Source organism: Phocoena phocoena, chromosome X (genome assembly GCF_963924675.1).
Source record: "Phocoena phocoena chromosome X, mPhoPho1.1, whole genome shotgun sequence".
NCBI classification, from domain to species: Eukaryota; Metazoa; Chordata; class Mammalia; order Artiodactyla; family Phocoenidae; genus Phocoena; species Phocoena phocoena.
The window spans coordinates 82070709-82142797 of NC_089240.1; the positions used below are offsets into that span (position 1 = coordinate 82070709).

Here is a 72089-nt window from a genome sequence, read left to right on the forward strand (position 1 = left end):
AAAGTACAATAGCTAAGTTGAATAATTCACTAAAAGAACTCAACAGTAAATTTGAGCAGGCAGAAAAAAATTAGTAATGTGAAGATAGGTCAATTGAAAATAGTCTGAGGAACAGAATAAAAAAAAAATGAAGAAAGGTGAACAGAGACTTAAATACCCATTGGACACCATCAACAATATCTACATTTGAAAAGTGGAGTCCCAGAAGGAGAGGACAGAGGCAAAGGGATAGAAAAAATATTGAAGAAATAATTACTGAACACTTCCCAAATATGAGGAAAGACATTAATACATACATCCAATAAACTCAATAAACTCCAAGTAAAATAAAATAAAAGAGATCCATACCTAGATACATCATAATTCAACTGTTGAAAACCAAAGAAAAGAGAAAATTGAAAGCAGCAAGAAAGGAGTGACTCATCATGTGTAAAGAGTCCTCTAAGATTAACCTTATTTTTCATCAGAAAGCATGAGACTACAGGGTAGAAAGATTACACTAAAGACTGAAAGAACATTCTGGCAACAAAGATTTCTGTATCTGACAAAATTATCCTTCAAAAGTTATGTAAAAATTAAGACATTTTTAGATAACCAAAAACAATGAGAGAATTTATGGCTAGCAGACCTGACCTATAAGGAATACTAAAAGGAGTGTCTGAATAATGACAGGACAAGACACTAGACAATATCTCCAATCCTCATTAAGAAATGAAGACAACCATTAAGGCAACACACAGGTATAAATATAACTGTATAAATATATTTTTGTATGTAACTCTTTTTTCTTCTATATTAGTAAAATACAAATGAACTAAGTTGATGGATATGCAATCTATAAAGCTATAATGTTTATGACAATAATAACACAAAGAAGATAAGTTGGAGACTCACACTTTCCAATTTTAAAAGTTATTACAGTGCTACAGCAGTCAAAACCTTGTGTTTTGGCATAAAGATAAACACAAAGATCAATAGAACAAAATAGAAAGTGCAGAAATAAACCTGTACATTTATAGTCAATCTATTATTAACAAGGTTGTCAAAACAATTAAATGGTGGAAAGAATAGTTTTTTCAACAATAGGTACTGGGACACATGGATATCTACATTTAAAAGAATGAAATTGGATCCCTACCTCATGTCATACGCAAAACTTTACTCAAAGCGGATCAAAGATCTAAATGTAAGAGGTAAAACTATAAAACTCTTAGAAGAAAACAGAGCAGTAAATTTTTGTGACCTTGGATTAGGCAATGGATACTCAGATATGACACCTATAGCACAAGAAACCAAAGGAAAAAAAATGATAAATTGAACTATGTCAAGTTAAAAATATTTGTGCTTAAAAGATATTATCATGAAAGTGAAAGGACAACCCATAGAATGAGAGAAAATATTTGCAAATTCTTTATCTGATAAGGTCTAGTATCTGGAATGCATAAAGAACTCAACAAAACTATAAATACACAAATAACTTTATTAAAAATACTTGAATAAACATTTCTCAAAAAAGCAGAAATAACCAATAAACACATGAAAAGATGCTGAGCCCCAACAGTTACTAGAGAAATGGAAATCAAAACTGCAATTAGGTACCACTTCACACCCACTTAGATGGCTATAATAAAAAAGACAGACAATTACAAGTGTTGTCAAGGATATGGAGAAGTTGGAACCATGCATTGTTGATGGAACTGTAAAATGGTGCAACCGTTTTGGAAAGTGTTTGGAAGTGCTTCAAAATGTTAAAAATGCTATCATACAATTCATCAATTCCATCCCTAGGTATATACTCAAGAGAAAAGAAATATTATGTCCACACAAAAACATATACCTGATAGTCATAGCAGCATTATTTATGAGCCCCAAGCTGGAAATGTCCATCAATGGATGAAGACACAAACAAAAGTGATATATCTATACAATAGAATATTACTCGGTAATAAAAGGAATGAAATACCTGCTACAACATGGATGAACATTGAAAATGTTATGCTAAGTGAAAGAAGCTGTGCACAAAGACCATATATTGTATGATTCCATTTATATGAAATACCCAGAATAGACATGCATGCATATAGAAAGTAGACTAGCAGTTTCCAGAGCTAGGGTTGGGAATTCATGAGTGATTACTAATAAGTAAGGAGTTTCTTTATTTTTTTTCTTTTTAAGGAGTTTCTTTTTGATGAGATGAAAATATCCTGTAATTAGTGGCCAAGGTTGCACAACCTTGTGATTTTAACAAAGTCACTGAATTGTACACTTTAAAAGGGTGAATATCATGGTATATGAGTTATATCATAATAAAAACATAGTGAGAAAAATCCAAAACAAAATATTAGTAAGCCAGAATCCAGCAGTACCTTTTAAGAAACATGCATCCAGGCCAATAAGACTTATTGTAGGAATCAAGAATGGTTCACTATTTGGAAATCTACTAAAATAATTGATCTTATTAATTGATTCATGTAGAAAATTATATGCTCATCTCCATAGATGATGAAAAGGCATTTGACAAAATTCAATGGCAAGTCTCAATTTTAAAAACTCAATAAGAATAAATCAATACTTCTTTAACATGATTAACTGTACTTATCTCAGCCCAAAATTCAATATCATGGGGAAACACAGCCATTGTAACCACTAAAATCAGCAAGAAGTCTGGAATGTCTACTATTATTCCATTATTATTTAACACTTTACTACATATAATAGCTGAAGCCATTAGATAAGATAAGGGACACTCAAGTATAAAAATTGGAAAGAAGAAAAAGAGTACTATCATTCTTTGCAAATTGTATAATTGAGTAACTGGAAAATACAAGAGAATCAACTGAGAAAACTACTGCAGGCAAATAAGAGTTTAGTAAGATAGTGGAGTAAATATTAATGTATGGGTATCATATATATATACACATATATGCATAAAATTAACTAGTTAAAAGTTATATTAAAAGCCCATTAACAATAACAGCAATATTATAAAATAACCAAGAATAAACTTATAAATATATAATACCTACATAAAGAAAACTGTTTTTTAATAGATAATGTAGTTTATTTCCCAGACAAAGCAGAATTGTTTACTTCCTTAATTATATTTTATTATCAATAACCTTTCTTCATTTTTTTAAACTTTAATTGTGATAAAATACACATAAAATTTACCATTAAATTTTTACACTATATCTTCATGACTTATTTAGTTATTTATCTTATAATTGGGAGTTTATACCTTTTGACCAATTTCATCAATTTCACTCCCTGACCCCCACCTCTGGCAACCACCATTCTGTTCTCTGTATCTAAGAATTCAGTTTTGTTTGTTTTTTTTAAGATTCCACACATAGGCAAGATCATATAGTATTTGTCGTTCTCTGTATGACTTATTTCACTTTCTTAACCATTTTAAAGTATACTGTTCAGTAGTGCTAGAGAAAACTTTTAAACACTAAAAAGAATACAAGAACACATGGATAAACCCACCATGTTCCTATGTGGAAAGAAGATTCAATGTTACATATATGTAAATTCTCCACAAGAAAAGCTATAAATATATAATGTGGTCCCAATAAAAATATTAATGGGTTATTATTCTCAGTTGGAACTAGAAAAGCTGATTCTAAAATTCATATGGAAAATAATACAAGTAACAACACCAAAGACAATTCTAAAATAGAAGAGCAAGGAGATTATATTTTGAATCTGGCCCACTATGCGAGACATCTTCCTCAGTTGTGATGAATTGCTTATTAAGTTCTTGTTGTTCCCCTTTGATATCTGCCTTCCATAATATCACCCCTCATTCTGTCAGTCAAATCTGAACCCCAATTGTATACAGGATGCTTTTTTTTTCTATGAGAGTCTTGAAATATTCATATTAGGGACCATGTTTGGATGTCTGTTTAAGTGTCCCAGAACATTCCATGACAAGAAGGCTTTGTCTGCCCAGAGCAAAGGGACAATTTAATTCAATGTTGCTTACTGACACAGGCTTGCTTACTCAAGTCTTAGCTCTGGCTCCAAGCTATTAATAAACCTTAAGAATCAAGAGGCAATTAAGGGAAATGAAAGACAACTGTACTACCATCATGAACCAGGATCCTATAAGCATCATCTAGTCTTGTGCAAGTGGTAAAATATTCCAGCATTATTTGTCATTCATTATCTTTTTCCTGCTGGATAAAAAAAGCTCCCTCAAATCAGATGCAGAAATTTTGAGTATTTAAAAGGATGTGTGCCTGTGTTTGTGATCTTTTCTATTTATAGGATAGGCTTCAGACCTTATTCACGATTACTCCAGTAAAAACTGTAGCCAATCTTCGATCCTAATGGACATCAATTCATAGCATCATGTCTATCATTCCTACTGAAATTGTTATGTGTTAACTTCAAAAAAGGGTAGATTCTCATTTCAATGAGCAAAGGGATTTGTATGTGTTTATAAGTTGATAGTCTAAAGGAAGGCTCATATAAATTTACCTATATGTATATTTTTCTTTGTAGATGTAATTAAGCTGTTAAAAAAAAATATTTTCCCTGAATATATCTATTAGCAAAATGTTAATGTACCTCCTAAGATATTTTGCTTGTTACTTCATACACGATTTAGGTTAAAGGAAGACAGAGGAACAGATTAATATTGAAAAATGCAAGAATCAGTTGAGGTAGAGGTATCTAAGACTGACTATACAAATATGATATAAATATACTTATGGCTATTAGGATTTATTTTTCTAACTTCTACAGCCTACAAATCATTCTACCCAGTTTTTTTTTCTCTTATGTATTCTACTTCTCCTCACGTTGAATTTTTTTTAAATGGACAATAAGTCTTTCTTTTTAAAATTAATTAATTAATTTATTGGTTGCATTGGGTCTTCATTGCTGTGCATGGGCTTTCTCTAGTTGAGATGAGTGGGGCTTATTGTGGTTGCTTCTCTTGTTGTGGAGCATGGGCTCTAGGCACACAGGCTTCAGTAGTTGTGACATGTGGGCTCAGTAGTTGTGGTGTACGGGCTTAGTTGCTCCACGGCATGTGGGATCTTCCCAGACCAGGGATTGAACCCATGTTCCCTGCATTGGCAGGTGGATTCTTAACCACTGCACCACCAGGGAAGTCCCTCTCACCTTGAATTGATATTTGGAAAACTTAACACATGAAGAGATTCATAGATAAAGTTAAGAGTGAAGCAGTTATCACTTGAAGAATTCCTCAGCAGAATGTTTTACTAGATTTTGACCATAAGGTGATAATTGCATGACTTTACATTTTTCACCTATCTGTGACCACAAACTGACAATTTACAGAGTTGTTTATCATTGAATGATCAGTGTAATAATTCAATTTAGTCCTTAAGCTGATTGAAAAAAACTGGACTATACTCAATTTCTTTTTCCTGATTGCCCTATCACATAATCAAGCAAGTAGTTATGTATAATCAAGTAATAAAAAGGTTGTCAGTAATGTTCCGTGACAGCACATTTCTACTGTAAACAAACTCTACTATCACTTGCTATGCAAGTGCCAAAAAAAAAAAAAAACCCACAATATGTGCTTCCATTTAACTAATATGATAATATACTTAAGATGGTGGTTTCCAATATTTTTAATTTTGTGCAAATATGCTTCATATAACTGCTACCTCTTTCATGCCTGGTAGCTGAATCTCCTGCTGAGCCCTTTTGTATTTGCTGATCAAATATCACCTCCCATTTTGTTGTGTAACTCCTGTTGTCTTTCTTTTGTACCATAGGATGAAACACCTAAACACTCTTCAGCTACTTGAATTTTCTCATAGTCATTATAAATCTTTGGGCTCTATTCTAAAACTTGAAAGAATTTCCTTTTAAAATCCAATAGAAAATCTGTCAGAATATCTTATTAGACTGTCCCCCACCAAAAAAAGTTATACATCAAGAAAAATAAGACTACATCAAGACAAAATAAACATAAGTTGATTGCCCCATTTTACTCAAATTCCAAGAAGGTTGCATCCTGGAGTGTGCAAACAAAAGAGTTGTGATTACACATGAGCCTCAACTACATTTTTATTTTCCCTCTTTTTAAAAGGTAGCAAAAATACGTTAATAAAAGTTTCCAGTCATATGTATAGAAAATAATAAAAAACTAGTGACTACACGTATAATAAGTGTGTAACTAGTACGTTAAACAAGCATGCCTTGTTGGGTGTAATAAGAAACAATATAATCCCACTGCTTCATTAACATTTATTCAAAGGGAGAAAGTTATTTCTTTATTATGAATAAAAATTTGGAAAATACCAAGACATTTCTCATTCAAAGTCCTCCAGTCACTTTTAGTGACAAAATCAATCATATATTGTCCTTTAGAGAGATAAAAATATGAAATGGGAGAAAATGAGGAAGAATTCTTGCTTGAATTAGAATATCAGTATGAACTTATGGTTTCTTAAAAACCTATTTCTTTGTAGTGTATTTTAGAAGATCCTAGAAGCAACCCTAGCACCCAGATCTGGGTTTCTAAATACCATTCTTCATAAAAGGAAATGAAGCTCCTTTGAAAAATAACCAATCCCAGCCCTGGAACAGGCAAAGCAAAAGATAAACCTATATAAGAACATATTGTTGTGTTATAAAGCAAGGAAGCATTCAAGGAATGATGGGGGCATGTCAAAAAGGGGCTGGCATTGGCCACATCTGGAACTGCATCTGGATAAATTTGAGCAAGATAAGATATTGTAACATGTTAAATAAAAGAGAATCTGTGATTCCATAATAATATTCAAAAAGAGGGAGTGAAGGAAAGCTTTTATTTACAGATTAATGACTGCTACTAAGTATAGAAGGAATTAGAAAGTCACCACTTTATATCTACAAATATAATAATTGATTCAGGTGGGGATCATCAGTGAATGTAAGGTTACTGGGAAATAAGACATATACATAGTTTCAAAGTATAACTCTGAGGATTAACTATTAATTTACAAAGGTGAAAATGTACCTTTAAAATGGACACATCTAGGCCTGCCCACTTTAGATGCATATTAAACATTTTGAGGAATTGTCCTAGTTAGGAGTTTACTGAGTCCACAGATAAAGGAATTTTCCAGTTTAATAAATAATAACTTTCCAAAAGAAAGCAATATCGCCTACAGTTCCCATTTATGGTTTTAAATTATAGACAAAAGCAGGGGGAATACTAAGCACAAAATTTAGGGTACTGGCTCTTCTAGGGGAAAGATGGATGTTGTGATGTGGAGGGCATACTGGTAGCTTTAAAGGCACTGGAAGTATTTAACCCTTAAACTGAGTAGTGTATAAATGGGTTTTCATTTACTATTTTTGTAACTGTACACATACATTATATATATTGTATTGGATGTAAAGGGTGGGCAAATACATAGCAGACAAACTCACAAAAATATAACAGGTAATAATTTTACAGAGAAATTTCATCCTCTTTTTAAGCATACATGACAATTTACAAAAATTTGACATTTTATTATCTATATTTATTGTATATATTTATCTTCATAACATTTGATTTTTAAAAACTCAATGAGAACATGTATAAATATGTATTTTGTATGTAATTTGAAAATTATAGTACCAAAACATTCAGAATATATTTTGATAATTTAATTCAAATCAAAATGTAGGAATGTATTAAATGTCTCTGAAAAATATAGCATGTAAATTTCTTTCTAGGGTAGGGTATAGAAAAGCAAATAAACAATCAAAATAAGCCTTAATAGGGACTTCCCTGGTGGTCCATTTGTTAAGCTGTCATCTTAGAATGCAGGGTGTCCGGGTTTGAATTTCAGTAGGGGAGCTAAGATCTCACAAGCCTCATGACCAAAAAACCAAAAACATAAAACAGAAGCAATATTGTAACAAATTCAATAAAGACTTTAAAAATGGTCCATATAAAAAAAATCCTTTAAAAAATAAAGCCTTAATAAATCCCCCAAATCAAATTAAACTTATATAATTTACTGTCTCAGGTGATACAATAAGAGTAGATATTAATAATAATTTAAGCAATAAAATATATAACTATTTAGAACAAATCATCATCACACAACTATTAAAAATAAGGATTGAGTAAAAGAGAATATCAAAGCATAATGAACACAGCACTTATAAAATAACAACCAATGAGAGTTAAACCTATTAAAATGTAGGTAACATTGCCAAAACTTCATTTAAAAAAAACTCACAGTCTTAAAAACTTTCATAATTAAATAAAAGTTAATGGAGTAAAAAAAAACATGAATTAGGGAGAGACCTTCAAGATGGCAGAGGATAAGACGTGGAGATCACGTTCCTCCACACAAATACATCAAAAATATATCTACATGTGGAACAACTCCTAAAGAACACCTAATGAATGCTGGCAGAAGAACTCAGACTTCCCAAAAGGCAAGAAAATCCCCCCATACCTGGGTAGGGCAAAAGAAAAAACAGAGACAAAAGAATAGGGAAGGGACCTGCACTTCTGGGAGGGAGCTGTGAAGGAGGAAAAGTTTGCACACACTAGGAAGCCCCCTCACTGGAGGGGATGGGGGCGGAAGCTTTGGAGCCACAGAGGAGAGCACAGCAACAGGGGTGCAGAGAGCAAAGCAGAGAGATTCCCACACAGAGAATGGGTTCCAACCAGCACTCACCAGCCTGAGATGTTGTCTGCTCAGCTGTTGCAGTGGGTGGGGGCTGGGAACTGAGTCTCCAGTTTTGGAGGTCAGACCCCAGGGAGAAGACTGTGGTTGGCTGCGTGAAGACAGCGTGAAAGGGGCTAGTACGTCACTGCTAGCCAGGAGGGAGTCCAGGAAAATGTCTGGACCTTCCAGAGAGGCAAGATACCATTGTTTCGGTGTGAGTGAGGAGAGGGGCTTCCTGCTCCGTTTGCCCACAGATGACAACCAATAAATGACATGATATTATACATAGAGAATCCTAAAGACTCTACCAGAAAACTACTAGAGCTAATCAATGAATTTGGTAAAGTTGCAGGATACAAAATTAATGCACAGAAATTTCTGGCATTCCTATACATTAATGATGAAATATCTGAAAGAGAAATTAAGGAAACACTTCCATTTACGATTGCAACAAAAAGAATAAAGTACCTAGGAATAAAGCTACCTAAGGAGACAAAAGACCTGTATGCAGAAAATTATAAGACACTGATGAAAGAAATTAAAGATGATACAAACAGATGGAGAGATATACTATGTTCTTGATTTGGAAGAATCAACATTGTGAAAATGACTCTACGACCCAAAGCAATCTACAGATTCAACGCAATTCCTGTCAAACTACCAATGGCATTTTTCACAGAACTAGAACAAAAAATTTCACAATTTGTATGGAAACACAAAAGACCCCAAATAGCCAAAGCAATTTGAGAAAGAAAAACAGAGCTGGAGGAATCAGACTCCTTGACTTCAGATTATACTACAAAGCTATAGTAATCACAACAGTATGATACTGGCACAGAAACAGAAATACAGATCAATGGAACAGTATAGAAAGCCCAGAGATAAATCTACACACATATGGTCACCTTATCTTTGATAAAGGAGGCAAGAATATACAATGGAGAAAAGACAGCCTCTTCAATAAGTGGTGCTGGGAAAACTGGACAGCAACATGTAAAAGAATGAAATTAGAACACTTAACACCATACACAAAACTAAACTCAAAATGTATTAAAGATCTAAAGGTAAGGCCAGGCACTATAAAACTCTTAGAGGAAAATATGGGCAGAACACTTTATGACATAAATCACAGCAAGATCCATTTTGACCCACCTCCTAGAGAAATGGAAATAAAAACAAAAATAGGCAAGTGGGACCTAATGCAACTTAAAAGCTTTTGCACAGCAAACGAAACCATAAACAAGACCAAAAGCCAACCCTCAGAATGGGAGAAAATATTTGCAAACGAAGCAGCTGACAAAGGATTAATCTCCAAAATATACAAACAGCACATACAGCTCAATATCCAAAAAGCAAACAACCCAATCCAAAAATGGACAGAAGACGTAAATAGACATTTCTCCAAAGAAGATATACAGATTGCCGACAAACACATGAAAGGATGCTCAACATCACCAATCATTGGAGAAATGCAAATCAAAACCACAAAGTATCACCTCACATCAGTCTGAATGGCCATCATCAAAAAATCTGCAAATAGTAAATGCTGGAGGGGGTGTGGAGAAACGGGAACCCTCTTGCACTGTTGGTGGGAATATAAATTGATATAGCCACTAAGGAGAACAGTATGGAGGTTCCTTTAAAAACTAAAAGTAGAACTACCAAATGACCCAGCAATCCCGCTACTGGGCATATACCCTGAGAAAATCATAATTCAAAAAGTGACATGTACCACAATGTTCATTGCAGCTCTATTTACAATAGCCAGGACATGGAAGCAACCTAAGTGTCCATTGACAGATGAATGGATAAAGAAGATGTGGCAAATATTTGCAATGGAATATTACTCAACCATAAAAATAAACAAAACTGACTTATTTGTAGTGAGGTGGATGGACCTAGAGTCTGTCATACAGAGTGAAATGGGTCAGAAAGGGAAAAATGAATACTGTATGCTAACACATATATATGGAATCTAAAAAAAGATGGTTCTGATGAACCTAGGGGCAGGACAGGAGTAAAGACATAATCAAAGAGAATGAACTTGAGGACATAGGGTTGGGGAGGGTAAGCTCGGATGAAGGGAGAGAATAGCATTGACATATATAGACTACCAAATATAAAATAGATAGCTAGTGGGAAGCAGCTGCATTGCACAGGGAGATCAGTTCGGTGCTTTGTGACCACCTAGAGGGGTGGGATAGGGAGGGTGGGAGGGAGATACAAGAGGGAAGAGATATGGGTACATATGTATATGTATAACTGATTCACTTTGTTATACAGCAGAAACTAACACAACATTGTAAAGCCATTATACTCCAATAAAGATGCAAAAAAATAAAAATAAATAAGAAAAGGTGAAAAAAGAGGTGTAGAAATGGAAGTTCAGCAAAGTATGCTCTTCATATAATTGAAGTCCCTGGTAAAGAAAAGTAAAAACAATGGAAAAAACTAGTAAGATCTAATATTTAAAAGTATATTTCTAGAAATTTATGAAGTAATCAACCTAAGTTTGAGTTTACTGGTTCTGTTTCTCCTGAAGTCACTCTCCTTGGCTTAAAGGTCGCTACCCCTTAGCTGTGTCTTCACATGGCCTTTCTCTGTGCAGACACATCACTAGTGTCACTTATAAGAACACCAGACATATTAGATTAACTACCACCACCAAATTTAACATTAATTACCTCCTTAAATGCCTTATCTCCAAACACATTCAAATTGGTAGTTAGGACCTCAGCATATACATTTTTTTCTGGTGGACACAATTCATTAAGTTACAGACATTTTAGTTATTTCAAGTGGCTTAATTTAATTTCAGTTTAACAGTAAGAAATTCAGTAATTTCAACTTATCCCATCTCTCATAGCTGTGTAACTAGGATTTCACAGGGAGCTATTGCCCATGAGGGTAAGTGTTTGATGACCTCTCTGACCAATACCCTTAATTTAGTGTACATTTGGTAATGACCTGTACCGGCTCTACTTTTATTATTACTTCTTTGTGGTAAAAGAGATATACAAACATAATAAAATTTTTAAAATGCAACATGACACTAAATGAAAAGACTCATCCTTCCTTCCTGCTCCACGCTCTATCACAATCCTTTTAACTTTTTCTATTTCTAGTTATTTTTATATACTAAAGGGACTGTTTTCTATATATAGTAGTGTGTATACATTAATCCCAATCTCCTAATTTATCATTACCCCCCATGTTTCCCCTTTGGCAACCATAAGTTTTATTTTGAGATCTGTGAATCTGTTTCTGTTTTGTAAATAGGTTCATTTGTATCATTTTTGTTGGATTCCACATATAAGTGATATAATCTGTTATTTGTGTTTCTCTGTCTGACTTACTTCACTTAGTAATAGGTAACTAATAAGGACCTACTATATAGCACAGGGAACTCTACTCAATATTCTGTAACAACCTATGTGGGAAAAGAATTTGAGAAAAAATGGACATATATATATGTGTATGATGGATTCTCTTTGCTCTACACCTGAAACTACACAACATTGTAAGTCAGCTATACTCCAATAAAAATTAAAAAAACAAAACAAAACATGAATTATCATCTAACCAAGAAAATACAAAAGAGAACAATGAAATATTCCAAAGAAAATCAAGGGGAATGATATAGTAAAGCTAAAGGCAGAAATAAATTTCTCAGACAAAGTAAAATCCATAGAATTGAAATTTTAATTTAATCCAAGAACTAGTTCTTGGGGACAAAAAGAAAAAAATAATTCTGCTTAATCTGAAATATGCAATTTGAAAAATTATGAAAGCAAATTAGAAAATTTACAAGTAGTAAAGAAAACATAATAAGAGATGTAGATTATTTAATTAGTAATAATAAGATAAGGCTATGTACAATTTAATAATTTTAAACCTCAGAGTAGTGGATAATTTTCAAAATTAATTAATAAAATAGAAAGACCTGAATGAACAAATGACCATAGGAGAAACTACTAAGTTTCCTTCCAAGCTCTTCTATCAGTTTACTAGCTATTAAACAAGAAATTAAACTATCAATTTCTACATATATCTTGCAACACTAGATATAATAAATATGTTTCATATATTTTGTCAAACTAAGGGAACAATTGCCTCTAATTTTTATTTGGGATTCCCTTTTGCCAGTGTGATTAATTATCTTTGTGTATTTATATTACCATTTTGACTTTTTTTTCTTGTGAACTGCATGCCCATGCTCATTAAAATAACTGCATTTTTCTTATTAATTTGTAATAGCTTTTTGTGTACTAAAGACATAAAACTTTTGGTTTCTTCCTCCCCAAAATTTGTCATGTTTTTTTCACTTTAATTGATATTTCACCACACATTTTCCTTTTTATTTAGTCGAACTTATAAATATTTTTCTTTATGGTTTCTGGAGTGTGTTATGCTTAAAAATGTTTTTTTCACTTCAAGACTATAAACATATTGACTCACCTTTTAATCTAGTATTTCTAATGTAAATATTTTATCTATCTAGAATTATACTTTATGTAAAATATGATGTTAGATATTTTTTCCCAGATGATTAATTTTCCTAGTAGCATTTAACTACTGAGCTCTTTTCATGGTACTGATTTGAAATTGCTACTTTTATCATGTACTAAATTCCCATATATGTTTGTATTAACTTCTGGACTCTGTCTTCTTTTCTATTACATAGCTATTCTTTTGCCACTATCAAACTTTCAATTTCTTCAGCTTTATAAAATAGTGCCAGTCTACAATATATTTGTAATTCTCCTTGGTATTTTCACATATTTATTATTACAAATGGACAATATCATTTTGTAAAAATTAAAAAAAAATTTTTTTTAAGTTAGTGGTGTTTTCACTGGGATTCTGTTGGAGTTACAGAGTAATTTTCATAAAACTGACATTTTCTCAATCTTACTATCTAAGAACAAGTCATATCTTTCCATTAAGAATATAAACTTTAAAAAGACCACCAAAATGGTAAATAATGGTGAGATAATATAAAGACCAAGAGAATATATCCTAGTATCACTATTACTATTTAAAACTTTTCTTTCAAACCAACATATTAAACATAGAATAGAAAAAAGTGGTATAACTTCTGAAAAGAAAGGAAGAGACAAAAAACACTAATATATTTACATATGATATAGACCTAGAAAATCTAAGAGGTTCAACTATTAAATTCTCAGAATTGGAAGTTTAGGAAGAGCAGAATAGATAATAAATATAAAAAAGTCAGTATCTTTTGTTTATGGAAGCAATAACTCATTAGAAGAAATGAAAGGGAGAAAAGAATCCACTTAGGATTGCAACAAAATATCATAAGAAACCAAAGAATAACACTGCAAAAATTTTGTAGAACTCCTACAGAGAGTCTGTAGACTCCCTGGGTTCAAACTGTGGCAGTGATACTTAGTAGGGCTGTGACATGGCCATATTAATTAAGTCTAGGACCCCCTTTTCCTCATCTATCAGTATAAGATAAGGATAATCATAGTGCCTAACTCATAGGGTTATTGTGAAGACTATACATAAAGCACCTCAAAAATGCCTGGCACATAGTAAGCACTCAATACATGTAGGCTTGTGCAAAGTTACAAACTTTACTGAAGTAATATTGAAAGAAATAAGGAGAGAGAATTGAGAGTGTCTTGTCACATTTGACATATTGAATATTTTCTGTCTATCCTTTCAGATTCACTCTTCACTCTGCTCTGTACCCTAGGAGACTGGAGGCTGACCTAAACAGACATCAATAGACTTCTTTCTGTTCCCTCTGGTGTCCAATAGAATTTGGCTAATGGAGGACCCCAGAAAGGGATCAGAGGGAGAAAGGAGAGTGAGGTAGGTTAGGGTGTTAATTTCCCTTACTCCCTCTCTCCAGAGCCACTGGGCTGTGGCTGTGTTAATTTATAACAGGTTACAGTTCCTGTCAGACAGCCCTTTCCACAGTCCCCTGTCTTGGAATTCCTGTAACTTGCATATTCAGGCCTAGGGTGCTAATGGAGTCCACTGTTACTAGTCCTGGGTTTCTGTGATAATTATTATAGTTTTCTTACATTTTGGCCACACCAGATAAAATAGTCCCTTTATTAAACTTCCTTAGAATTATATTAATTTAAGGGTGCCATCTGTTTTCTACTGAGACCTGTCTAATCCACTTGATATTAAAATGTATTATAAAACCACAAGAATTATTTCAAAATGGATTATTCCTAGATTCTTCCTTATAATTTACTAAATTTTATAAAGTCTCTACAACCAACACATTTTCCTTTTATAAGTGTAAAAATTACATAGAAAATGGATTATTAACAAAAAATGTAAAATATCAGCTGATATTTATTAAAACATAAAGAAAATAATGAAAAAAATTCAGTGTAGGTGTTGTGAGTGAATATTTAGAATGGTCCTTCAATGTGACATTAACGTTCTGAAGAGTTACTTGGCAATGACTTATAGAAATCAAGACAAGCATACTTTTAACACAGTAAAACTGCTTTTGAAACTCTATTCCAGAGAAATAATTTAAATAAAAGATGGACATATAAATCATTATGACTTAGCTATACATTTCAGCTAGCGCTAGAAATAGTCTAAATGGTCACTGTGCTAGATATAATAGCAGATTATTATGTGTTAATGGAGTAGTGCATTTCTGATTACTGTCAGAAATGATGCATTTAAGAACTGAGTAGAAATATGTAAAGGACTTTACACATTGATGCAAGTTAAAAAAGAAAGTGGAACTTAGAGTAATATATGCATATAGAGAGCAAGAATATAAAATATGGGTCCTTTCCTGGTGGCGCAGTGGTTAAGAATCTGCCTGCCACTGCAGGAGACACAGGTTCAAGCCCTTTTCTGGGAAGATCCCACATGCTGTGGAGCAACTAAGCCCGTGAGTCACAACTACTGAGCCAATGTGCCACAACTAGTGAAGCCCACGTGCCTAGAGCCTGTGCTCTGCAGTAAGAGAAGCCACTGCAGTGAGAAGCCCGTGCACTGCAACGAAGAGTAGGCCTCACTCACCGCAACTAGAGAAAGCCTGCGTGCAGCAACGAAGACCCAATGCAGCCAAAACAAAATTATAATAAATAAAAAATCTTAAAAAATGAATATAAAGTATAAATAGTAGAGTACACATAACCAAAAGTCAATTGTTACATCAGAAGAAAATTATGGAACAGTATCCCTTATAAATATCGAAGCAAAATTTTCAAATACTAGCTAACTGAATTCAACAGTACATTAAAAAGATTATTCACTATGACCAATGGGACTTATGCCAAGAATGCAAGGGTGGTTCAACATAAGAAAATCAATCTAATACACTATACTAATAGAATAAAGGGAAAAAAAACACATGATCATCTCAATAGATGCAGAAAAGGCATTTGACAATATCCAACACCTTTTCATGAAAAAGCTAGGGATAGAAGTGGACTTTTCAACATGATAATGATAATGGGCATTTCTGAAAACCCCACAGCTAATATCATTTTCAATGGTGAAAGACTGAAAACTTTCCCGATAAGGCTGGATCAAGACAAGAATGCTCACTTTCACCTTTGCAATTTAACATTGTACCAGAAGTTCTATCCAGGGTAATTAGACAATAAAAAGAAATAAAAGGCATTTAAATTACAAAGGAAGAAGTAAAACTATTTCAATTGGCAGGTGAAATTATCCTATATACAGAAAATCTCAAAGAATCCACAAGAAAGGTACTAGAACTAGTAATGAATCAACAAAGTTGCAGGATACAAGATGAACACACAAAAACCAGTTGTTTCTAAATATATACAAAGATCAATTGAAAAAGGTAATTAAGAAAGTAACTCCATTTACAACAGCATCTAAAGGAATCAAATACTTAGTAAGTTTAACCAAGGAGGTGAAAGACATACAATGAAAACTACAAAACATTGCTGAAAGAAATTTAAAAAATAAACAAATGGAAAGACCTCCCATTTTTATGGATAGGATAGGAAAGCTTAGTATTGTTAAAATGTCAACAATACCTAAAGTGATCAACTACAGATTCAATGCAATCCCTGTCAAAATCCTAACAGCCTTTCTGAGAAATGGAAAAGATAATACTTAAATTTATATAGAGTTGCAAGGAGCTTCAAATAGCCAAAATAATAATGATAAAGAAGAATAAAGTCAGAAGATTCATACCTCCTAATTCCCAAACTTACTACAGAGTTATAGTAATCAAAACAGTGTGCTACTGGCATAAGGATTGACATATAGACCAATGGAATAGAATTGAGAACCCAGAAATAAATCCATAAGTCTATGGTCAGTTGATTTTTGACTAGGGCTCCAAGTCCATTTAATGAGAAAAGAACAATCTCATCAACAAATAGTGCTGCAATAACTAGATTTCCACATGCAAGAGAATGAAGTTGGACTTTTACCTCATACGATATACAAAAGTTAACTCAAATGGATCAATCATCTAAATATAGGAGCTGAAACCACAACAATTTTAGAAGAAAACAGAGTTAAATCTTCATTACCTTGAGCATGGTAATGGATTCTTAGCTATGACAACAAAAGAATGAGTAGCAAAAGAAAAAAAAATAAATTTTACATTATCAGAATTAAAAACTTTGTACACCAAAAGACACTATCAAGAAAGCAGAAAGACAGTCTATAGAATGAGAGAAAATATTTGCAAATCATATATCTGATAAGGGTTTAATATGTAGAAAATATTTTAAAACTGTTAAAACTCAACAACAGAAAGACAATACAGTTTAGAAAAATAGGCACAAAACTTGAATAGGCATTTATCCAATGAAGATATACAAATGGCTGATAAGTACATGCAAAGATGCTCAACATCCTTAGCTATCAGAAAAATTTGAATCACAGTGAGATACTACTTCATTTCTTCACACTTACTAGGATGGCAAAAGAAAAAGAAAGGAAGAAAGAAAGAAAGAAAGAAGGAAAGAAAGAAAGGGGAGAGAGGGAGAGATTAAGAAAAGGAGAAAAATAGAAAGAAATGAAAGAAAGAAAGAAAGAAAGAAAGAAAGAAAGAAAGAAAGAAAGAAAGAAAGAAAGAAAGAAAGAAAGAAAGAAAAAGAAAGAAAGAAAGAAAGAAAGAAAGAAAGAAAGAAAGAAAGAAAGAAAGAGAGAGAGAAAGAAAGGAGAGAGAGAGAAAAAGAAAAATAAATGTTGATAAGGATGTGAAGAAACCAGAATCCTTGGACATTACTGGTGAGGATGTAGAATGATGCAGCCACTGTGGAAAACAGTTTGGTACTTTCTCAAAAAGCATAACATAAAATGATCATACAACTCAGCAATTCCACTCCTAGGTGTATATCCATAACAACTGAAACCAGAGATTTGAGCAGAAACTTGTACCTCAGTGTTCACTGCAGCATTATTCACAATGACCAAAAGGTGGAAACATCCCTAGTATCCATCAAAGATGAATGAATAAACAAAATGTGGTATATGCATCCAATATAATATTATACAGCCATCAAAAGTAATTAAGTTTTGATACATGCTACAACATGGATAAATCTTGAAAACATTATGCTTAAAGAAATAAGCCAGGGGGGACCTTGAAGATGGCGGAAGAGTAAGACGCGATCGCCTTCCTCCCCACAGATACACCAGAAATACATCCACACGTGGAACAACTCCTACAGAACTCCTACTGAAGGCTGGCAGAAGACCTCAGACCTCCCAAAAGGCAAGAAACTCCCCACGTACCTGGGTAGGGCAAAAGAAAAAAAGAAAAAACAGAGACAAAAGAATAAGGACGACACCTGCACCAGTGGGAGGGAGCTGTGAAGGAGGAAAAGTTTCCACACACTAGGAAGCCCCTCCGCGGGCGGAGACTGTGGGAGGCGGAGGGGGGAGTTTCAGGACCGCGGAGTAGTGCACAGCGACAGGTGCGGAGGGCAAAGCGGGGAGATTCCTGCACAGACGATCGGTGCCGACCAGCACTCACCAACCCGAGAGGCTTGTCTGCTCACCCGCCGGGGCGGGTGGGGCTGCGAGCTGAGGCTCGGGTTTTGGTTTTGGACGGAGCTCAGGGAGAGGACTGGGGTTGGCGGCTTGAACATAGCCTGAAGGGGTTAGTTCACCACGGCTAGCCGGGAGGGAGTTTGGGGAAAAGCCTGCACCTGCTGAAGAGGCAAGAGACTTTTTCTTCCCTCTTTGTTTCCTGGTGCGCGAGGAGAGGGGTTTAAGAGCGCTGCTTAAAGGATCTCCAGAGACGGGCGTGAGCCGCGGCTAAAAGTGCGAACCCCAGAGACGGGCGTGAGCCGCGGCTGAAAGCGCAAACCCCAGAGACGGGCGCGAGCCGCAGCTAAAACCGCGGACCCCAGAGACGGGCGGGAGACGCTAAGGCTGCTGCTGCCGCCACCAAGGGGCCTGTGTGCGAGCACAGGTCACTCTCCACACCCCTCTTCCGCGGAGCCTGTGCAGCCTGCCACTGCCAGGTTCCCGGGATCCAGGGACAACTTCCCCGGGACAACGCACGGCGGGCCTCAGGCTGGTGCAACGTCACGCCGGCCTCTGCCGCAACGTCATGCTGCCTCTGCCGCCGCAGGCCCGCCCCGCACGCAGTGCCCCTCCTTCCCCCATCCCCCAACCCCCTGCCTGAGTGAGCCGGAGGCCCCGAATCAGCAGCTCCTTTAACCCCGTCCTGTCTGAGCGAAAAAACAGATGCCCTCCAGCGACCTACACGCAGAGGCAGGGCCAAATCCAAAGCTGAGCTCCTGTGAGCTGTGAGAACAAAGAAGAGAAAGGGAAATCTCTCCCAGCAGCCACAGAAGCAGCGGATTAAAGCTCCACAATCAACTTGATATACCCTGCATCTGTGGAATACCTGAATAGACAAGGAATGATCCCAAATTGAAGAGGGGGAATTTAGGAGCGAGATCTATGATTTTTTTTCCCTTTTCCTCTTTTTGTGAATGTGTACGTGTATTCTTCTGTGTGAGATCTTGTCTGTATACTCTTGCTTCCACCATTTGTCCTAGGGCTCTATCCGTCCATGATTATTTTTTAAAAATTCTTTTTCTTAATAATTAAGTTTAATTGTAATAACTTTATTATACTTTACCTTTGTTCTTTCTTTCTTTCCTTCCTTCCTTCCCTCCTTTAGACAACGAATCACCCCAAATTGAGGAGGTGGTCTCTGAGAGCAAGATTTATGATTTTCCCCCCTTTACCTCTTTTTGTGAACGTGTATGTGTATGCTTCTGTGTAAGATTTTCTCTGTATAGCTTTGCTTCCAACATTTGTCCTAAGGTTCTATCCGTCCCTTTTTTTTTTCTACATATTTTTTAATTCAATAACTATATTATACTTTATTTTACTTTTACTGTATCATCTTTCTTTCTGTCTTTTTTCCTACTTTCCCTCCTTCCTTCTTTCCTCCCTCCCTCCCTCCCTCCCTCCTTTCTTTCCTTCTTTGCTTCTTTCTTCCTTCCTTTCCTCCTTTCCTTCTTTCTTTACTCATACTTCTACTAATTCTCTCTACTTTTTCTCCCTTTTATTCTGAGCTGTGTGGATGAAAGGCTGTTGGTGCTCCAGCCAGGAGTCAGGGCTCTGCCTCTGAGGTAGGAGAGCCAACTTCAGGACACTGGTCAACAAGAGACCTCCCAGCTCCACATAATATTAAACGGTGGAAATCTCCCAGAGACCTCCATCTTAACACCAGCACCCAGCTTCACTCAACGACCAGCAAGCCACAGTGCTGGACAACCTATGCCAAACAACTAGCAAAACAGGAACACAAGCCCACCCATTAGCAGAGAGGCTGCCTAAAATCAGAATAAGGCCACAGACAACCCAAAACACACCACCAGACGTGAACCTGCCCACTAGAGAGACAAGATCAAGCCTCATCCAACACAACACAGGCACTAGTCCCCTCTACCAGGAAGCCTACACAACCCACTGAAACAACCTTAGCCACTGCAGACAGACATCAAAAACAACGGGAACTACGAAAGTGCAGCCTGCAAAAAGGAGACCCCAAACACAGTAAGATAAGCAAAATGAGAAGACAGAAAAACACACAGCAGATGAAGGAGCATGATAAAAACCCACCAGACCTAACAAATGAAGAGGAAATAGGCAATCTACCTGAAAAAGAATTCAGAATAATGATAGTAAGGATGATCCAAAATCTTGGAAGTAGAATGGACAAAATGCAAGAAACAGTTAACAAGGACCTACAAGAACTAAAGATGAAACAAGCAACGATGAACAATGCAATAAATGAAATTAAAACCACTCTAGATAGGATCAATAGCAGAATAACTGAGGCAGAAGAACGGATAAGTGACCTGGAAGATAAAGTAGTGGAAATAACTACTGCAGAGCAGAATAAAGAAAAAAGAATGAAAAGAACTGAGGACAGTCTCAGAGACCTCTGGGACAACATGAAACGCACCAACATTCGAATTATAGGGGTTCCAGAAGAAGAAGAAAGAGAGAAAGGGACTGAGAAAATATTTGAAGAGATTATAGTTGAAAACTTCCCTAATATGGGAAAGGAAATAGTTAATCAAGTCCAGGAAGCACAGAGAGTCCCATACAGGATAAATACAAGGAGAAACACGCCAAGACACATATTAATCAAACTGTCAAAAATTAAATACAAAGAAAGCATATTAAAAGCAGCAAGGGGAAAAACAACAAATAACACACAAGGGAATCCCCATAAGGTTAACAGCTGATCTCTCAGCAGAAACCCTACAAGCCAGAAGGGAGTGGCAGGACATACTGAAAGTGATGATGGAGAAAAGCCTGCAACCAAGACTACTCTACCCAGCAAGGATCTCATTCACATTTGATGGAGAAATTAAAACCTTTACAGACAAGCAAAAGCTGAGAGAGTTCAGCACCACCAAACCAGCTGTACAACAAATGCTAAAGGAACTTCTCTAGACACGAAACACAAGAGAAGGAAACGACCTATAGTAGCGAACCCAAAACAATATAGAGAATGGGAATAGGAATATACATATCGATAATTACCTTAAATGTAAATGGACTAAATGCTCCCACCAAAAGACACAGCTTGGCTGAATGGATACAAAAACAAGACCCTTATATATGCTGTCTACAAGAGACCCACTTCAGACCTAGAGACACATACAGACTGAAAGTAAGGGGATAGAAAAAGATATTCCATGCAAATGGAAACCAAAAGAAAGCTGGAGTAGCAATTCTCATATCAGACAAAATAGACTTTAAAATAAGGACTATTAAAAGGGACAAAGAAGGACACTACATAATGATCAAGGGATCGATCCAAGAAGAAGATATAACAATTGTAAATATTTATGCACCTAACATAGGAGCACCTCAATACATAAGGCAAATACTAACAACCATAAAAGGGGAGATCAACAGTAACACATTCATAGTAGGGGACTTTAACACCCCACTTTCACCCATGGACAGATCATCCAAAATGAAAATAAATAAGGAAACACAAGCTTTAAATGATACATTAAACAAGATGGACTTAATTGATATTTATAGGACACTCCATCCAAAAACAACAGAATACACATTTTTCTCAAGTGCTCATGGAACATTCTCCAGGATAGATCATATCTTGGGTCACAAATCAAGCCTTGGTAAATTTAAGAAAACTGAAATTGTATCAAGTATCTTTTCCGACCACAACGCCATGAGACTAGATATCAATTACAGGAAAAGATCTGTAAAAAATACAAACACATGGAGGCTAAACAATACACTACTTAATAATGAAGTGATCACTGAAGAAATCAAAGAGGAAATAAAAAAATACCTAGAAACAAATGACAATAGAGACACAACGACCCAAAACCTATGGGATGCAGCAAAAGCAGTTCTAAGGGGGAAGTTTATAGCAATAGAAGCCCACCTTAAGAAGCAGGAAACATCTCGAATAAACAACCTAACCTTGCACCTCAAGCAATTAGAGAAAGAAGAACAAAAAACCCCCAAAGCTAGCAGAAGGAAAGAAATCATAAAAATCAGATCAGAAATAAATGAAAAAGAAATGAAGGAGACGATAGCAAAGATCAATAAAACTAAAAGCTGGTTCCTTGAGAAGATAAACAAAATAGATAAACCGCTAGCCAGACTCATCAAGAAAAAAAGGGAGAAGACTCAAATCAATAGAATTAGAAATGAAAAAGGAGAAGTAACAACTGACACTGCAGAAATAAAAAAAATCATGAGAGATTACTACAAGCAACTCTATGCCAATAAAATGGACAATCTGGAAGAAATGGACAAATTCTTAGAAATGCACAACCTGCCAAGACTGAATCAGAAAGAAATAGAAAATATGAACAGACCAATCACAAGCACTGAAATTGAAACTGTGATTAAAAACCTTCCAACAAACAAAAGCCCAGGACCAGATGGCTTCACAGGTGAATTCTATCAAACGTTTAGAGAAGAGCTAACACCTATCCTTCTCGAACTCTTCCAAAATATAGCAGAGGGAGGAACACTCCCAAATTCCTTCTATGAGGCCTCCATCACCTTGATACCAAAACCAGACAAGGATGTCACAAAGAAAGAAAACTACAGGCCAATATCACTGATGAACATAGATGCAAAAATCCTCAACAAAATTCTAGCAAACAGAATCCAACAGCACATTAAAAGGATCATACACCATGATCAAGTGGGGTTTATTCCAGGAATGCAAGGATTCTTCATTATACGCAAATCTATCAATGTGATAAACCATATTAACAAATTGAAGGAGAAAAACCATATGATCATCTCAATAGATGCAGAGAAAGCTTTCGACAAAATTCAACACCCATTTATGATAAAAACCCTCCAGAAAGTAGGCATAGAGGGAACTTTCCTCAACATAATAAAGGCCATATATGACAAGCCCACAGCAAACATCATCCTCAATGGTGAAAAACTGAAAGCATTTCCACTAAGATCAGGAACAAGACAAGGTTGCCCACTCTTACCACTCTTATTCAACATAGTATTGGAAGTTTTAGCCACAGCAATCAGGGAAGAAAAGGAAATAAAAGGAATCCAAATCGGAAAAGAAGAAGTAAAGCTGTCACTGTTTGCAGATGACATGATACTATACATAGAGAATCCTAAAGATGCTACCAGAAAACTACTAGAGCTAATCAATGAATTTGGTAAAGTAGCAGGATACAAAATTAATGCACAGAAATCTCTGACATTCCTATATACTAATGATGAAAAATCTGAAAGTGAAATCAAGAAAACACTCCCATTTACCACTGCAACAAAAAGAATAAAATATCTAGGAATAAACCTACCTAAGGAGACGAAAGATCTGTATGCAGAAAATTATAAGACACTGATGAAAGAAATTAAAGATGATACAAATAGATGGAGAGATATACCATGTTCTTGGATGGGAAGAATCAACATTGTGAAAATGACTCTACTACCCAAAGCAATCTACAGATTCAATGCAATCCCTATCAAACTACCACTGGCATTTTTCACAGAACTAGAACAAAAAATTTCACAATTTGTATGGAAACACAAAAGACCCCGAATAGCCAAAGCAATCTTGAGAACGAAAAAAGGAGCTGGAGGAATCAGGCTCCCTGACTTCAGACTATATTACAAAGCAACAGTAATCAAGACAGTATGGTACTGGCACAAAAACAGAAAGATAGATCAGTGGAACAGGATAGAAAGCCCAGAGATAAACCCACGCACATATGGACACCTTATCTTTGATAAAGGAGGCAGGAGTGTACAGTGGAGAAAGGACAGCCTCTTTAATAAATGGTGCTGGGAAAACTGGACAGGTACATGTAAAAGTATGAGATTAGATCACTCCCTAACACCATACACAAAAATAAGCTCAAAATGGATTAAAGACCTAAATGTAAGGCCAGACACTCTCAAACTCTTAGAAGAAAACATAGGAAGAACACTCTATGACATAAATCACAGCAAGATCCTTTCTGACCCACCTCCTAGAGTAATGGAAATAAAAACAAAAATAAACAAATGGGACCTAATGAAACTTCAAAGCTTTTGCACAGCAAAGGAAACCATAACCAAGACCAAAAGACAACCCTCAGAATGGGAGAAAACATTTGCAAATGAAGCAACTGACAAAGGATTAATCTCCAAAATTTACAAGCAGCTCATGCAGCTCAATAACAAAAAAACAAACAACCCCATCCAAAAATGGGCAGAAGACCTAAATAGACATTTCTCCAAAGAAGATATACAGAATGCCAACAAACACATGAAAGAATGCTCAACATCATTAATCATTAGAGAAATGCAAATCAAAACTACCATGAGATATCATCTCACACCAGTCAGAATGGCCATCATCAAAAAATCTAGAAACAATAAATGCTGGAGAGGGTGTGGAGAAAAGGGGACACTCTTGCACTGCTGGTGGGAATGTGAAATGGTTCAGCCACTATGGAGAACAGTATGGAGGTTCCTTAAAAAACTACAAATAGAATTACCATATGACCCAGCAATCCCACTACTGGGCATATACCCTGAGAAAACCAAAATTCAAAAAGAGTCATGTACCAATGCGGCGAGCCGCTTCTGACCAGCAGAAAGACGAGTCACCACACGCTAGATTCTTCTCGTATCACACTTTATTGGAGTACAGCTTGGTTTCAGACAGATGGAGGGAAGACCCCGAGCTTTGTTCACACTGGCTTTTTATAATGCACTATAACCCGTGGCAACCTGTGGTTGGCTGGTTAACTCAACAAGATATGTGCTGTTCACAATTTATTGGTTGCAATTCTGATCCTTCATTAGCATATTGGCTCGTCGTGGCGCATGTGTGGCACATAGCCTTTTGGGCTACTCCCTGATAAGCGTTATCTGTGACATGGCAGAACAACGGCTTCCCATGGCAGAACACCGGCTTCCCACATCTCCCCCTTTTTGTTTTCTTAGACCCAGGAGCTGAACTCGAATAATGCCCGCACAAGCGCTCACCTCATGGGATGCTCGCTGAGCAAGAGCTGGTTCGAGAAGCTGGCTCATCACCCTCCCCGTCGTGCAATGTCCACACGGACCGCGGAGTGCAGGGGCTGATGTTGCCTCGTGATTCCCATCAAAAGTGCAATGGTCATAAACCTTTTTGTGCAGGGGCAATCACTACGGGTCGTTCAAGATGGAGAGCCAGGCGCCAGGGGAGTCGCCTTTACTAATGGCCACCAATGCCTGCGTGAACAACATCTTATCTCGCTTTGTCCGAGTTCGTAAACGACATATCAACCACAGGCACACCACAAGTCCCGCCATGCAACACACTGCAAACATCCCTACACCGACCCACTCCTTAAAGAAGGTAAAGGTAGAGGACAGCCAGGTAGTAAAGTCCCCAAGCGTAACGGGGTATAGCCTAGTAGCATTTAAAGTCTTAATCTGTATCTTCTGGTTTAACAGCATCAATTCAGCCTCTCGGGACCAATTTCCTCTCAGGAAATTGCCAATCTCCCTGCTCCGGTTCAGGGCATCTGAAACAGGAAGAGGCGTGATACAGAAATGTTCCAGCTTTTGTACACATCCTACTTGTAGGATGCTGTAAACATCCTCCACGGTTTCTTCCAGCAAGTCTACTCGCTGATTAAGTGATAAAATCCCATTCATCAGATGGTTATTAAATTTATTTTGATCCTCCAAAATCCGGGAGGTTTGGGAGACTATAGTATTTACCGCCTGTGCAGTTTGTACTTGATTAGCCATGGTCACTCCAGCGGTGACCGCTGCAGCAGCAGATATCGCGACCGCGGTGACTATGGCAGCTGTTACGCCAAAGTCTCGCTTTTCGCGCAGTAAATTCAAAAGAGGAAAATTATTGGGGTCTGCCTGGACTGGGATGGGCACAAAGGTAGGTACCCTGACCAATAAGGCAGTCTGCGCCACAGAGCCATTCCAACATTGTGATAACCAGCACACACTGTCGTTACCACAGTCCTGACTATCATTAGTTAATAAAAACATAAATGGCGACTGTACACAAACCGAAGCTGCTGCTCTGGAATAATTATATAACTCAGATGTGTAAGAGGTCACATTAAGCTTGTATCGTGTCCCATTGGACATTTTTGCCACTCCACTAGCATTAAAAAGAGTGCCATTACTACCTTGTAACATAGCAAAAGGGGAAATGTCTGTACTTGCCCCTACTTGATTTCTCAATAGCCAAGAAAAGAAAGGCCACCCTTCATAATACCAGACCGTCTTATTATCAGTTTTCTTTTTTCTCCCTACATAAGACTTTAAACCTGGGGAAAAGTGAAATCCAGAGGTAAGCTGACACGTAGCATAAGTTTGTTCCTGGCAAGGGGTAAAAATTGGAGGCGTATTGACAATGGCAGCGCAGTAAGGAGCAATCCTGGTCCGGTTAGACTCAGTGCAATTTTTTGTATTGTTTGGTAGGGGGACCACGCCCTCATGTCTCAAAAGTAAGGTGGTAACATTCACTGCATCCTGGCTAGAGTTCCCTGTACCAGAGCCAGAATGTTGACCCTGTACTACTTTGGTCAAGGCTTCATTTAGCATAGACAGAGGAACCTGATTTCCCGTAAGTGGGTTATTCCAGGCAGTCAAGGTTTTTCGAGCTAAATGAATGCAGTCCACAGAGGCATTCCAACTAAAACAAAGGGTATTATTTAAAACAAAATTTGTAGCATTATATTGTACCCATTTATCGTCTAACAATACAGTGCAGGCTGTATTCATCTCACAACTGGTGGAATAAAATATTGGAAGCACTCTGCTATGGGAATGGACCGGTAGAGGAACTGGCCAGGACCGGCTAATTCCCCAAAACATCTTGTCCTCCGCCTTGAGTAGGGAAAGGCCCATCAACACCATCCAGCTCAGCATCATCCCTTGAGCGCCCTGCATCGCCCTTGGGATCCTCTTCCACGACTCTTGTTAATCTTGTTGGGACCCAAATTGGATCTTGATCCTGCGGAAAAACACAAAGAGATCCCCTGGATCGCGCAACAACGCGATCCGGGCCTTTCCATCGATTGGTCAATACATCTTTCCACATCACTATACCATGTTCCTTTTGTTCATGTATAGTATGGCGTTCAGCAGAAGTTTCTTTCTCATCATGTAAATTCAAAAAATTAAGAGTAAATAAGGCAAGCGACAATTTCTGCTTCGGGGTGCAATTCTCCGCTATTCCCCCTTTTTGTTTTAAAAGCAATTCTTTAAGCGTGCGATTAGTTCGCTCTATTATACCTTGGCCTTGTGGATTGTAAGGCAGGCCCGTAACATGTTCTATTTGCATTTTTTGACAAAAGAGAGCAAAGCCCTTGGAACTATAAGCTGGGCCGTTATCTGTCTTTAGTGTAGCAGGCTTGCCCCAGGCTGCCCAGGCTTCAAGGCAATGAGTAATAACATGTTGAACCCGTTCTCCAGAAAGAGGGGTAGCATGTACCGCCCCGGAATAGGTATCCACAGACACATGAACATACTGGAGCCTCCCAAAGGAGGGAACATGAGTGACATCCATCTGCCACAGCTCGTTTGGGGACAAACCTCTGGGATTTACACCAGTCTTTTGGGCCGGCAAAAATTGGGCACAAGTGGAACAAGACTTAACAATATGCCTGGCCTCGGCTCTAGTAAGGAAAAACTTCTTTCTCAACACTGCAGATGATACATGATATAGCTCATGAAATTCTTGTGCTTGCTGCTTGTGATCCAAGGATAAGAAAACACGCGTTGCCATATCAACTTGTTCATTGGCTTTTGCCATTGGACCAGGCAACAGGGAATGAGCCCGTATATGGGTAACATAAAAGGGGTGTTGGCGGCGCAATATCTGAAACCTTATCCCGGCCAACAAGGATGCCACTGTGCTGGATGATCGAATATGGGGGGTCACTTCGAGATGTTTCACTGCATTAACCACGTACAATGAATCAGAGATCAAATTAAAAGGTTCTTGAAATCGTTGAAAAACGTCCAAAACCACATGACATTCCACCACTTGAGGAGCATCAGGTCGATAGTCTAGAACGACAGGATGCTGACCCTGAACCATATAAGCCCCTTTTCCGGATTTTGATCCGTCCGTATAAATGGTCAGGGCATCATTTAGTGGTCGCTCTACAGTGACCCTTGGAAAAATGACAGGTTGCTGGATAATGAATTTCAAAATTTCACTCTTGGGCAAATGGTTATCAATAATTCCAGAAAAAGTATACATAAGTATAGACCACTCAGAGGTAGTGGCAGTTAATATTTCTATTTGATCTTTAGTATAGGGAACTACAAGTTTTTCCGGCAACATTGCAAAGGCGGAAACACATTGTTTAATACCCAAGAAGGCAACCTCAGCAACCATAGATGGATAGTGAGACAGCGTCTTCATCCCCAGAGACTTGGTATGAATCCAAAGCAAAGGCCCATCTTGCCAAAGAACACCTGTTGGAAATCCTAAGGTTGGAAGAACACACATCCAAATAGGCAAGGCATTGTTATAACGCTGTAATTGTGCTTTCATAAGAGCCTGTTCCACCTTCTGAAGAGCTGTTTGGGCCTCGGGGGTCATCTGACGCGGGGAATTAAGATCAGGATTACCTTCCAATACAGCAAACAAAGGCTGTAATTGAAAGCGAGTCAGACTCAAATATGGTCGAAGCCAATTAATATCCCCAAGCAATTTCTGAAAATCATTCAAAGTTGTTAAATGATTAGTTCTAATTTCAATTTTCTGAGGTATTATTGTGGTCTTATTTATAACGGCTCCCAAAAAACTAATAGAATCTCCCTTTTGAATTTTTTCAGGGGCCAAATATAAACCTCTAGTCTCCAAATTCATTGATAAATCTCCTAAAGCCTGCTCAAGCAGAGTCATGCTAGGGGCTGACAGCAAAACATCATCCATATAATGAATGAGTTTAACACCCGGGAACTTCTCCCGTACTGGCTGTAAGGCAGTGTCAACATAAAGCTGGCACATGGTGGGGCTATTGGCCATACCCTGAGGAAGCACGACCCATTGATACCTTTTATCAGGTCTTTCATGATTAATTGAGGGTAATGTAAAGGCAAACCTCTCCTTGTCTTTCTTATTCAATGGGATAGAGAAAAAACAATCTTTTATATCAACAGCTATAACAGGCCACCCTTGCGGGATGGCTGTCAAGGCCGGTAGACCGCGCTGTATGGGTCCCATAACTTGCATTTGTTGATTTATTGCTCTCAAATCATGGAGCAAGCGCCACTTCCCCGACTTCTTTTTAATAACAAAAATAGGAGTATTCCAGGGTGATTGAGAGGGTTCCAAGTGTCCCAATTGTAATTGTTCCTCCACAAGTTGTGACGCTGCTTCCAATTTCTCCTTAGACAATGGCCACTGAGGAATCCACACGGGCATCGTGGTCTTCCATGTAATAGGAATCATTAACTCAGTGACCCCTGAGAAAAACCCAGCCCCCTGCGATTGGGGTTTCCCTGAGCTTCTATAGGAGTAGCAATACCTTGTAAAGTTTTTCCTATCCCTCTGCCCGGTATAAAACCAGACCTAAGCAGCATTTGCTGTGCAGTCTCGGAATAATCATTAGTAAGTTTCAATTTCATCTGGCTTTGCACATCCCTTCCCCACAGATTAAGCGGTAATCCCTCAACCACAAAGGGTTGAAATTTCCCCTTCTGATCTTCAAAATGCCAAGTCAGTGTTTTAGAGCTAATTTGGGGTGCTTTGGCGTATCCTAAACCCTGTAAGGTCTGAGAGGAGGTCTGTAAAGGCCAGGATTTTGGCCAGTAGGTGGCAGTAATAATACTGCGATCAGCTCCGGTATCAACCAGACCGGAAAATACCTTTCCTTCTATAATTAAATCCAGCATAGGACGATCATCAAGAGACAATGATAGACAGGCCAGATCAACCCCAGTAGATCCAAATCCGCGATCTCCTCGATCCTTGGAGCGAGCAGGGTATTTTTCATGAAGAGATGGCAACACCAACAATTGGGCAATTCGATCACCAGGATTTATAATAGCTACTCCTTTTGGGGATTGGCACATGACCTTAATTATTCCAGTATAATCAGAATCAATTACCCCGGGTAAGACTATGAGCCCTTTTAGAGCAGAGGAGGATCATCCCAACACCAATCCGACCGTCCCTTTAGGTAGTGGTCCTTTCATATCGGTCTCCACGGGCTGTACACCCATAGTCATTGTTAGTACCATTCTGGAGGCGGCACGGAGGTCCAACCCTGCGGATCCTGACGTGGCTCGCCTCGGGGTTTGGGTGGTTGGAAACTCACATTCTCGTGGGCCCCAAAAATTTTCGGGCCCTGAGACCGGGGGCCCTTCATCCCGTTTTTTGAACTGGAAGCATAAGCATTTCCTGAGTCTGTAAACGCTGTAGCGGACGGGATGGGTTGTCCATTAATATCCTTAACGGATCTACATTCATTTGCCCAATGCTTCCCTTTTTTACATCTAGGACAGGTTCCTGGAGTCTTTTGAGGTGGCATATTTGGTTTTTTGCTCATTTCTCTACATTGTCTCTTAATGTGTCCAGGCCTCCCACACTGGAAACAAACCCCTGATTTTCCAGAGGGCTTTGCACTATTGGTGGCAGCCATTACTGCTGCCGCTAACTCAGCATTAGATAAAGGCCCTCCAATTTCTCTACACATCTTCATCCATGCTTCCAAAGACTTTCCTTTAATAGGCGTTATTGCCCTGCGGCACTCCTTTGTGCTTTGTTCATAAAGTAACTGTTTTACTAGAGGCAAAGCATCATCTACACTACCAAAAATCCTGCCCGCAGCTTCCATCATCCTAGCTACAAAATCAGAAAATGGCTCAGTGCTTCCCTGTATAATCTTAGTCAAATTCCCTGTAACTTCTCCTTTATTTGGGAGGGCACGCCATGCTTGCATGCCAATCTGGTTTATTTGGCCATAAACCTCTACCGGAAACACCGTCTGATTATTTAACCACTGGCCCTGTCCTAGCAGCATCTCGGCATTCCAGGCAGGCTGCCCATTGGCGGCATTCTCTCTCGCCTGGCTGTACGCCAAGTCAGCCACAATTGATTTCCAATCCAAATATTGCCCCATGGACAGGCAAGCACGAGCAATATCATGCCAATCTGTGGGCGTCAATGCAGTTCGCGTAAGGCGCTGCAATAGCATCAAGGTATAATTAGCAGTAACCCCATATCCCCTGGCAGCCTCTGCAAGATCCTTAAGTATTTTATGATCCACCATCTCATAACATCTTTGACGCGTGGCTGGGTCTTCAAACACCGGAAAAGCTGTGGGTACCTGAGACCAGACTTCTCTGGGTATGAATGTACACTTTGAAGTCTGAGTACATGTTAAAGCTTTTGATGTAGCAGAAGCACAAAATGGCGGACGAGCACCCGCAGAGGCACAAAATGGCGGACGAGCACATGGGGAACCGCCATATCGTCCTCTTTCATATTCGGCAGCTGCTTCTTCCAGATCCGCCTCCTCCTTGGGATTCAACTCATCCTGAGACAAATAAAGCGCTTTAAATTCATCTAAAAGTGGATACAATCCTGACGTTGCATCCGATTTTTCTATTTGTTTTTCTCTCTTTTTCCTAGGATTCTTAGGCCTATCTACCGTAGTCCCTATATTTTCACTTTCTGACGCACTATCTTGATATATGCTAAGAGCTTTACGGCCCATCTGTACAATATCCTCGCATTTCCCGTCTCTTAAACACGAATGTATCATCCTCCATAACGGAAACGTGCCTCGAGAGAGCTCCCCCATTTTATGACGATCAGCTAAGTCCTTCCCCAATTTTTCCCAAGATGGAACAGTCAGGCTTCCGGATACCGCAAACCATGGAGCGGCACCATCAATATCCTGCAATAACTTACTAATAGTTTTGTGCGAAAGCTTAAGTCCTCGGCTGTTCAAAAGAGCTTGAATGGGTTCATGAAATCCAGCAGACGGTTCCGTAGATAAACTGTTCCCCATAGTTCACTCTCCTAAATAAACAACTTACCAGGGGAGACACACTCGGTCAGGCTGATGGACCCGCAGCTACACGCAGACAAAAATGCGAGAACCACAAAAGGACGAAAGCGACAATAACATACCTGGACTACTCACCGACGGTCCACTCTGTGTGTCGAGTTCTGAATCGGTCCCCCACGCGGGGTGCGAAGTTCCCGGGTTTCGGCACCACTTGCGGCGAGCCGCTTCTGACCAGCAGAAAGACGAGTCACCACACGCTAGATTCTTCTCGTATCACACTTTATTGGAGTACAGCTTGGTTTCAGACAGATGGAGGGAAGACCCCGAGCTTTGTTCACACTGGCTTTTTATAATGCACTATAACCCGTGGCAACCTGTGGTTGGCTGGTTAACTCAACAAGATATGTGCTGTTCACAATTTATTGGTTGCAATTCTGATCCTTCATTAGCATATTGGCTCGTCGTGGCGCATGTGTGGCACATAGCCTTTTGGGCTACTCCCTGATAAGCGTTATCTGTGACATGGCAGAACAACGGCTTCCCATGGCAGAACACCGGCTTCCCACATACCAAAATGTTCATTGCAGCTCTATTTACAATAGCCTGGAGATGGAAACAACCTAAGCGCCCATCATCGGATGAATGGATAAAGAAGATGTGGCACATATACACAATGGAATATTGCTCAGCCTTAAAAAGAAATGAAATTGAGCTATTTGTAATGAGATGGATAGACCTAGAGTCTGTCATACAGAGTGAAGTAAGTCAGAAAGAAAAAGACAAATACCGTATGCTAACACATATATATGGAATTTAAGGGAAAAAAATGTCATGAAGAGCCTAGGGGTAAGACAGGAATAAAGACGCAGACCTGGGCTTCTCTGGTGGCGCAGTAGTTGAGAGTCCGCCTGCCGATTAGGCGAAGCGGGTTCGCGCCCCGGTCCGGGAAGATCCCACATGCGCGCGGAGCGGCTGGGCCCGTGAGCCATGGCTGCTGAGCCTGTGCGTCCGGAGCCTGTGCTCCACAGCGGGAGGGGCCACAGCAGTGAGAGGCCCGCGTACCGCAAAAAAAAAAAAAAAAAAAAAAAAGACGCAGACCTACTGGAGAACGGACTTGAGGATATGGGGAGGGGGAAGGGTGAGCTTTGACAGGGCGAGAGAGAGTCATGGACATATACACACTAACAAACGTAGTAAGGTAGATAGCTGGGGGGAAGCAGCCGCAAGGCACAGGGATATTAGCTCGGTGCTTTGTGACAGCCTGGAAGGGTGGGATGGGGAGAGTGGGAGGGAGGGAGACGCAAGAGGGAAGACATATGGGAACATATGTATATGTATAGCTGATTCACTTTGTTATAAAGCAGAAACTAACACACCATTGTAAAGCAGTTATACCCAATAAAGATGTTTAAAAAATAAAAAAAAAAAAGAAATAAGCCAGACACAGAAAGACAAATGTTGTGCACTTCCACATATATGAAATATCCAGAATAGGCAAATTCATTAGAGACAGAAAGTAGATTAAAGATTATCAGGGACTGGGAGGAGGAAGGGATGAGCAGTTATTGATTAATGATTTCAGAGTGTTTGTAAAGAGATAGTGGTGATGGTTGCACAACATTTTGAATATAATTCATGCACTAAATTGTACATTTAAAAATGATTAAAATTGAATATTTTATATTATATATTTTATCAAAAATAGTCAATTTACAAATTAAAGAGTGATTTTTAATTGCTATTTCTATTTAAATATTGCTAATTATTTTATTTTTAAATTAATAAACTATTTTTGAGCAGTTTTAGGTTTACAGAAAAATTCAGCAAAAGGTCCAGAGGGTTCTCATATACACCTCAACCTCCCCAGTTTCCAATATTTATTAACATCTTGCATTAGCATAGTGCATTTCTTACAATTGGTGAGCCAATATTGACACAACTATTATTAACTAAAACCTATAGTTTACATTAGGGCTCACATATCTGTGTTGTATATTTTATGAGTTTTGACAAATGTATAATGACCTTTATCCATCATTATAGTATTATACAGAATAGTTTCACTGCCCTATACAACCCCTGTGCTCCACCTATTCATCCTTCCCTCCATCCCCTAGAACCCCTGGCAAGCACTGATCTTTTTACTATCTCCATAGTTTTGCCTTTCCCAGATTGTCAGGCATATGAATGGACCACCATGGAAATGAATCTTCCAGGCCCAGTCAGGCCTTTACATGACTGCAGACACAGTGACATCTTGACTACAACCTCATGAGAGACCTTGAGCCGAAAGGACCCAGTTAAGGCACTTCCTGAGTCCTGACTCACATAAACTATATGTTATTATTTTAAGCTGCTAAATTTTAATGTTATTGTGGTGTAAATTTTTGGTGGAATTTGTTATGCAGCTGTAAATTACTACACCTTGATCCATAGCCTTAGTGTACTTTTAGCTTTGTTCCTGTCTTTCCTTACCCTTGTCCTATTCTAATATTTGAGTCTATAGACTGTCCTGTCTAGAAAATTGAGATTCTTAATATCTTGGATTTTAGTTGATTCCTATTCATTTGTAGTCACTAAGTCCTAGCACTAATCATTCACGCTCCTCTCAAACTCTGAGTCAATATAGAACAAAGCAAGGAAGTAGAACAGAGTGTTTTTTTTTCTACTAGTGAGTAGGCTCTTCCACTCTGTTTGGTGTCTTTTATGGCTTGGATGAAATCTTCAGCCTCCTCTCTCTAACTCTTGTCGTGTTTACATGAGCCAAATCCTTAGGAATTGGTATCTATCTTAGTTAGTGAACTGGAAGAAAGCTAGAATTCTGGCTTGAACCCAATTTGCTTTGCTGGGTCTCAACACCCTAACCCTGGATTTGAATCCCAACTCTCCTACCCATTGGTATATGATCTAAATAACTGATTTAATTTCACTGAACTGGTTTTTCAAGTTTGAAATATGGATATGTCTTAACTTATAGAGTTGTGAGGTGAAAATATCATGTATGTTAAGTTCTTAGCACAATGTATGGTCTACAAAGGGCACTCACCCTTCTCCTTCTTTGCAGTGTACCTCCCTAGAGAATGAATATTTCTTTGTGCCATTCAAATCTATAATATACCTACCTGTTTGACTCTAAATTTAGCACTGCCAGAAAACATGAAGCTAATGACCCTTCCTGCAGACTAAACCTCCTTGAATACTAATAGCAATCTTCTAAAGTCTGAATTCAGCACTCCCCTTTGAATGTTATGATCTTAAATGAATAGTGTACCCTCTATGAAAGATAGTTACCCAAATTCTAGTCTCCTCCATCTTTGTCACCGACCATCCCTGGAGTTCCCAAAATGTGGTCAATTTTTTCTGTGTTGTCACAGCCTGAGGATTTAATGAGTGTGAATTTTAAGAAGAAACATTATTTTTCTGCTGTTATTACACAGGTGGTTTTGTCTGACCAGAATCCTTTCCTTCAGGAAATAGCCCATTCTCTACTCCACATAATTCTGATAGGACTGTCACTAACAGAACTCTGCTCTCCTGACCATAGGAAAAGTATGTGACCCAAGGTAGACTTATCAGACTTTCCTTCTTGAGAATTTGGTTTTTGATTGGTGATACATAAAAACTAAGACAATATATCCATCCAATAAATCTCTTTTTCTTTCTTGGTGTAGTCAGAGTTACTTTTTAAAGCTTTCATAATTTATTTTTGGAAGTCTGCTAGTTGATGTACCTATGAAAAGCATTAACGATTGTAAAAACCTTGGAAAATGTTGATTAGTAAAACTAAAATATTGAAAATCACATATTTTCCCACTATTTTAAGAAGATCTATTGTTAACATTTTGTGCTGCAGTGTGTACTGCTTTATTTCACTTAATATTATGTCATAAGGATTTTCTATGACATTTCTCTTCAAAAATATGATATTAAATGTTGCTTATTTTCCATCATATGGATATGTCATAATTCACTTAGTTTTCTCATTATCATTTAATATTAGGTTGTTTCCAGTTTTTTGTTATTATAAACAATGCTGCAATGCAATCTCCACATGTAAAGTTTTGTTTTCATTGTGAATTACCTTTTTGTAGTGATGATTGAGCGCAACCCCATCTATAGCTCCTTTATTTTTAGTTGCTTTCCATCTACAAGTGGTCATGTAACCCCTGCTGAACAGTGAAATGAAGCAGAAAATGCTGGGTGAGAATTTTATGAAAGATTTTTTGAAGAGTCAGAGCTTTGCTGGCATTAACCTTCTTTCCCAAAACAAACAATGATGAGGATGATGATAGTGATGGAAGTGTGAAGATCTTCCTTCTGCTACTTTCACTGTGCTGCAAGTACTCTCACGATGCTATCTTCTGCATGAATTCCTCCAGCTACCTTCTTCTCACTCCTTGAATAAGGCATAGGCTATCCAGTTTTCTTCCAAAAGTCCCTGACCTCACCTCTATGTTATAGTCAATGATTCTACTAGCTACATCTTACTTTCCTGCTATCCACAACAGGGGTCGCCTACTTTGCATTCTCAATGTCCTGATTCTGGCCTGCTCCGTAAAGGAAGGAAAGATTAAAATGTGAAAAGAATCAGTGTACCTTAGTGGTTCACAGCATACTCTATGGGGCAGGATGGATTTTTATCTTTAGCTCTGTCATCGGCAATTTTCTTAATCTCTCTGTTCCTCAGTTTCCTCATCTGAAAAATGGGGAAAATAAATAGTCACCTCACAGTGTAGTTATGAGGATTAAACAAATGAATATTTGTAAAGCACATATATTAAGTGCTACATAAATGTTTGTGAAATCTCATATCTCATTCTCTTGATCTACCACACTCATGTAAAAAAATAAGTAATAAATAATAACAATTTTAATAAGCAATAGCACCACTGTGTTAAGGTCTAGTGTTTTCCATTAATTACTTGAAATATCTTGTATTCATTCATTAACAAACATTTATTGGTTCATGTTTGCTAGGTGTAAGACAGGGAAAATACATAAAACAATGATAAATAGTATTTAGCTTTAATAGCTTCTGCCCAGATACTTAGAAGAATATCAGACTTTAATAGTAAGACTCATATTCATTAAGATCACAAATCTTCTCAGTGAACATATATACCTGGCTTTATTAATAATTACTAAAATTACCTAACTACAAAACAAAACAAAAAGTTTCTCATCAGTGATGAATAGCACTTAAAATATTTATATGCTACAATTATTTGACCTGTGGAATAGAGCAAATATGGACAGTTTAAAATTGTCTCCTATGTTTAAAATGGTCTTTGTTCATGCTGAGGAAATACATATTTAAAATAATCAATATACTTTCAGAAGTTCAAAGATAAATATTCAAATAAAGAGACCAAGAATAAAACTATAACCATGTCATCAGCTGTATGTTCTTTGTGAAGCTTCTCATACTTAAACAAAATATTAAAAAAACTTCCCCAAATCACAATTTTAAGATAAAGCAGTTTGGAATAATCTGAGCCCAATTGATCTCTCTCCTCTTTCACTTTAAACACAGAGTCACAAGATAACTGCATCCTGAAATCACCTTTCATCAAACTGACACATTTAATGGATCACATGTTCTGAGTCTAAAATACTTATATTTTCTTTGGGATTTGGAAAACAAATGTACATGTAACTAGATACACTTACCTTTCATTTTCAGGGCATAATGGGTCAATTGCCAACATTTCTTGCAGGAAGAAATTGATAAGTTCACAAACCTTTTAAGGCTACCTTTAAAAAAATTATTCCCCCTCTTTTCCACATTTATTTTGTTGGCTTTGTTCCTGCTTCTCACTTGCTTGCAGATTTTCTAAGTACCAAAATAACATGTGAAACCTCACTGGTTAACTGAAAATCTGTAAAGCCACAAAACTGAAGAAATGTCCCTTGACAATAATAAATCCTTAAAAATTCAGCAATACCACATGCTTTTCCCATTCACCTTGCTGATGGAAAAGAATATTTAAGAAAGACTTCACAGACTGTGAAAGCTTTAACACGTTAATCCCATTCCATACATATAGAATTCCAGTAATAGTCAACTGTTTCCAGGCACATTTTCTTTCTTTCCTTCTTTTTTTTTTTTAAAGTTAGTTCTTTTTTTTTTATTTAGTTTTTTTTTATTATTTATTTTTATTTATTTATTTTTGGCTGTGTTGGGTCTTCATTGCTGTGCACAGGCTTCCTCTTGTTGTGGCAAGCAGGGGCTACTCTTCCTTGTGGTGCACATGCTTCTCATGGCAGTGGCTTCTTTTGTTGCAGAGCATGGGTTTTAGGCACATGGACTTCAGTAGTTGTGGCACAAGGGCTCAGTAGTTGTGGCTCATGGGCTCTAGAGTGCAGGCTCAGTAGTTGTGGTGCATGGGCTTAGTTGCTCTGTGGCATGTGGGAGTTTCCTGGACCAGGGATTGAACCCGTGTCCCCTGCATTGGCAGGTGGATTCTTAAGCACTGCACCACCAGGGAAGTCCTCAGGCACACTTTCTAAAATCACAACAAAAACCCCTTGGAAAAGTTTATTTAGTGTCTTACGCTTTTTATTCTAAAAAAGATGATAACTAGTAAAAACAAACAAAAAACAGCACTGTCGAAATGACATTTCATATAAGCCCTTAATGTATATCTCCTCTTCAGAATAGAGACAGTATAATTACAATAAAAATGGAATCTTATTAATAAACTTCTGAAGAGTCCGAGTAACAACGAAAAGTTAAGGTTTAATAATAATAGGAATTAGCTGGTTTAAGCACTTTCTAGTACAAATGCATTTGGATTAGCAGCAAAGTATTTGACCTCTTCAAAAAATTCAATATTATCACTTTCAGAAATTTTTTAAAAAATTAAGCAGGTTTTTGTAAGAAGGAAGCTTATACCTTTCTTTCGTATTTACTTTTAAATTAATCTGTGGTAGATGAATAAACAGAAAGGACCTAATAATTTTATTTTCAGATGTCAGTCAGGAGAGAGTAAGAGTTTAGAGGTTCTAAAAACCAGCGGCCAAAACACAAGGTCATTTCCTCAGCAGGATTACTAAAAATGCCAATAATTCTCAGATTATCTCTGCATTAGTTGTATGCATTACATGTTCTAGACCAGTGGATGTCAAAGCTTAGGCCCTGGACCAGCAGCACAGGTATCACTTGGAAACTTAAAAATACAAATTCTCAGAGCCAAGATGGCGGCCGAGTTGGAGTATGAGTCTGTTCTGTGTGTGAAGCCCTATGTCAGCATCTACCCGATTCTTCCCTGGGCCTCCAACCACAGTTGCAGGGCATCTGACTGGAAATGAGATCAATCTGATTGGACTGGTCGCCTCTGAATCACGTCAAAAGAAAAGATTGCTTATATCAAACTCGAGGATAAAGTTTCAGGGGAGCTCTTTGCTCAGGCACCAGTAGAAAAATATCCTGGTATTACTGTGGAGACAGTGACAGATTCCAGCTGCTACTTTGTAATCCGGATCCAGAATGGTACTGGGCATAGTGCTTTCATTGGCATTGGCTGCTCAGATCGGGGTGATGCCTTCGACTTTAATGTCTCTTTGCAAGATCACTTCAAGTGGGTAAAGCAGGAATCTGAGATTTCCAAAGAATCTCAGGAAATGGATAATCGTCCCAAGTTGGATCTGGGCTTCAAGGAAGGGCAGACCATCAAGTTGAGGGTGCTTCTAAGTCCAAGACTACAGGAGCTGGGGGCCTAAGCTTACTCCCACCCCCATCTGGAGGCAGAGTCACAATTCCTTCACCATCCTCCTCAGTTGCCGTCAGCAATCATGTCAATCCACCACCCATACCAAAATCCAATCATGGAGGTAGTGATGCAGATATCCTTTTATATTTGGATTCTCCTGCTCTTGTAACGACACCAGCACCAGCTCCAGTTTCTACAAGCAATGACTTGTGGGGAGACTTTATCACTGCATCCAGCTCTGTTCAAAACCAGGCACCACAGCCATCCAACTGGGTCCAGTTCTGAAGAGCACTGGCAGGATGTTAAGGACAGACTTGAAGAATCAAAATGACCTTGACAGCACCAATCTGTGAGGGTAGCTCGGAACCCGTTCCCTCCCCAGAACCAAAATTATTGAGCAGTTGTTTTCATAGCTTCTCCATTGAGTTCAGGCTGGTTGTGTCACTCCCTGGTGTTGTTCCTTGCTGTACAGCCAAGAAAGTATTTCTTATCTCCTGTTCACTATCAGGGCAGGGGAATAGTGGGTCTTATGATACTTGTGACTGACTATGCAGGGCTCTAAAGGCCAGGGTCTCTTTGGTGGGGAAATAACCTCTAACATCTGTAAAGTTTTCTCCATCTTTAAATTCTTTAACTTATTTCAGAATCATCTCATGACCCTTGTGTGCCTCTTTGTGAAGCCCTGTTTAGCAATTTCAGGAGAGACAAAAACCTCAGAACTTATTTTTTCCATTAACTGAAGACTCTAAAAATGGACAGACTGATCTCAGTGTTTACAGATTCAGAATTTTGATAGGGGTGGATGTGAAGAAAGACCTGTTTCCTGGGTCTCTGCTGTATATCCTCCCTCCGGCTTGTCTTATTCAGCGAACATCCAGTGCTGGGTGCAGCCCTCTTCTAGTGCGTTTACATGTCTCTTCCTGTGACAAGAGCATTGTGTTGGTGGCACCCCACTCTTCTTTTGTCTATTGAATAGTGCAGCATCTCTGATCAGTGGGTGTCTCTTGGATGAAGGAGGTTCAAGGGGCTATATTTTCCTAGTTATATTCTAGAGAAGCAGTTACTTTCTTGCAGCTCCATCTAGTTGCTGCATTTGAAGCACAGCGTTACTTTGTAATGGCCCCATTATTTGTCCTAAAGTTAAAGGGTTTAGAGTTTTTAACCTAATTTGTAGAGCAGAGAGGTTGAAAGCACTTAACTCTTGTTCAGTACCCACATTACCTTGCTACCTGGGTATCTGGCTCCTTTTCATAAACATTTACTTTTTCAATCCAGCTTTTCAACAGAAAGCTATTACATGCACCATCATTTATGAAGCAAGCTGGCGAGCCATGGCTTTAGCTGTGGTAGGTTTTGCCCAAATGATGGCTGCAATACCCATCACCAGGGGTATGTCAGAAGCAAGTTGCTCCCCCACCACTTTCCCTCCCTCTGCCCACCATTCCTTTTACAGTGCTGTGAAGGGGTCCCACTCTTAGGTGAACTGGCACCAGCTATTTTGTCAGTTAAGAGGCAATTTTGAGAGTGAAATGGGAGGATCTCACTTCTTCCCTTAGCACCTATTTGGATGTGTACCCTCTGGCTGAAGGGAGTCCTTATATTTAGTTTCAAAATAGATTCTCCCTCTTGGATTTCCTTCTTGACTCTTTTTCACTTTGGGTCCATTTTTTTTTTTTCATTGTTTTCCGTTCCAGGCAGCTCTATTCTTACAGAGCCATGGCAGGACATTTAAAAATTCCAATAGAAAACACTAAAAGGAAAGCTGTAGAATACTAGTGACTAACTACTGGGAACCTATTTTCTCAATCTTCCTCTGTGTTGTGTTCTTTGTATTCTCAAGATGATAATATATTATGTATTTGAATTCCTGAAAAATTGAAAATGAAGTTTCAGATATATGTATATAGAGCATATGTATGCTATATTTGTGCAATAAAGGTAATTAAAAATATGGGGAAAAAAAGTAATGCAAATTCTCAGGTCCCACCTCAGCAGTACTGAGTCAGAAACTGTGTGTTGGGCTCGGAAATCTGTGATTTTAACACACCTTCCAAGTAATTCTGATGCACCCTAAAGTTTGATAATTGTTCTAGAATGTTATATTTAATTTCAGCAGTTGTAAACTTAATTCATCATTGAATGAGCATTTTATAAATGTTGTACTCTAAGGACACTACAGTAGCTTTATTAATGAGGTGGAAAGAAAAATAAAATCTTCAGCTTTAAATGCAACATAATATAGGAACTTAATTATGCCCTCTCTCTTTACCAATCTGATTCATTCTTTCTCCCTTTCCCTCCTGCCTGTAAGCAGGAGATTATATCCCTCCTCCCATTAAAGTCCTCTAATGGCTGTCTATCTCACTCAAAGTAAAAGCCAATGTCCTTATAATGGTTATAATGGTTTACAAGGCACTGAAGACTATGCTACCGATTCCTCATTATTTCTCTGATCTTATATCCTTCTGTACCTGGCCTCATTCCCTCAATTTCAGCCACACTAACCTTCTTAAATCTCCTTACATTTGCCATGCATACATACACCCATCTCAGAGACTATGCATTTACTGTTCCCTCTGCCATCAACACTCTCCCTTCATATTTGATTTTATGTTTTTTTTTTTTTTAACCTCTTTAGGTTTTTGCTCAAATGTTACTGTCTTGATAAGGCCTTCTCTGGCTACCCTATCTAAAATTATGATGTCCTCTACATCCTCTTTTCCCACTTTCCCGTTATATTTTCCTCCTTGACACTTATCTTTATTCTTGGAATATTTTCTGACTGGTTACATCTTTATTGGAAGTCTCTCCTCACTAGAATGCAGATTTGTGGAAGCCATTATTTCTATGTGTTTAATTCACTGCTGATTTCCAAGTGGCTAACACGGTGCCTGACACATAGTTGGTACACAATAAATTCTCAGAAAAAGAAGGAAGACTGGAATGAGAACTTTATAGTGGTCCTGTGATTGATCAAAGTTACTTTCCACTCAGCCCAGGTATAACTTCCAGATAATATTAAAATTCTCTTTTCGCCTAAATATCTCAAATACTTGGTAATAGTTTTTCTTTATTCCTTATCTATCAAGTAATTTCCTTCTAATCTCCCTATGATCTTGAATTTCATCCTTAAATCAGCTGAAATTGAATGTCATCTTGTCTAATAGTAAGATCATGATCAATGCTTTCATTTTGTTTGCTTGTTCTCAGGATAAGTTTGTCCATCCTTTTATTTTCAATCAGTCTCAATCATTTTGTTTGATATCTATTTCTTATATATAATTGAGTTTATCTTTTGGATAACATCAGAAATCATTACTCTTTTAATTTGTAAATTTAACAAATTTACATTTAGAGATTTAACAGATATGTTATGAATGTCATAGCATTTTGCATCATTTTTTGTTTTTTTAAAGTAAAATCTTCCACAGTGTGGTTTGCTTGCTTTGCTTTACTTTTTAATAGATCCCTTGACACCTAGAAAAGTTTGTATTTTTGTTGAAGTAATTATATTTGTAATGACTGTACATAATACCTTGGTACTATATTCCTTTAAACTGTATTTGTTAGTTTCCTACTGGAAGCAATGATAAAATTAGCATGTCTCCCCTCATCATTTCCTCCTCATCCTCTCACCAATCAATTTTAGTCAGTAATATTACTTTTTTTCTTTTTAAAATTTTTATCGTAGTTACATTACAATATTGTGTTAATTTTTGCTATACAGCAAAGTAAATCAGTTATATGTATACATATATCCACTCTTTTTTTTTTTTTTTTTTTTGCAGTATACAGGCCTCTCACTGTTGTGGCCTCTCCCATTGCAGAGCACAGCCTCCGGACGCACAGGCTCAGCAGCCATGACTCTTGGGCCCAGCTGCTCCGTGGCACATGGGATCCTCCCAGCCCAGGGCACAAACCCGCGTTCCCTGCATTGGCAGGCAGACTCTCAACCACTGTGCCACCAGGGAAGCCCTATCCACTCTTTCTTAGATTTCTTTCCCACTTAGGTCACCACAGAGCATTGAGTAGAGCTCCCTGTGGTATACAGTAGGTTCTCATTAGTTATCTATTTTATACATAGTAGTGTATATATGTCAATCCCAATTCCCAACTAATCTTACCCTCCTGTTCCCACCTTGGTAACCATAAGTTTGTTCTCTACATCTGTGACTCCATTTTTGCTCTGCAAATAAGTTCATCTGTACCATTTTTCTAGATTCCACATATAAGCGGTATTATATGATATTTGTTTTTCTCTTTCGGATTTACTTCACTCTGTATGACAATCTCTAGGTCCATCCATGTCTCTGTAAATGGCACAATTTTGTTCCTTTTTATGGATGAGTAATATTCCATGTGTATATGTACCACATCTTCTTTATCCATTCCTCTGTTGATGGACATTTAGGTTGTTTCCATGTCCTGGCTATTATAAATAGTGTTGCAATGACCATCAGGGTGCATGAATTTTTTCAAATTATGGTTTTCTACCGATATATGTCTAGGAGTGAGTTGGCTGGGTCATATGGTAGCTCTATTTTTAGTTTTTTAACTAACCTCCATACTCTTCTCCATTGTGGCTGTACCAATTTACATTCCTACCAACAGTGTATGAGGGTTTCCTTTTCTACACACCCTATCCAGCATTTATTGTTTTGGACTTTTTAATGATGGCCATTCTGACTGGTGTCAGGTGACACCTCATTGTAGTTTTGATTTGCATTTCTCTAATAATTAGTGATGTTGAGCATCTTTTCATGTGTTTGTTGGCTATCTGTATGTCTTCTTTAGAGAAATGTCTATTTAGGTCTTATGCCTATTTTTTGATTGGGTTCTTTGGTTTTTCTGATATTGAGCTGCATGAGCTGTTTGCATATTTTGGAGATTAATTCCTTGTCAGTTGCTTCATTTGCTAATATTTTCTCCCATTCTGAGGGTTGTCTTTTTGTTTTGTTTATGGTTTTTTTCACTGGGCAAAAGCTTTTAAGTCTTATTAGATCCCATTTGTTTATTTTTGTTTTTATTTTCATTACTCTAGGTGGTAGATCAAAAAGGATCTTGCTGTGATTTATGTCAAAGAGTGTTCTGCCTATATTTTCCTCTAGGAGTTTTATAGTATCTGGCATTACACTTAGGTCTTTAATCCGTTTTGAGTCTATGTTTGTGTTTGGTGTTAGGGAGTGTTCTAATTTCATTGTTTTACATGTAGCTGTCTGGTTTTCACAGTACCAGTTATTGAAGAGACTGGCTTTTCTCCACTGTATATTCTGGCATCCTTTGTCATAGGTTAGGTGGCCATAGGTTCATGGGTTTATCTCTGGACTCTGTATCCTGTTCCATTGATCTATATTTCTGTTTTTGTGCCAGTACCATATTGTTTTGATTACTGTAGCTTTGTAGTATAGTCTGAAGTCACAGAGCCTGCTTCCTCCAGCTCTGTTCTTCTTTCTGGTGATTGATTTTGCTATTTGGGGTCTTTCTATACAAAATGTAAAATTTTTTGTTCTAATTATGTGAGAAATGCCCTTGGTAATTTGATAGGGATTGCATTGAATCTGTAGATTACTTTGGGTAGTAGTGTTTGATATGCTTATACTCCTGTTGGTAGCATATCAAGGGGGAACAGTGGGAGTAGACCAACCTGGGCATAGCAATAAGGAGGTATACTGTCTATAAGGAATTTAAAAGCAATAACAAAAACAACTGAATACATCTGCTTTTTATTATTACCATGTACCAGAAATTTAAAACTATATCAATGTAAAATACTCCCTCCTGAAGAGACATGGATCACTCCTACTATCCACCCCCTACCCTACTCCTTGGTTCACCTCTGTGTTCTATTGCTTTGAAATTTTTAAATGATATTCTTTGAATCCCAGCTGTTACAGATAAGGCAATCAGTGAACCAGTTCTGGCTCCTGCCTCTACTTTCTTTCTCCATTCTTTCGATTTATTTTAGTTCAATTATTTTACCATTATTAGGACATACACAATTTTTCTTGTGTCCTTTCTCTGTATTCCATCCAACGGCTTTAGTCTTAGGTATACTGTTAAAGATTTTCAATGTTCACTGACTGTCCTTTGTTGTAGTTTTTCCACTCATCTCCTGGTTGACTCAAAGTTGTTATCTTGTAAGTTCCAAAAGAAAACTTTATATGTATTATTCCTTCATCTCTTCCATAATTGATACTTTTGCCTGTAGAATCTACATTTGAAGGGCAGTTTGATGGACTTAATTAAATCCCTGACTTCCTCTTTCCTTCAGGGTTAACAAATTTATATTCTCAAGAACTTCAGGTGTTGTAAGTAACTATGTATGAAATGTTTAATGACATGAAAGATCATATCAAATGAGGAAACAATAAAAGACTATCAAAAATGACCAGTAACATTTGATAAATTGTCAAATACAACATTAATAAATGACAAAATAGTTAAATTAAAACTCACTGTTTAGGTTTTAGAGTAGATTATAAAGAACTGAAAAGAAAAAAGAGTGACTGAGATGATATTGCCTAGAGAGATAAGGAGATTTTAGAGACAGGATAAAATGAGAAAGTCTAAGATAATTAACTATGGCAGGAGAATATAATATAGAGAATAGAGAAGAACTTTATTTAAAGAGATAATAAATGAAAATATTCCAGAACTGATTAATAAAGAAACAAACAAGTGCATTGATACAAGATTTAACAGTTATCAAGCATGATTTAAAACACACACACATGGGCTTCCCTGGTGGCGCAGTGGTTGAGAGTCCACCTGCCGATTCAGGGGACATGGGTTCATGCCCCGGTCCGGGAAGATCCCACATGCCGTGGAGCGGCTGTGCCCGTGAGCCATGGCCGCTGAGCCTGTGTGTCCGGAGCCTGTTGCTCCACAACGGGAGAGGCCACAACAGTGAGAGGCCCGCATACCGCAAAAACAACAACAACAACAAAAACGCACACACAAAACACTTTTAGGGATATTGTAGTGCACCTGCAAGACAACAAAGGCAAAACGGTTTTACAAAAATCCAGAGGAAGAACAGTCACCTACAAAGGAATGACAATTAGAATAACTGCAGACTTATTAAGTAGAATAATGAAATCCAGGAGAGTAGAATAATATCTTAAAACTGTTGAGAGAAAATCACTGTCTACCTACAATTGTGTACCCAGAAAACCATTTCTCAATAATAAAGGTAGAAAGAAATCATTTTGAAATAACCAAAAGTGAGAGAGTTCATCACCAACAGATTATTAACAAAGAACTTCTAAAGGGGGTCTTTAGGTAGAGGGAAAATAACCACAGAAGTAATGTCTTAGAGGAAAAAGTGAATGGAGGGCACAGAAAATAGTGATTTGTAGGTATAAAAACAGATATCCTTATGAAATAAGTACAAAAATTATACTCAATGTATGAGTTTAAAAAAAGAGAACTAAAATAATGAAAAACAATATTGTGGAAGTCAGAAGGGAGTGATCAGGACTAAAGTGTTTTAATGTCCTTGAAACTTTGATATTAGTTTATTTTATTCTTTTCAAAGTTCATCAAGAGAAAGGGAAAGTATAAAGACTGTAGAAACAAGTTCAAGATTGAATATATCAGTAAGTCATAGTAAATATTACTGAATTAAACTCATCCATTAAAAGACTAAGATTGTCATACTGGCTAAAAAAATCCAAATACTTTTTTCAAGAGATATGTCTAGGGCTTCCCTGGTGGCGCAGTTGTTGAGAGTCCACCTGCCGATGCAGAGGACGTGGGTTCGTGCTCCGGTCCAGGAAGATCCCACATGCCGCGGAGTGGCTAGGCCCGTGAGCCATGTCTGCTGAGCCTGCATGTCTGGAGCCTGTGCTCTGCAACGGGAGAGGCCACAACAGTGAGAGGCCCGCATATGGCAAAAAAAAAAAAAAGAGAGATATGTCTAATACTTAAAAACATGGAAAATTTAAAAGGAAAAGGATTGAAAAATATATACCAGACAGATACTAACTATATACTAACAGATATTTTAAAATGTTGGCACAGCTATGTTAATACCAGACAAAAGATACCATAAGATAAAATATTGTTAGGGGTAAAGAGGGTCACTACATGATGATAGAGGGATTATGTGTGTGCATCTAATAACATAGCTTCAAGATTTATAGAGCAAAAAATGATAGAACTTCAGGGAGAAATATACAAATCAATCATTATAGTTGTAAGATTTCAACAGACTTCTCTCAATTGACATGTTAAGCAGACCGAGTTTAATAAAAATTTTAGAATATTTGCATTAGAAAATTAATATATTTTACTTAAAGGATACATACTGTTAAGTGCAGGATTTTATATATATATATATGTATATATTTCTAATTACAGAACATATAATTATATAATCCTAATTACATATTATATCCTGCACTCAACAGTTAGAGGGTGTGCCTCTTCTTTATAAGAACACGTTCATGAAAACTGAATACACATTAAACATAAAGAAGCTATCAAAAATTTCAGAGAATAGATATACAGAATAATTTCTGATGATAATGCAATTGAATTGGATTATCAATAAGGAAAGGACACTGATACTTTCAGAAATTAAAAGCGCATTTCTAAATCAGTCAGAACAAATAAGAAGTTATAATGGAAATTTGAAAATGCTGAGTAATAAATGACGATAAAATTACTACAATCTAAACTTCTGAATATAACAAAGATGGTAGCTCATTTTTCCAGTTTTTCAAGCTACACTTTTCAAGGCCTTCTTCATGTTTATTCCTGACTTTATGCCTTTGCTAGTGCTAATTGTTTCCCACCCACCTTGAGAAGATCATCTCTTTTCTATTCAAGTTTTCAAAAGTTCACCTCCAATTTCACCTCATTGTGAAGTCTTAGCCTCTGCTTGTTTGCTAATTGTTTGCCATATTCATTTTGCATTCCAAACTAGATGGTAAGGTTTTTGAGGGGGCAAAGACCTTGCATTTTCTCGTAGCACAATGCAAAGCACCACCCCCTCCCAGCTCCATGCCTATTTGTGTTCAAAAAAAGCTTTTTGAATGATTTATAAAATAATTTATAACCTTGCAATGAACTGTCATCTCAGTATGTTTTAGAACAGTATAGCATGGAATTATATTGATGCAATAGTTCACTGGCTTTCTATTTTGCTTCCCTCATCTTCAAAATCTGATTTATAACTAGAAAACTATTTGTTCCTTAAATTCAATGTGAATATAACATCTGTTTTTCTTGCTAAATATATCATTAGCAACTAACTTCTTTTGAGGGGGGTGAAAATGTGCTTAACATGAATGAAGTGACAAGAAAAGCATAACCAGAATCCAAATAATCAAAACCAAGTCTTTAATCAGTTAACATTTTACACATTTTATGATTTTGTTTGGTATAATAATAATGGGCCATACACTCGACAGGTGGAAGTGCTTGAGGGCCATTGAGCATTGAATTTTCCTAAAGCAGTGCAATTACAGAAACACCTGTGTTAAATAAACAAGCACTGATTTACTATGAAAATATGCAGAGTGTTTAGCAGTACTCCAAAATTGTGATTTGCTTTGATAGACTTTGTGGACTTACAATGAGTAAATGACAATTTATTGTCAGGCAAACTATTACACTTTATAAATTAGTCAAAACTATCCATATACCTGTTAAATGCATATGGAAGCAGAAATGCATGCAGAGTGAGACCACTTAAAAGAGCTCTGTTTGTTCTCTGATAGCATAACAGAAAGAAAAACACAACCAAACTTTAGTCACTCCTCTTTGTCTCATTAGAGGTTTAGATTTGGTTTTTAAGATTGTACTTCCATAATCGTATCCAAAAGGTGGCACAAAATGGCTAAAATTACTTCTAGAGAACTACTAATATATCTTTGATGTTGACAAAACAAAAAATAGGAATGCAATCACATTGGCCAGGAGCTTATAATATACACTTAAGAGAAAAATAGAGGGAATCAATACTTTCCAGGTGGGGAAAGAAAAAATGAATAAGGAGAGAAAAAGCATTTTCATGTTCTTAAAAGGACATTACAAACCTGGTGATTAAAACCTTCAGAAAGTATTAAAATAATGTGGTGGTGTGCTCTGACTGTTAGAAGTAATATTGATTCAACATAATATTGACTTGCCTAAAACATCCCCTTTTAACATCTGTAAACATCTTTTGGACAAGGCTGAGATGTTTTATAAGCAAAAGTGCCATAGTGGATTGAGGGAATCTTAAGAAATCTGTAAAGTAATATATTTTGGGATACCATAAATATTTTTCTGCATTTTGGCTTATAATTATTCTCAAAAATACATTTTTCCTTTCTTATAAGATGAACTCAACCAACTAAATATAACTTAACACAATTTTAAGAAGAGAAATTGATAAGAAATTGGAAAATTGGTTACTAAAATTTCAGATAGATCCCTTTCATCCCCTGGTAGTGTCTTGCCTTCCTTAGCCTACCTTCAGTTGTAAGGCAAGAGAACATAAAAAAGCCACTTGAATGTTAGCTGAAGTATAAAATACACAGGATTAATTCTCCCATTGAGCCAGTTGTCTGGATTAGAAGAGAGGAGAAGACTTGATTAATGAAAATTATACAGATTTAGAAATACTTTTGCATATAAGAAATTTCCCAACATATGTGATTTTTTTACATACACAGGCACACACACACGCAATTTGGGTAGAAGCCTGTTTTTAATCCAATGTTGACACAAAGAGGATAACTAGGTAAGACAAGCCAATATGCCTAGCAGTAGAACATAAAAGCTAGAAAGATGAAGACTACATGCCACCAGTTGTGTAAAAGGTAACTTGTATCATGTACCTCCTAAGGAAATAATTGCTCATTAACATGAGAGAAGTGGGAGGAAAACTTGTGAAGAAACAGCAAGTATAGAGTTGCTGTATGGGGATAATGTTTCAGAGGGGCCTATGTAGATTAGGGATGAGGAGTGGAGGGTTAGGAGGATGCATCAATTGTCTAATTCCACAATAATGTCCTGCAACAAACAATCATAAACCTCGTTGGCATACAACATTAAGTGTTTATTGCTCATGTGCCTATGATGGCTTTCTAGGGGCTTTGCTGATCTTCGTTGGGTTCTCACATGTCTGGGATTTGGCTGGCTGCCCGCTCACTTAAACTGACCTTGGCTGGGCTGCTGAGGGCAACTTGGTTCTGTTCACACATCTCTTACCATTCAGCAGGTTATCCCAGACATGTTCTGATGGCAATGGAAGAGGAAAAAGAGAGAGGGTATGCCCAATGGTGCAATCATTTTCAAGACTCTTCTTTCATGTTCACTAACTTCCCAAAGGAGGTAATATGGCTAAACCCAGTGTCAAATAGAGGACTCTGAAAAAAATATGGCAAAGGACAAGGATAAAAGAAGGGGTGAGGCAATTTTTGTAATCTACCATAGGGTTCCTGGAAAGAAAGTGCAACCCTATCCTCAATTTAGTAAGCCAAAGGTGAAACAAAAACAATCTAACCTCCTCTGCAGTGATTAAAATTCAGTAGCCTTATTTAGGGTTTTGGTTTGTTTTCTTTTCATCTTTATATTTATCAAATTGTGCAAGATAATGTTGTAGTAACTGAAAACCCTCAAAATCTTAGCTGCAGGTGGGTCCTACTCAGGGTAGCAACTCAGGAGTCTGAGCTGATGGAAACTCCATCTCCACATCTGTTTCCACAACTGCTGAAGAGGCAGGAAATGGGAAAGTAGCCAACTGAGTACTGGCTCTAAAGGCTTCATCCATCAAGTAACCTGTGTCCTTTCTGCTCATATTTTATTGGCCAAAATAAGCCACATGACCTCAGCTAAACTCAAAGGACGTACAATTCAACCCTGCCATGGACCAGAAGGAGAAACATAATATTTGTGAATGACCCTAGTGACTACACAATATCTTACTGGAGAGAAATTCTTGAAGTGATAAGTCTCCATCAATGTTTCCCCACCTTAAAAAAGAAAAGAAAAGAAAAAGAACCTCAGGTGAAGTCTTTTGTTTTACAGGGAAATTTAAAGAATATTATTTATTTTTACAGTGAGAAATGCCTAATATGTTGAGGAAAATCATCTGAGAGCCAGATTTCTATACTGGGGAGTCTTTCAAATTATTGACTTAAGTAGTTATTGTTATTTTAAACAGCCCGCTACTGTGATCAAATCTAATGCTCCACTGCCTCTTATTTTCATCATAAAAATCATTCAGTGAAGTTGTTTCTTAAAAACAAGACAAAATAAAGTATTACATCTTGAAAATATCCACATGATAAACAGGAGAGTGAAACCAAATGAATGTGTGCTCCACTTCTTATGTTATTATTATTGTTGAATCTGTGATTAGCTGAAAACTATCGTGGGGTGTACTATATGTGCATGTTTGTGTTTCTTAAAAAGAAGGTGATGCTCTGCAGCTCACAGATAACACAAATAGCATGTGATGCAGTAGTTGCTAAGGGCAACCACAATCTTTTTTTTTTTTTTTTTTGCGGTACATGAGCCTCTCACTGTTGTGGCCTCTCCCGTTGCGGAGCACAGGCTCTGGACTCACAGGCTCAGCGGCCATGGCTTACGGACCTAGCCACTCCGCGGAATGTGGGATCTTCCCGGACCGGGGCACGAACCCGTGTCCTCTGCATCAGCAGGCGGGCTCTCAACCACTGCGCCACCAGGGAAGCCCACGACCACAATATTTTCTGTCATTTTTTTAATCCCTAAATGGCCAAACCTAATGATGTCCCCAATACCATAAAATCTGTGGATCTGACCTTAGAAGTTTGACAGGATACAATCTACAATGGTTATTGGGTATGTGTGTGTGAGGGGAGGAGGGTGTGAGACATTTGAAGTGAGTGGCCCTAAAATTCATTGCTTCAGGCTGAGGAAAAAAGTATGTGCACTATATTAAAATCTGACTCAATACTAAATATACCCAAAACATGAATAAGTATTGAATAATCCAAGAAGATTGATTTAGCATATGATATTTCTACCTTTTGTGTTCAAATTTCCATAATGCAGTTGGACCAATAGTAGAAAATGAATTTGATACCTTATTTTGAAAAATTCTAAAGATCAAACAATTACTCTGGTTGGTGATAACCAGAGAAATACTCAGCAGCAAATATTGCCAGTTAGGGAATCAGGTATTCCTATCCATTTCTGTTTGGGTTTATTAGAAATCTGTATTATGGAATTCTAAAATAGAAGAGGAGATTAAGAGACAAACATATAACTCATATTTTCAAGATAGAATTTGTGTTTCATAGCAAATAGCATCCATAGTACATTCGATGGCATCAAGAGTAGTCATAAGTACTTGATGAATGTGGCAAATATTCAGTTCCACCCTCTGAGATTTCCAAATTTTTCTCTCGTCCTTTGTTTTTGAAGCCATGTTGCTATTGTTGCTTTACTCAAATTCTGCCACAGGGGTCCATAGTAAAAAGTGAATGGGTTCAAAGAGGGACAATTGGCTAAAGGGCCTCCTGTCACTTTGGCAAAATTATTATTGTCTCTGCAGCTGCCACCCCTCTCCTGATGGCAAAGGAGTCCTTATAGGACCAAAGAAGTTTCTGAAGCCAACTGACCTTTGGAAACCATTAGGATATATTGATTTTTGTGTTGCACCATTAATTTGCTGCTATAGTCTGAATGTTTGTGTCTCCCTAAAATTCCTATGTTGAAATCCTAACTCTTGATAGTATTAGGAAGTGGAGCCTTTGGAAGGGGCTTAGTGAGATGAATGGGATTAAGCCCTTATAAAAGAGGCTCCAGAGAGCTCCCTCACCCCTTCCACTATGTGAGGACACAGAGAGAAGGTGCCAGCTATGAATCAGGAAGAAGACCCTTCCCAGAAGGTGACCATGTTGGTGCCTCGATCTTGGCCTCCAGAACTGTGAGGAGTAAATTTCTGTTGTTTTTCAGCAACCCAGTCTGTTGCTAAGCCCGCACGGACTAAGCCACTTCCTAAGTGACATACTAGTGTATATTTAGTGAGCAACAGCCATGCTTTATCACATAAAATGCTAATGGCCATGACAGAGTTAGTGTACCTCTGAACCTTTTGTATACTCTTAGGAAAAAGCTTGCCCACAGAGAAAAGTTACAAAACAAGGCTCTCTGGTAGGATTGATTTTTCACAGTGCAGTCTGTGAGGCACATTTAGAAGAAGAGGAGGCAGATACCTGTGAGACTGTGCTTTTATAAAAGAAGACAGGCTTTTTATCCGGTTGGAATGTTTGTTGGTTGGTTGGTTTTACAAAACACACTAAACCCTTTGACTGTCTGTTTGCCTGTTTATACCCTAGCTTAGTCCCCAAAATGTGATTTTGTTTAATTTGCTTCTTAATGTGTCTGATTTAAATCAGCACAGGGAAAAACAAAAGCAAAAACCCCCACACTTTATCTGTAATTATATTACCAGTATTTTACACTCATTTATTTGTCTTTTGATTATATCATGCACATTTTTTTTTATCATTAAGTAATCAAAAGTATTTCATTGCATCTGGATTTGCGTAAGAGTTAGAAATCTTTCCCTAGTCCCAGGTAATGGGTATACAGTTTCTATTTGGAGTAATGAAAAAGTTCTGGAAATAGATTGTGGTGATGGTTGCACAAAATTGTGGATGTACTTAATGCCACTGAATTGTACACTTAATTTTATGTTACGTGTATTTTAGCATAAAAAAAATGGTTACAAAGGAAAAAAAATAATAGTAAATGACCATGGCCACCTCTGTAGAACCAAGATTCCACCGGACTCTTCTAGGATCACTGGAGATTGATGGCACGTGAAGTGTTCCACCCTCTCCCCAGCCCTCCTTTTCTGCTGTTGCTTCCTGTACTTTGTTTGGAAAGAAGACAGACACCTCATTGTTGTAGTATCTCAGCTTGATTCTATTGTATATGAAATAATCGCAGGGCTAATCAGGCTGCTTCTGCTGGGCCCACTCCACAGCTGTGGCTATCAGCAGCACACAGCAGGGCCTGACAACTCCCAGACTGACAACCCCTCCCAGCAAAAAGCTTGCCAATTAACCTGCAGTCACACTGGATCGAAGACTGACATTCATTATTTTAATGAAAACAGGAAGAAAGGGCACTATTGAGACCCCCGAAAACGAACCCATTATTCTGTTGTATGTTCTGCTTAGCAAGGTACAAAAAGAGAGCTCAGGGTCGGAAAGACAGGGTGCTGTGTGCGCCAAAGAGGAATAAAGAACAGCCGCCCACAGCTTCGTGCTCCTCACAAAACATCTCTGAAAGCTTTTGTAACCCAGGCTAGAGAAGAGGATGGAAGTTGCTTATACCTCAGGAGGGAGGTATTTCAAGATGACTGAAGGAACACGGTGCACGTAAAATGTATTATTGTGGTTTTCTCTGAACTTCTCTTTCCTGTGACTCATGTAATGTTTCTTCCAGAGGCTTTGCTTTGGTGTTATTCTTCATCTACCCTGAACTCACTAGAGTTACTTTATCTATTGATAGATCTGACAGAGTTAATAAATACTCTGACTTTTTTCAAGACTATTGTGGAAATTGCATAAAAAGCTCCTTATAGATAGAGAACCTCTAAAAAATCCTCTTCATTCCTGCTTAAGGAATCAAAACTATGTACTGAGCCATTGATATAACAGGCATTTATTAAGAGCCTACTATATGCTACGTACAGTGGCTGTAACCATGAAGAAGTTGGAGGGTTCCACTTTGGAGAAACTCAGTGTTTTAAATCTTGGGGGGATGTGGTTGGTACCATTGCTTTCATTTGAAATCCCTCAATATGGGCCTGGGATCATGTTTAGCCTCTTCCACTCTAATTCTAAGCCCACTTATACAGAGATACCAGTGGACTTAACCACTTTTTGAAGGAAATTAGCTTAGAATTTAAGTTTAAATCATTCATATCATTCAAAGGCTCAGAGTAAATCCAAATAGTAGGCCCCAGCTAGCAGCTTAATGTCTTGGTTTGTTGTCTTAATTTTTCATTCATTATTTCAGAATATTTTTCCTTTCAGTTAAACATAAACATAAGCATACAGACTAATTAGCAGACGCATAAAAGAAATGTGCTCTGGCACAGTGCGGCTCAGTCAAAGCTTTTCAAACACTGAGCCTCATCTCTCTTGCATGCACAGAACTAGAGGAACTTTCTTTGGGTATGGTTCCAGAGTCTGGCCTGTAGCCCAGCCTAGACCGTTCTTGTTGAAAAGTTGACCTGTAGCGAGGAGTATCCATGTTCAGTTCCAGGCTAGGAGGAGAGGAGATACGTTTCCTTGTCTTTCTTCTCCTGCTTCTGTAAAACCTTGATCAGACTTAGTTTTAGGAGGACCTGCTGTCCAATCCACTTGAACAGGAAATCAGGCAGAGTACATCTGCCAGCCTATCACATTCCTTCACTAGTATTTCTGGCATGTAATTAATATACATACACCTAGGAATACTTGGAATTTAGGGATTACCTTGTCTCTTCTCACTCAAACTAAATGGCATTTGACTGCAAAGCCAACATTTTTCAACTGAAAGGATTTGAAATGATTCTTTTGTGCATAACATACAAGGTCAGACTGAGTTTATACTCAGGAAACATCTCAGTAAGTGCACATTACAGGTTCTGTTGCATCATCCTTCCAATGGGACTTCTTTTTTCACCAATTGAAGTGTAGTAGTTGAGAGTACGAATATTGGAGATGGGACATTGTGTTCAAATCACAGACTTTGATAAAGTTGTCTAACCATTCTGTATCTCAGTTTCTATGTTTGTAACTTGGAGACATTATTTGTCTTCCACCACCAGAATGGAAGCTCCACAAAGAATCTCTGTTTTGTTCACTGTTGCCCAAATGCTTTGAACAGTGCCTGTTACAGGTTGGGAGCTTAATGTTTACTAAGTGACGAGAACCCACCTCCTGGGGATATTATGAGAATTACATGAATGAATACATGGAGAGTCGAAGAGGCTGGCACACAGTAAATATCAATAAATGTTAAGCTACTATTATTATCAAGATTATACTCTCAAACTTGAATATGAATGAGCAGGCTTCCCCACCTGCTCCATTTGGAAGCTAGCTATAAAAAATCATGGCTTTATAAGAAAATGGTAGGGAGCTCTGGAGCCAGCTCTGCTGTGGTCTTGTCTCAGTTGTGGGTTCTGGAAGACGCAGGGTGGGGCTGTGAGTGTACAAACCTCAAAAATCTAGGGTCTGCTGCAGTGATCTTGCAAGGCTGCCTATAACTTGATGTGTCTCCCTCTCCCTTTCTTTCAAAATGAAAATAATTCAGGTGCATTGTAAAATGTCCAGAAATTTCTTAAAGAGATAAAGAATAAAAGTCACCTATAATCCATTCTCAGTATTTTTATATATTTTAACCAGTCTTTTGTCTATAATTATGTACACATACACACACACACACACACACACACACATATATGTCTGTGTGGATATACATGTGCATATATATATATATATATATATATATATATATAAGGACACACTAAAAGTATTTTAAATTAATACTTCACTTAAGAATCTTTTTATGTTATTAATAGAGTTTTATAATATGTAACTCTTTCTATAATAAAAGTTGTTTTTAGAGAATGGCATTTAATTAGCACCATGGAGAATGAAGAGTATAGATTTTAACCTGAGTTCAAAGAGAGTCTCTGGAAAGGGATAGAAACCTTATGAAGCCATATTTTCTGAGAGTATGATATATCCCAAGTTTACCATTAGGAGATTAAACTGGTGAAGCAATTTAAAAAGTTACTTACCCCTAGATTTTGGAGGTTTCTCTCCATTATAAGCTTCCCAAATAAACATGAGTTCCTATTCATATTTAAGTAATAAATATTATTTATTATTGAGGGCACACTACAGGGCAAACAGGCTGCAAGGAGCTTTATGGTGTTTCATATAATCTTTTAGTAACACTTGGTGGGACTTTTTTTTTTTTATACAGCAGGTTCTTATTAGTCATCAATTTTATACACATCAGTGTATACATGTCAATCACAGTCGCCCAATTCATGGCACCACCATCCCCAATCCCTGCAGCTTTCCCCGCTTGGTGTCCATACGTTTGTTCTCTACATCTGTGTCTCAACTTCTGCCCTGAAAACTGGTTCATCTGTACCATTTTTCTAGGTTCCACACACATGTATTAATATACGATATTTGTTTTTCTCTTTCTGACTTACTTCACTCTGTATGACAGTCTCTAGATCCATCCACGTCTCAACAAATGACCCAATTTCGTTCCTTTTTATGTCTGAGTAATATTCCATTGTATATACGTACCACATCTTCTTTATCCATTCGTCTGTTGATGGGCATTTAGGTTGCTTCCATGACCTGGTTATTATAAATAGTGCTGCAATGAATATTGGGGTGCATATGTCTTTTTGAATTATGGTTTTCTCTGGATATATGTCCAGGATGGGATTGCTGGGTCATATGGTAATTCTATTTTTAGTTTTTTTAAGGAACCTCCATACTGTTCTCCATAGTGGCTGTATCAGTTTACATTCCCATCAACAGTGCAAGAGGGTTCCCTTTTCTGCGCATCCTCTCGAGCATTTGTTGTTTGTAGATTTTCTGATGATGCTCATTCTAACTGGTGTGAGGTGATACCTCACTGTAGTATTGATTTGCATTCCGCTAATAAAGAGTGATGTTGAGAAGCTTTCCATGCGCTTCTTGGCCATCTGTATGTCTTCTTTGGAGAAACATCTATTTAGGTCTTCTGCCCATTTATGGATTGGGTAGTGTGTTTCTTTAATATTGAGCTGCATGAGCTGTTTATATATTTTGGAGAGTAATCCTTTGTCCGTTGATTCATTTGCAAATATTTTCTCCCATTCTGAGGGGTGTCTTTTCATCTTGCTTATGATTTCCTTTGCTGTGCAGAAGCTTTTAAGTTTCATTAAGTCCCATTTGTTTATTTTTGTTTTTATTTCCATTACTCTAGGAGGTGGATCAAAAAAGATCTGGCTGTGATTTATGTCAAAGAGTGTTCTTCCTATGTTTTCCTCTAAGAGTTTTATAGTGTCCAGTCTTACATTTAGGTCTCTAATCAATTTTGAGTTTATTTTTGTGTATGGTGTTAGGGAGTGTTCTAATTTCATTCTTTTCCATGTAGCTGCCCAGTTTTTCCAGCACTACTTATTGAAGAGACTGTCTTTACTCCATTGTATATCCTTGCCTGCTTTGTCATAGATGAGTTGACCATACATGCGTGGGTTTATCTCTTGGCTTTCTATCTTGTTCCATTGATCTATGTTTCTGTTTTCGTGCTAGTACAGTATTATCTTCATTAGTGTAGCTTTGTAGTATAGTCTGAAGTCAGGGAGCCTGATTCCTCCCGCTCCATCCTTTGTTCTCAAGATTGCTTTGGCTATTTGGGGTATTTTGTGTTTCCATACAAATTGTGAAATTTCTTGCCCTAGTTCTGTGAAAAATACCATTGGTATTTGACAGGGACTGCACTGAACCTGTAGATTGCTTTGGGTAGCATAGCCATTTTCACAAGATTGATTTTTCCAATCTAAGAACATGGTATATCTCTCCATCTGTTGGTACCATCTTTAATTTCTTTCATCAGTGTCTTATAGTTTTCTGCATACAGGTCTTTTCTCTCCAGAGGTAGGTTTATTCCTAGATATTTTATTGTTTTTGTTGCAATGGTAAATGGCAGTGTTTCCTTAATTTCTCTTTCAGATTTTTCATCATTAGTGTATAGGAATGCAAGAGATTTCTGTGCATTAATTTTGTATCCTGCTACTTTACCAAATTCATTGATTAGCTCTAGTAGTTTTCTGGTGAAATCTTTAGGATTCTTTATGTATACTATCATGTCATCTGCAAACAGTGACAGTTTTACTTCTTCTTTTCCAATTTGTATTCCTTTTATTTCTTTTTCTTCTCTGATTGCTGTGGCTAGGACTTCCAAAACTATGTTGAATAATAGTGGTGAGAGTGGACATCCTTCTCTTGTTCCTGATCTTAGAGGAAATGGTTTCGGTTTTTCACCATTGAGAATGATGTTTGCTGTGGGTTTGTTGTATATGGCCTTTATTATGTTGAGGTAGGTTCCCTCTATGCCCACTTTCTGGAAGTTTTTATCATAAATGGGTGTTGAATCTTGTCAAAAGCTTTTTCTTCATCCATTGGAGATGATCATATGGTTTTTATTCTTCAATTTGTTAATATGGTGTATCACATTGATCGATTTGTGTATATTCAAGAATCCTTGCATCCCTGGGATAAATCCCATTTGATCATGGTGTATGATCCTTTTAATGTGTTGTTGGATTCTGTTTGCTAGTATTCTGTTGAGGATTTTTGCATCTATATTCATCAGTGATATTGGTCTGTAATTTTCTTTTTTTGTAGTATCTTTGTCTAGTTTTGGTGTCAGGGTGATGGTGGCCTCATTGAATGAGTTTGGGAGTGTTCCATCCTCTGCAATTTTTTTTTTTTTTTGCGATACACAGGCCTCTCACTGTTGTGGCCTCTCCCATTGTGGAGCACAGGCTCTGGATGCGCAGGCTTAGCAACCATGGCTCACAGGTCCAGCCGCTCCACGGCATGTGGAATCCTCCCAGACAGGGGCACGAACCCATGTCCCCTGCATCAGCAGGCGGACTCTCAACCACTGCGCCAACAGGGAAGCCCCATCCTCTGCAATTTTTTGAAAGAGTTTGGGAAGGATGGCTGTTAGCTCTTCTCTAAATGTTTCATAAAAGTCACCTGTGAAGCCATATGGTCCTGGGCTTTTGTTTAGTGGAAACTTTTTAATCACAGTTTCAATTTCATTACTTGTGATTTGTCTATTCATATTTTCTATTTATTCCTGGTTCAGTCTTGGAAGGTTATACCTTTCTAAGAAATTGTCCATTCCTTCCAGGTTGTCCATTTTATTGGCATAGAGTTGCTTGTAGTAGTCTCTTAGGATGCTTTGTATTTCTGCAGAGTCTGTTTTAACTTCTCCTTTTTCATTTCTAATTTTATTGATTTCAGTCCTCTCCCTCTTTTACTTGATGAGTCTGGCTAATGGTTTATCAATTTTGTTTATCATCTCAAAGAAGCAGCTTTTACTTTTATTGATCTTTTCTATTGTTTTTGTTGTTTCTATTTCATTTATTTCTGCTCTGAGCTTTATGATTTCTTTCCTTCTGCTAACTTTGGGTTTTGTTTTTTCTTCTTTCTCTAGTTCCTTTAGGTGTACAGTTGAATTGTTTATTTGAGATTTTTCTTGTTTCTTGAGGTAAGCTTGTAGGGCTATAAATTTCCCTCTTAGAACTGCTTTTGCTGTACCCATAGGTTTTGGATCATCGTGTTTTCATTGTCATTTGTCTCTAGGTATTTTTTGATTTCCTCCTTGATTTCTTCAGTGATCTCTTGGTTAGTTATTAACGTATTGTTTAGCCTCCATGTGTCTGTGTTTTTTAACATTTTTTTCCCGTGTAATTCATTTCTAATCTTATAGCGTTGTGGTCAGAAAAGATGCTTGATATGATTTCAATTTTCTTAAATTTACTGAGGCTTTATTTGTGACTCAAGATCTTATCTATCCTGGAGAACGTTCCATGCACACTTGAGAAGAAAGTGTAATCTGCTGTTTTTGGATGGAATGTCCTATAAATATCAATTAAGTCTATCTGGTCTATTGTGTCATTGAAAGATTCTGTTTCCTTATTTATTTTCATTTTGGATGATTTGTCCATTGGTGTAAGTGAGGTGTTAAAGTCCCCCACTACTATTGTGTTACTGTCTACTTCCTCTTTTATAGCTGTTAGCAGTTGCCATATGTATTGAGGTGCTCCTATGTTGGGGTCATATATATTTATAATTGTTATATCTTTTTCTTGGATTGATCCCTTGATTATTATGCAGTGTCCTTCCCTGTCTCTGTAACATTCTTTATTTTAAAGTCTATTTTATCTCATATGAGTATTGCTACTCCAGCTTTTTTTGATTTACATTTGCATGGAATATCTTTTTCCATCCCTTCACTTTCAGTCTGTATGTGTCCCAGGTCTGAAGCAGGTCTCTTGTAGACAGCATATATATGGGTCTTGATTTTGTATCCATTCAACAAGGCTGTGTCTTTTGGTTGGAGCATTTAATCCATTCCCATTTAAGGTAATTCTCAATATGTAATGTCCTATGACCATTTTCTTAGTTGTTTTGTGTTTGTTTTTGTAGGTCCTTTTCTTCTCTTGTGTTTCCCACTTAGAGAACTTCCTTTAGCATTTGTTGTAGAGCTGGTTTGGTGGTGCTGAATTCTCTTATGTTTTGCTTGTCTGTAAAGCTTTTGATTTCTCCATCGAATCTGAATTTGATCCTTGCCGTGGTAGAGTAATCTTTGTTGTAGTTTCTTCCTTTTCATCATTTTAAGTATATCATGCCACTCCCTTCTGCCTTGTAGAGTTTCTGCTGAGAAATCAGCTCTTAACCTTATGGGAGCTCCCTGGTATGTTATTTGTCATTTTCCCCTTGCTGCTTTTAATAATTTTTCTTTGTCTTGAATTTTTGCCTGTTTGATTACTATGTGCCTCACCGTGTTTCTCCTTGGGTGTATCCTGTATGGGACTTGCTGCATTTCCTGGACTTGGGTGGCTATTTCCTTTCCCGTGTTAAGGAAGTTTTCAACTATAATCTCTTCAAATATTTTCTCTGGTCCTTTCTCTTTCTCTTCTCCTTCTGGGACCCCTATAATGCGTATATTGTTGCATTTAATGTTGTCCCAGAGGTCTCTTAGGCTGTCTTCATTTCTTTTCATTGTTTTCTCTTTATTCGGTTCCACAGCAGTGAATTCCACCATTCTGTCTTCCAGGTCACCCATTCTTCTGCCCCAGTTATTCTGCTATTGATTCCTTCTAGTGTAGTTTTCATTTCAGTTATTGTATTGTTCATCTGTGTTTGTTTGTTCTTTAATTCTTCTAAGTCTTTTTTAAACATTTCTTGCATCTTCTCTATCTTTGCCTCCATTCTTTTCCTGAGGTCCTGGATCATGTTCACTATCATTATTCTGAATTCTTTTTCTGGAAGGTTGCCTATCTCCACTTCATTTAGTTGTTTTTCTGGGGTTTTATCTTGTTCCTTCATCTGGTACTTAGCTCTGTGCCTTTTCATCTTGTCTATCTTTCTGTGAATGTGGTTTTTGTTCCAAAGGCTGCAGGATTGTAGTTGTTCTTGCTTCTGCTGTCTGCCCTCTGGTGGATAAGGCTATCTAAGAGGCTTGTGTAAGTTTCCTGATGGGAGGGACTGGTGGTGGGTAGAGCTGGCTGTTGCTCTGGTGGGCAGAGCTCAGTAAAACTTTAATCTGCTTGACTGCTGATTGGTGGGGCTGGGTTTCCTCCCTGTTGGTTGTCTGGCCTGAGGGAACCCAACACTGTAGCCTACCTGGGCTCTTTGATGGGGCTAATTATGGACTCTGCAAGGGCTCACGCCAAGGTGTATTTCCAGAACTTCTCCTGCCAGTGTCCTTGTCCCCACAGTGATTCACAGCCAACCCCCACCTCTGCAGGAGACCCTCCAATACTAGCAGGTGTGTCTGGTTCAGTGTCCTCTGGGGTCACTGCTCCTTCCCCTGGGTCCTGATGTGCACACTACTTTGTGCGTTCCCTCCAAGAGTGGAGTCTCTGTTTCCCCCAGTTCTGTTGAAGTCCTGCAATCAAATCCCACTAGTCTTCAAAGTCTGATTCTCTAGGAATTCCTCCTCCCATTGCCAGACCCCCAGGTTTGGAAGCCTGGCGTGGGGCTCAGAACCTTCACTCCAGTGGGTGGGTATCTGTGGTATCAGTGTTCTCCAGTTTGTGAGTCACCCACCCAACAGTTATGGGTTTTGATTTTACTGTGATTGCACACCTCCTACCATCTCTTTGTGGCTTCTCCTTTGTCTTTGGATGTGGCATATTTTTTTGGTGAATTCCAGTGTTTTCCTGTTGATGATTGTCCAGCAGCTAGTTGTGATTCTGGTGTTCTAGCAAGAGGGAGTGAGAGCATGTCCTTTTTCTCCGCCATCTTGGTTCCTAGTCCTTGGAGGGACCTATTTTTATCTCTATTTTATAGAAGCGGAAATGGAAGTGGTTTGTATTTACAAGCACTCTGGAGGATACAAAGATGTGTGAGATGCACATTGCTGGCCCTTAAAAATCTGAGATAATTGTAATAGTTACCACTTAAGGCTATTGTAAGGTTTAAATGAGAGTGTGCATGTAATGAGCTATGTATCATGTATCACACCAGGAACATAGTAAATTATCAGTAAATCTTATCAATGATGAGGATGAGGATGATGACACTGATGGTTGATGGTGAAGATGGTGGTGTTGGCATGATGTAAGGCGCGAGTAATGGTGAAAAGGTAGGATGATGCTAAAGCATTCTACCTGAGTTCCTGGGGTCTCTGCCCTGAGACAAAGGATTCATTGACGTCATATGAGTTTCATTTCCTTGTGGGACAGTTTTAGTATTTTCATTAGGAGAGATATCCAAGGTAGATATTATCAGTATTAGACACCATAGGAAGAGGAAATTCTTATGCTTCAAATGTGCACAATGACTTTGGGAAATGTTTTCCCCCCTTTTCAACTGAAGGTCAAAATTCAAATATTAAAAAATTCTTAATTATTTTTTCCAATATACTAGTTTACATGTTACAACTGTTTTCTTTTTTTCTTGCTCAGTTTTAACAAGGTAGGAATTTGGGAATAGAGTTAATTATAAAGAAATACACATTTATTACCATATTGTAACACTCTAGGCAGTGCTTAATTAAAGATTATTTTTTTTAAAATTAGCATATGATAGTTTGTGTTTCCAGACAAAAGGGAGAGTGTAGAGTGTAGAGGAAAGGGAAAGGAGCTTGAAGTTCAAAGATCTTCTTAGACAGAAAATGACCCAGTGAATCTTGGGTAAGTTATTCAGCATCTCAGAGTTTCAGTTTTCTAATTTTTCAAAATGTAGTTTATAACAGCAACGTCAAATATTTACATTACATATTATGGTGTGCAATGTAGCCTTATGTATGTTCTCTTCTTTTGATCCTTAAAATGACCCTGAAAGGGGTTGGGCAGACATTGTTATCCTCACCTAACAAATGAGAGAGAGCAAGGTTTAGAAAGCTTAAGTGAATACCCAAGGTCACATAGCTAATAAGTGTTACATCTAGGATTAAAAACTGTGATTTCTATTTCACATGCAATGTTTTCTTTGCATTACACATCCAAGTTCTCCAAGAAGAAAGCATGATAAATGGAAGACAGACCTGGTTCTAAATCCAGCTATCTCACCAAGAAGCTGTGGAATGTTGGGCAGATCATACTACTTCTCTGCACCCTCTTTTCCCTGTTCATAAAATAAGAGAGATGATTCATTTTGGCAAGGTCTCTGCAGAGTCTGTTTCATCACCACTTGCATAAACGAAGGAACCCAAGCAGAGACAAGTAAGCTGCTTTGCTCAGTGTTGCACAGTGAGTGGTAGAGAGAAGCTGCTTCAGTCTCCAGAATGATGTAACTTTTGCCTAGCAAGGGGTAATTACCTACATAACTCAAAAGAGTGAAGAAAGAAAGAACTATATTTCTAACGTGCTAAGGTGCGTAGTAAAATCTACTTCCTTAGTATAGTAACAAGTAAAGAGGAGAAACTCCCTACTGTTCCACAGTTTACAATAATCATTTTCTTAGGAAACCCTCTACTAAGAGATGACAAGGGTGACAGACTACACCATGGGGAAATTAGTCTCTAGAACGGCTTTTCTCTCTAACATTTTCTTAAAAGCCATAAACAAGTGTCTGAAAAGGGAGAACACGTAGATAATTTTATTAACTTTCATAGACAGTGTACTTTATTGCTATACTTAGAGGTAGCAATGATGCTGCTGATAATGGAGATGCTTGCTAATGAATAATCCACACATGACATTGAATGGACACCAACAAGGCAAAATGTTAAAGGTGTTAATTTTGTATTTAATTAGCCTTTCATCTGCAAACACGCTGTGCCTTCTCTATGCCTAGGAAGCCACCGCCTGATGACAGTGCACACCCAGTCTTTCCCTAGTTAATTCCTCCTCATCCTTCATATCTCAGTTAAATAATAACTCTCCTCCAGGAAACCTTCCCTGAGGTTTAGTCCAGTTTTCCTTGTTAGTGGAAATCTGTTGTTTTTACCAGAGCAACAATCATTCTGCTTCTGGGAAATACAGCTTGGTTTTCTTGAGAACTTCCTTTCCCCCATGCATGCAGTGCTGATAGGATTATCCATCAAGGTATGTAATCTTCTTCTCCCTAACCAAGTAATGGAACTGCGACAAGCACTAGGCCACTCAGACTCTCCCTCACAGGAATGTGTACATTGAGCAGCATTGTAGAGATGGAAAATTGAGCTGATTCATCTAAAGTCCCTGTCCACTAATCTCTGCTACCTGGATCCCTGAAGTGTCTCTGCTTCTTGATTTGCAGACTTCTGGTTTATCAGCCATTCTTTCTTGACACTGAGTTGCCTCATATCCTTTCAAAACTTCTGATTTTTTTATTTTTGGAAATTACTTTTATTGAGGTATAGTTGATTTACAATGTTGTGTTAATTTCTCCTGCACAGCAAAGTGATTCAGTTATACATGTATATACATTCTTTTTTATATCCTTTTCTATTATTGTTTATCTCAGAATATTGAATATAGTTCCCTGTGCTATACAGTAGGACCTTGTTGTTTATCCATTCTATATGTAATAGTTGTCACCTGCTAAGCCCAAACTCCTCATGCCTCCCTCCCCCACCCCCTTCTCCCTTGGCAACCACAAGTCTGCTCTCTCTGTCTGTGAGTCTATTTCTGTTTTGTAGATAGGTTTATTTGTGTCATATTTTAGGTTCCACATATACCAATACTTCTGATTTTGCTCATGTTAACCCAAATAAATTTTGGTTGCTTGCAACTGAAGAATGTAATCCTACATCTCTGTTATGTGGTCTCTTGGTACATGGACTTATCCTTAATAACACTTATTTTATTTTGTAAGTATACATTCTAGTTGATTATTTGGTTAATATCTGCCACCCTTACCAGGTTCCAGGAAAGCAAAGAGTATATCCCCAATACTTAGAACAGTGTTTAGCATTTTCTAATAACAATAAAATGTTCTTTTATTGAATGAATGAATGAATTAAATTTCAGGTTCTCTTTGCTCTCTACCGCTTGTTAGTATGGGGCCTCCCACTACAGTATGCCACCAAGACTTGTTATCCTAATGGCTCAAGTTTTCAGCCTTTCCTTTTTCTCAATCTCTTGCTTTCTCTCACTCTTTCCTTATCTCCTTCTTTCTCTCTCTCTTTTTCTACCTCTCTCTTCCCAATCTGCAACTATGCTCATGTTTTCAGGACTGGATTTCTCTCTTGTCATAAAACTCCTTTTTAACTTTCTTTTACTTTCAGGAAAAAGTCCAAGACCTTTCATGATCTTCAGCCTGATCACTTCTGTTGCCTCATGTTCTGTATTAACTCCACTTGTATTTTGACTATGGGCATGCAGAACTCTTTCAGTTTCTGGATTCTCCATGCTTTCTCATGTCTCTGTCCCTTTGAAACAGCTGTCATCTCTTCCTGCAGTGACCTTTATTTCCCCCTCAGCCTTATAGTTCCTTCCTCCATAAAGCTTCTCTCCATCATAAGGTCAATTTTTGCCTAATCTTGGACTAGCTGAGATAAAATTCCTTTGTATTCCCAAAGCTTCTCCTGGGCAGCTTTATTCTTACATTTGTTATTTATTTATTTTATTCTTTGTATTTGTATATTTGTTTACCTATCCCCTCTAAACTAGGCCCCTTAAAGGTAGGGACTATCCCTTTCACTTGTATCACCTCTGAATCCAGCATGATACCTGGAACATAGCAAATGCTTTATAAATGTTTGTTTAAAAAATGACTAAAAAAAGATTGAATCATCCTACTAACTGAAATTCCCACTGAAGTTTTAGTATCAAGCTTATAATTCTCTCTCGTTGTATTTATTGATCTCAACTTTTCACAATAGATATAGATAGATATCTGTGTACATGTCTTATTTCCACTGTTTCTTCTCCTTAGAAGTAGAGTCTATGTCTTCTTCACCTATCTGTATTCTACAGCACCTGGCATACTTCCTGCCCTATAATACATGCATGGCAACTACCTGTTAACAAAAATGAATGATGAATCAAGCCATGCTAAAATGCCGATGCTTTAATACATTAAAATGAACAGATGAAATATTCACATTTCACAAAGGTTTTAAGTCAACAGTGACTTAGTTCTAAAGGAATGAATTGCAAACATGAGATTTCAGATTGGTTAATATGGAAAGAGAGAATAGGAAGCTTTCCACAACACTCCATAAATTTTATTACATGGGCAACTATTATTTCTTTTTTTTAAATTAAATATATTTTTTATACAGCAGTTTCTTATCAGTCATCCATTTTATACACATCAGTGTATACATGTCAATCCCAATCACCCAGTTCATCACACCCCCACCCCCACTCCCCACTGCTTTCCCCCTTTGGTGTCCATATGTTTGTTCTCTACATCTGTGTCTCAATTTCTGTACATGGGTAACGATTATTTCACCCTAAATAAGTCCAGCAGCTTCAAAATGAGATAGTTACCAGAAATATTAGGTTATACAGTAAGATGCAGACCACCTCTACCACCATCAAACTTGCTCACACTTACATTGTTGCTTATGGAAACTTGTTCTTTTAGGTGCATCTGAAGCCATAGGCCAACAGATATGGGATTGAAATCCTCATGTCCAGGAGGAGTTATATTTGAGATAAGATATGGTTTTAGCTTAGCAACAGGGAGAGGACCAATTTCTGGTTTTTCAGTCTTCAAAGATAAATGTGGATTTTTCTGGAATAATGTGGCTTTTACCTGTAAATAGCAGGCAAGTCATGCTCATTATTTTCCCTTTCTCTTTTTAACCAAGTACCTATACTAACAGCACTCACCCCCCAATGATTTGCATCCTCTCCAGTCCATTTAGGTCAGTTTGACCAACATGAGACTCACCTGAATCAGTACGATGTGCAACTATTGAGTGATTTTATTCAGAATAGACTCTTGCTACACCATACACTTCAGTTAGCTCTTGATGAAGATCAGAAATTGATAAATGCTCTTTATTCTCAAGATCAGAATGCAAATCACTCCACACAGTAAGCCACTGGCTGGAATCTTCTTCAAACTGTTTAAAATGATTCCAAATAGTACTCAGTGCAGCCTGTACCAAAGAAACAGAAGCAAAGGATATTTAATTTCCTCCCAAGAAAACAAACCTTGCTGATGGAGATTAAGAAACTCCTCTACTTTTCTTTACTTACTGCCAGTCTCAGAATTCTTCTAGTCATTCTCCTGAGGTCAAGTCCATCAAGTCAGGAGAAGCAGAAAAGTGTAACTCTGGGACTTGTTCCTTGAGAGGAGGCAAATCTTCCAGACAGGGGAGAAAGTTGTCTGATCTCATCAGTGTGTTGTCCAACACTGATTCAGCCACTTTTAAAGCCATGTCATTAAGATAGAAGTTTGGATGACACTTCTCTATGACATGATAGATGACAGGGCTCTGTCCATTGTTACAGAGTCATTTGCCCTCTCTGAAGACTGCTACTATACAATGAGTCCCCTACGTATGAATGAGTTCCATTCCAAGAGAGCGTTTGTAAGTCCAATTTGTTCGTAACTCCAACAAAGTTAGCCTAGGTACCCAACTAACACAATCGGCTATATAGTACTGTACTGTAATAGGTTTATAATACTTTTCACACAAATAATACATAAAAAAACAAACACAAAAAATAAAGAAAACATTTTTAACCTTACAGTACAGTACCTTGAAAAGTACAGTAGTACAGTACATCAGCTGGCATACCGGGGCTGGCATCGAGTGAGCAGGCAAGAAGAGTTACTGACTGGAGGAGGGAGAGGAGGTGGGGGATGGTAGAGCTGAAGGATTGTCAGCAATAGGAGAAGGAGGGCAAGCTACAATTTCACTCATGCCTGACATTGATGGCACAGGTTCTGGTTCCTTGCTGGATTCAATTCTATCTACTCTCTTGAAAAAACGACCCAGTGATGTCTGGGTAGTAGCTCCTTTTTTCTCATCATAGATGATACTGTAGCAATGGATTACATTCTGAACAGCTGCTACAACCTTCGTGTACAATTCTACATTCAGGTCCTGTGCCTCAAAAACTAACAGTGTCTCCTCAAATAAAGAAAATTCCCTTTCCATTTCCTGCATCATGAATCTCTTCGGTTCTTTAGTTACTCCTTCTTCCTCTTGTCTCTCTTCATCCTTTCTCTGGGCCTCCAATTCCATCTTTTCACCTCGTTCCACTCTCAATTATTTTAACTTTTTTTTCCATCGTTATCACTTGGCACTTCTTAGCAGTACCAGTTACATCACTGCTGCTTTTATGCTTGCTTCCAGACATCATTCTGGGCTTGAAATAAAGATACCATACTACAGTACTCTATACAGTACTGTACAGTACACAAAAGCACAATCACTTGTAGAGGATGCATGCATGTGACAATGTACACCAGACACATGAACTAACTTACATGATTGCACATGCAAACACACGTTCACATTTTTGGAAGTTCACAACTTGAAGGTTCATATGTAGGGGACTTACTGTATTGGGAGCACCAGTGACTCCATAATTACCAGGTTAAGTGGGCATCAAACTTAAGTTTAACCAGTGTGTCTCTTAAAGCTTGCTGATGAGTAAAGTTGACCAGATTGCCACTGTAGGCCACCCTGTCAGTGCTACTGGTAACAACTACCAGAGTAGCTGCTATTTCCCTACTGTCTCCTCCTTTTGTAATTTGGCAAGTAGTTTCTCCTAGAACTGCTTTTGCAGTTTCAGTTATTTTTATCATGATTTTTTTTCTCCCACCAAATTAATTTTTATCAACATCATCATTGAATGGAAAGTTTTCATTTATCCATTTAACACAACCATAACACATAGATTTACAAGCAATGGCTGAAGCCAAGTTGGTTTTACTGGTGGGAGGAGAGTCAAAAATCCAGAAGATGAGCAGTTAGTTGAGCTGCTCATACATGTAACACCAACCTTATGTTGTGAAAACAAGTTGTTCAAAGAACACAGGTGGTGAACTTTTTGAGTCACCTTCACCAGTCATGAGTAGTTTCACTAGTTAGTATGTTTGAAATCTGATATCTGTTGCCACTTGGAATATCTCTTAACAGTGGTGGCTTTGTTTGTTTTATACAAGAGAGACAGGAATTCGTTTTGATTGGTGGGTAGCCAATCTTGTGGAGTCATAAGTCCAAATTTCAGGGCTCCAACAACATAAGATTCAAATGACATGAGAGCCTGCTTTCTAGCTGGTGGAGGTGAAACTGTAGCTTCAAGTATTTGAGCATCTTCATTCATCCAGACCACTAGGCTGTTAGTTGAATTCTCATACTTTTGTTTCTGAAATTCCCAAACCATACACCGAAGATCATGTTTGGACAAATTGCTAAAACAAATTATGGCAGTGTCAATTTTTCTCTATGTTCGGTTCAAGTAGAGTTCAGAGGCCATTACATCCCACATTTTAACAATTACTTTTTGCACAAAGTTGTTAGTGGATGTGATTTGAGATGAGATGAGCCAGAAAAAGATCTAGAAGATAGTTTTTATGTCTACATTGGTGCCCATACCA

The 72089-nt window shown here is 37.7% G+C and overlaps 1 protein-coding gene and 1 pseudogene across 1 annotated transcript; one reads left to right on the forward strand and one right to left on the reverse strand.

Annotated features, from left to right (window-relative positions):
- Positions 1-30853: 30853 nt before the first annotated feature.
- Positions 30854-32638, reverse strand: LOC136142184 (igE-binding protein-like). The gene is made up of 2 exons (XM_065900214.1): positions 32276-32638; positions 30854-32161 (listed from the first exon to the last, which is right to left on the reverse strand). Exons 1-2 carry the CDS (start codon positions 32636-32638, stop codon positions 30854-30856), a joined length of 1671 nt encoding a protein of 556 aa, XP_065756286.1.
- A 7197-nt stretch (positions 32639-39835) lies between these two features.
- On the forward strand, positions 39836-40635 carry LOC136142777 (adaptin ear-binding coat-associated protein 1 pseudogene; annotated as a pseudogene).
- Positions 40636-72089: the final 31454 nt, after the last annotated feature.

Excerpts from the sequence above, each read along its gene's own strand:
- LOC136142184 (XM_065900214.1), bottom strand. The coding sequence starts at position 32,638 with ATGGGGAACAGTTTATCTACGGAACCGTCTGCTGGATTTCATGAACCC. Across the intron at positions 32,162-32,275 it reads GTGAAAATATAGGGACTACG|GATGAGTTGAATCCCAAGGA; the intron begins GTAGATAGGCCT and ends TATTTGTCTCAG.